Raw genomic sequence first — 60948 nt, forward strand, 5'->3', positions numbered from 1 at the left:
AGGCAACTACGCTGCAATCTGGAGCATGAGAATTGGAGGGCATGGAAACAAAGCATGGAGCCACAGGCTGGATTCTCAGCAGTGAAGAGTCAGCTTCCAAAAGGAAAATGAACTTCACTTTCTCTATTCCTAAAGGGACGGTAAAAAAAAATTCCCCTAATTCTTTCCTACAAATCCAGACCTGTTAGAGCCTCCCCCCAGCTTTTACAAATGGTAGAGCTCTGCGATTGTTTTACAACTAGGATTTTTAAAATGTCTATTTTTATTTCTATTTGATTATATATTTATAATTTTATTATATATATATATATATATATATGGATTTTTTTACACTCACCTACTGCTTTCTTCTGTCTTCTCCAACTTCCGTCCATTAGGACACCACAGTATTCAATGAGTTTCTATTCTTCATTCACTCACTTTCTACCAGTTCAATTTCACTTCCCTGCTCTGGCACCTTAAGGGGGTTGTGATCATCTCCAAAAAATGAAGGAGAATTATCTGCCACCATGTATAAATTACATTTGATATGTCATCACAAAGCATCAATGATATATGCTTATAGCACTCATCATCTTAACATCTCCTGTATATATTTTTCTTAATTTTTAAGGAAGAAGTTTAACAATGTGTATTCCTCAACGATCTCATTCTGCCAGGAACTTGGCATAATCTTTATTAAACAATCAAATAATTTAAAAAAATTTGAACACCTATCTATTATTGTACTACAGACAATGTCTTTGTCCTAGGGTCTAATTGGGTGAGAGACCCAATACAATCAGAGTTCAGTTTAGTTTCATTAAATACTCTCTTTGGCTGCAATGTAGAAAAGTTTTTTTGGTGTAAAGAAGGAAAAGAAATGAACGTAAACAACAAATTTCAGATCTATAAATGTGCATCAACAATCAGTATAGAGTCTATTCTATTTCTAGCCTATTAAGAACTAGATCTGCATCATATATGTTAGGTACCTATTCTCTCCCAGCTGTGACCTGTATCTGAAGCTGTCATAACAGTACTTCAAGTCTGTTGCTGGACCAAAGTCCAGAGCCCAAACTGAGGCTTAACACATGGTACAAACACAGCCCAAAGTAAATGGTTGGCCCATGTTTACCTTACAGTCCCTGAAATTCACTGGTAAAGCTTTGAACTGTTTGAACGTGAACTAGCTCTGATCTACAGAGCATCTTGACAAAGCTTAAATCACTGCAATCAATGTCCAAGCTACTAACATTGCCATACAGCCCACTTGTGAGGGCAGAGAGGCTCAGCTTTATTGAATTTATCTATATAGACTTGCCCTTGTCGTACTTCGCCAAGAAAATTGAAGTTACCTAAACAGTGGCTGAGGGCATTTACACAGGGACTGGATGTGGTTCAGTTTGTTTTCAATATTCTGAGATGGCAATTCAGAACTCTGAATTATGAGGTTATAAAATATATGTCTTCAATATAACAAGAAAAACGTTTGTGAAGGAGACCATGGAAGCCTCAAGCTCCTCTTTGTAAGGCAGCTAACACTTTGTAACCAATTCAACTCAAAACGTTCCTCAGAGAGTAGCAAGTCAGGAAAAATGTTATAAACAGCCAATTATCACTATATAAACCACTCTAAAATTAATTCAAGTTACAGATAAAACCCAGAAATGCTCTAGTGACAAATGATGACACCCGCATTGCTTCTTAGCCATTTTCCCCCAGAAACACTCAGGGAAAGTAAACCAAATAAACTGATGTGAAAGCTAGGATGTCTCAATGGGATTTTCATATTCCCTTTTCCTCTCTCCTCCACCTTAAATGCTTTGTTTCATGCTTGGAAACATCTGTTGAGGAGGATGATCCACAGAGCTTCAGTCCAGTTCTCTCCAGTGGTCAGGGACAACTGCTCAGCCACACCTCTGGTTACTGATATATATTTTAGGCTAATTTTTAAAAGTAGAACATTACTATTTTGATCATAGGCATCTGAATCATTATTACGAGACTGTCAGCATTTCATTTTATGGTAACAGAAACAATAAGCTTCTGTTAGGATAATTTTGCGGAATTCACAAAGATCCATCCTGCAAGGACCTGTGTATTTACCGAATGTCAGAGCAAATCTCTGACCTCTTCAGGACAACCCAAAACCCAAAAAGCCTTCACACTTACTTACAATGCCTTTAATGGAATTTCACTGATGGAAGATAGTTCTTCAAAAGCTCTTGTTATAGGACTAGAGGATGACAAATATATTTCTTTGCCTTAATTGCTGAGAAGTTGTATACAAAAATGTTCACGAGTCCGACCAGAATTTCTCAGCCCTTTGCCAGTTCCATTGCAAACAAAAAGTAGGTTGGAGGTTTGTCTCACTTCTTCAACTTGTAATAACCACTCTAGTAAAAAACAGTGGCACTAAAAGTACACTTCATCTGAGATTTGGTGTATTTCAATGATTTCTGGTTCATTTGGACTCAGGTGGAAAATGCAACTTTGCTGATGAAACTGTTGCATATAGCTGGTCAACAAACTAACAGATATTCCTTTGGATTTTTAAATTTTGTACAAAACTAACCATTGAGGTGCATTACTAGCATCAGCAAGCCCTACCAAAGATGAGATCCGTGAGGCTTTTCCCAAGGAAAATGTAATCAGATGTGCCATAGCACGGCATGCTCTGTTCCTGTGCTGCTGGAATCCCAGGCTACTTAATATGCCACCTCCTATTTACAACCAATTGCTCCCACCAAAAGAAAATACACCCCTCACCCTTCTACAGGCACCTTTCTTGCCTTTTCTGCTTGCAGCTACAGGGCATTTTTCGATGGAGGGAAGAAGGGGTTAAAAGAAAAACAGCATAATCTCCACTCACACATTTTTCACCTTCCCCAAAATAGCTGCAGAATTTGAGCATAGTATGCCATTTTCCTTCCTGACAGGTTAATCCCTTTATTATTCATCTATTTAATGAAAATACTGTGCCTCCATGCTAAGAACAAAACAAAACCTCCAACAACATTGGTTCTCTTTAAATCATATTCATAATCTTTCACAATTCGATTTGTCCTTTAATTCAGCTTTATTTTTTAACTATAAGTGAAAAGTAGGAAACCTATTTCTTCAGATTTTGCATTGTTGCCACTAGCCACATTTATGGAATGTTTTTCTGGGTTTTGCAAAATTATTAGTACTTCATTACCTGCTTCTGCAACAGCCATGCATCTACTGTGAAAAGGTCACCCAAAAGTTAATGAACCTCATGTTTAGCCAAACTGTTCTCCTCCCGTGGGACAGAAATTTTCATGAAACTCTGCAAGGCTCATCTTGCAAAGTTTCCTGAACATGCTCCAATAAAACAATAGTTAGTAAGTCACAGACCAAGTCTGTCCCCTTTTTGCAGGCAACTGGCTCTGTTAAGCTTTCTGCAAAAACAGGGGTCTCGACTTTTCAATGGCATCATTTCTAAAGGAAAACTACAGAAGTGCTTTGAACACAAAAGTATTACAACCACATAGATATACAGAACAATCATATTCCCTTCCAGGCTTTAACTCTTCTAGAGAATTCCCTATGTTTATGGGAAGCACCTCTTTTGATGCACCACATATGGTTTTTTTCACAGATTCATCATGTTGTAAGACTGGATTCATGATCCATTCAGGTAGTATGCCTAGATCTATCTCTTCCTTAGGCATTTCCTCATGATAATTACCTCGAATACAGAAGAATTCTATAATATGCATTTTGAACAACTGAATTTCATACCACTCCTCTTACTCCAGTCCTCATTCCCAACTTTTATCACAGACGTTTTCTGTATGAACAGTGCCTCCAAATTCCAGCCAGCCAGCATGGTCCCCTATGTTTCAAATGAAGTATTAATGAAGGTATGAAATAGGAAAGCCCAATGAGAACAATATTTGACTCTCTGTCTTGACACTTCCTTTCCCAGCACTGATGACTGTTGCCCTGTTCTCTCCCTTCCAGTTCCCTCAGGTCACCGCTGCTCCATCAGCTTTCACTTTGGGACCACACCATATGTTCACTTTTATCAAGGAGTGACATCAGAGAAATCCAGCAGAATCTGTTCTTCATGAGCCTGTTTTATTACACCACACGTTGCCTTCCTTGGGTTCAAATATGAGAGAAAAATTTGTGGCCATTAATTGCACATTTAGTTGGAGATCACAATATTGTAAAACACCTTTGTGGAACCTGATGCTGTCTCAAAAGTGAAACATGGCAGTTAGGTGGATTTTGAATCTGATCTACTATTTAGACAGAATAACTACATGAACAAATTGCTGGAAAAAGATGACTACATGTTTGGGTTTTTTTCAATTTAACTTTGGAAGGAATGTTCTGAATGTTCTTGCACCAAGGAGTACATTTTATATATATATATATAGGTGTAAAAGACAAGGACAGTTGTTTTGGGGTTGTTCTGCTCTGCATTAGAGGCAAATTGCTCCAACAAGAAAAGGCATGTTTTGTCTTTTTACTCTCAGAGGAAATTATTACAGCATTAAATGTTTGTAGGCAAACTAGAAATAGAGCAAGACTTGAGGTCAAGAGATGTTTATTCAACCAAATGCAAAATCTGCTAGACTCTATGGTGTCTGGATTTCATTCACTGATAACCAGAGTTTCTAGTTCAAGTGAACTGTGATTTCTACCTACAACAGCCACTCAATTTAAACAATGTCATTCCCAAAATCCAGACCTGTTCTCTAATCCTTTCAGCTCATTATTAGGAGCTGGAATTTAATAAAAGGCATGTTCTGATAAAAAGACAGATTAACAACAAGGAAAAATATGAGAGGACTCTGTTGTTTCAGGAGGAGAAACCAAAAGAAGTTTGTAGAAACTAGAAAAACTCCTGGTAACCACCGGAAAAAGATTAGGCAACCCCAGCATACCTAGAGTTCAAAAGATCTGTGTTGTGTCTCATTGGCCTGGAGATGTTAACCTTCTCTCCTGTATGTCCCATAAGTGCCCTTCCCAGTTACTTATTAGATATTCTTTGCTATGAAATAAAGGTCTTCCTCTTTATCTTTCCTTTGAAATGTCCTGGTTTCACTCTAGTACAAAGTAAGAAGAGAATTTGCGATGGGAAAACAGTTCCTTCTCTAGCTGCATTGCCCTTATGGAGGCTTCCCTGGGGCTTCAGCCAGGGTCGTCTTTTCCATGGTTTCCGAAGAGTAACATGAAACAACAGCTCATAGAACTACTGAAGGTTGACTGCTGTTTGAAGCATACCTTGGAAATCAATAGTACTGGCAGAGGTGTAGCTTTCAGGGCCAGCACATGTAGAGGAATAAGAGGTCTTAACCAGGTTCAAGACTGGAGGCATTGCAGCAGTCCATGTGCACAACCACAACCACTCAAGCTGGAAGGGATCTCCAACGGGCTCTGGTCCAATCTCCTTATCAAAGCTGGGTCAGCTGTGACATCAGACCAGGTAGCTCAGGGCTTTATCTAGTTGGGTTTCGAAAACCTCTGAGGACAGAGACTGCAGAACCTCTCCAGCCAAAATGTGTAATTTAACACATCTATTGTTCAAGTGCTGCCTCGTAACAGCATTTTTTCCAGGCCTGAATATATGCTGGTTTTAAGTCAGCAACTGTTTCCTACTTATCTGTCTTGACAGACGTCATTACCATAGCATCCAAGCACCTGGAACAATCACCTGAGGGACAATATGGAAATTGCAAGGCAGCTCCCAGCACAGCTAAGAGGATTCAAGGGCAATGCAATGCCCAGTGCATCTGCTAGGGGCTAACAGCACCCTCTTATTTCACCCTAAACCTGGGTGACTCCGGTGTGACACCTCCAGCTGCCCACCTGCTGTGAAAGCAGACAGCGCTTCCCAAGCTGCCAGCGGATGCTCCGGTATCATCACCAGCAGTGCACAAATACTCCTGGGCACAGGCAGAGTGACGAGGCAGGTCATAAACAAAATAGATGAGGTCTTAAGAACAGGAGCTCTCTTTGAGAGATTACACTTGAAAATGTAGCAACCTGCACTTTTTTTTCTTTATCTGTTAATGTTACTGCACAAATTCCAGAAAATCATCACTGTACTTCTTTAACTGAGTAAAAATAATGTTTCATGTTCTGCTTTCAACCAACAGACATAATGAATCTGTGCAGGTTCATTTGTTCTGGTGGACTGCATGCCCTCAGCATAATTGTTTAACTTAGCTGTAACTTGACTTAATTTCCTAGTCATCCTCATCAAATTTCCTCAAGCTGTTAGAATAGAGACCATATTTAAATAGCAGATTCTAGGTATCAATAGTCCAGAGCAAATGGCAGCTAAACAATGGAAAACTTTTTTTTCTTGCCACTGCCGACAGACAAGCAATCAACAAGCTATTTTAGCTTGCTTGTGTCCCTCGGACAGCAAGGCTAAAATAAAAATACCTGTTGTGAAAAGACTTACATGTCTCTCCCAGTTACAAAGAGAAATTCAAATTTCCCACAAAGGTTAGGCAAAAAAAATCATTATTCATCCATTTTCATATGAAACCATGCACTGCTGAACATTTTGGTATGCAAAAGAGATCTCAGAGTGGGGCAGGGAGAGGGGATGTCAGCACTGAAATAGCTTTAGAGCTGCTTTGCAAGACTGGCACTTACACAGCAGAGAGCTCAAGGACTTGCTGACCTTGCCAATTGTTTCACAGGGAAAGGACATTAGATTGCTTGGACCTAACAAGCGAGACAAACACTCAACAACAGGCATGGAAATACCTGTATTTTTCTCTCATTCCATCATCTGTTTACAAGATTCATTTGAAATATTAGTAAGTGACATTAAGTCTGGACGCTAGAACATGCAAGTTTATGAGGTCTGAGTACTGGCATATTAATTAATGTCTATGGTTGACAGTAAAAGATATGATACACACAATTCAATTTTATATGGCTCAGTTCTGAGTTGTGGGAGTTCCTGTCTTTAACCGGGAGCGGAGGATGGGAAAGGAACAACTACAACTTGTAAAGCAATAGGCTTTCTAAGTTCTGCTTTTAAAAATATTCTAAATAAGCGTTTAAATGTTAAGAGAGATCTGGAATGAGATCTCGCACAGCTCCCAGCCAGAATACCCGATGCAAAGCAAAACCAGCTATTTGAATAAAGAGTTTGTGTTGTACACGAACTTTTCTGAAGTTCAGACGAAAAGTAGAGATTGCCACCTGCTGACCAAACGGAGAGTAGCAACGGGGACCAGAAAGAAACTTGCTGTGAAACAAACCCTGGCTCTGACTAAATCAACGGGGATTTTGCCGCTGCCTTCAGCAGAGTCCAGATCCCACCTTTGCTCTTCACTTCCCTAGCCAGCCAAACCATTACATGCACTCGTAAAACCCCAAAGCTGTCTACTTTATCTGCAGGAGAAAACATCTGACAGAACAAGAAACATATTCAGCCAGCAGGTCTCCGCTTCTGTCAGCTTCAGCTGATGAGCTCTTATGATCATAGTGATCAAATCATAGAATGGTTTGAGGTGGAAGGGACCTTTAAAGATCATCTAGCTCCAACCCCCCTGCCATGGGCAGGGACATCTTCCACTAGCCCGGGTTTCTCAAAGCCTCATCCAACCTGGCCTTCAACACTTCCAGGGATGGGGTATCCACAACTTCTTTGGACAGCCTGTTCCCGGGCCTCACCACCTTCATGGTGAAGAATTTCTTCCTTATGCCCAATGCAAACCTACTCTATTTCAGTTTTAAACTGTTGCTCCTTGTCCTGTCACTACAGACTTAGTAAAAACTGTACAGCTCTGGGCCCCATAATTTCTGAAAGATGTTCATGTACTCGAGTGTGTCCAAGAGGGCAACAAAGCTGGTGATAGGGCTGGAAGGAATGTCCTGTGAGGAGCAGCTGAGGAGTCTGGGTTTGTCTAGTTTGGAGAAAAGGAGGCTGAGGGGCAACCTCATTGGTCTCTACAGCTTCCTGAGGAGGGGACATGGAGTTGCTGAATGGAAATGATTCAAAGCTGCACCAGGAGAGGTTTAGACTTAGCATTAGGAAGCATTTCTTTACTGAGAGGGTTGTCAAGATCTGGAATATGTTTCCTAGAGAGGCAGTCAATGCCCCAAGCCTGTCAGTGTTTCAGAGGCATTTGGAGAATGCCCTTCATTACATGCTTTAACTTTTGCTCAGCCCTGAAGAGGTCAGGCAATTGGACTGGCTGGTCCCTTCCAACAGAAATGGTCTTTTCTATTCTATTTAGAACTGTATGATAAGCAAAAACAGGGGTTCCCAAATTACCAGAAAACAATTTATTCTTGCGAACAAAACACTGCTGCAGTTATGCTCCAAGTGAAAAGCACTTTTCTGTGCTGCAGGCACAAGCGTATGTGTTGAGCCTGCAGATCTTCCACCACCACCATTTGTTCATGACTCTTAAGCAAGTTATTTATTTTAGGTATGTATTAGTCATTCATTCTTCTACTCTCTTGCCTCCTCCTGCCCGCCCCCTCCCCAACCCCAGCCAACAGACTTATCACTCCCTAAACAAGCTGTTGATGTTTGTCTCAGAATTGCCATTTTGCTGCAAGTGGCACACAAATCCCAAATTGGCTATTATACTTTGTTTTGATGAGGGCCTAACAATTCTGCCCGCTTCAGAGAGTCTAGCCAAAATGCATGTCACACAACACTGCACAGACTGCTTTGTCGTGGAGGTGAATTTTAGGCTGAAGAAGGTTGGACGAGCTCTGTGGATTACTGCCTGCCTCTCGTTACAGGGAATGTAGGAACACTTTCCTCAACAACAAATTTTAATTTTCTGGCTACAGGAGGGAATGTGCCCCTTTATATAAATACTGGAGAGGTTCTTCCTCTGAAGACCTATGAAATTAGGTTCAAATATACTTAGCTATTGAGTTACTTGAGTGTCCCCAAAGGAAGACTGACACAGCATCTTGGAGAAGACATAGGGAGAAAAAACATAAGGGAACTGTCATCCTTGGAAAAAAAAAGTGATGACCATTGTTACAGATCAGAAGAAATGGAATTACATGGTCCTTGTTTGGAAAATTAAGATAATAGGGGGGAAAAAAAAAAAGTCAGATCTAAACCTACATATTGGCAGAAGAAATAAATAGATTACAATAAATAGACATGTAAATATGATCAGTATAGACAGTAGCATATGTGAACTGTTTAAAGTTTGTTACTTTATGTCACACTGAGGGAACTGTGAAAGGAGGGTTAAATGAGAAAGCACAAGGAAATAAACAATTGCAAAGTTTTAATGAGTTTTACAGACCTTTAAAAAACATGAAAGACCACTGGAGATTTAACAACGAACAAAGGCAAGATAGAGAAGGAAATCAGGTGCATGTTAGTGGAGATAAGAGCAGCATGCAGCCAAACAGCACATACTTAACGAAAATTTTCACTTCATTATATTTAAACCTTGAAGAGAAGGTTTGCTCTTTTACACTATCACAATATGAAGCCTAAAAGTAAAATTGTGCTTTGAGACTTTAAATAGATCATGTCTCCCTGGCAATTTTAATTAGCATGCTTCTGTTTATACAAATGTGTCTGTGGGGAGCTAGTTTGAAAATGGAAGAATAAGCCTAGATGAGTATGTGGAATAATTTTAGTATCCATAACTTAAGTTTTCTTTGTCTACCCAGGAGCAAAAGGATCCAAAAAAGCATAAAATTAGTATTTTAAAATGATCCAAAATCCCTGTTCATTTAATGCACTACTTACATTTCTAGCTTGCTCATATGCTAGATAGCAAATAGGCATCTCAAATATGTTGCGATTACACAGAGAAGTATTTCAATAAAATGTAATTGTGAGAAACAAGTTCTAACTGCAGTGAAACTGGAGTGAAACAAAGAGAGAGGGAGAGAGACAGAGAGAGACAAAGAGGGGTGTGGGGGGGAAGGGAGGGAAGAGAGGGAAGGGAGGGAAGGGAGGGAGGAAGGGAGGAAGGGAGGGAGGAAGGGAGGAAGGGAGGAAGGGAGGAAGGGAGGAAGGGAGGGAGGAAGGGAGGGAGGGAGGAAGGGAAGAAGGGAGGAAGGAAGGGAGGGAGGGAGGGAGGGAGGGAGGGAGGAAGAGAGGGAGGGAGGAAGGGAGGAAGGGAGGAAGGGAGGGAGGGAGGGAGGAAGGGAGGGAGGGAGGAAGGGAAGAAGGGAGGAAGGAAGGGAGGGAGAGAGGGAGGGAGGGAGGGAGGGAGGGAGGAAGGAAGGAAGGAAGGAAGGAAGGAAGGAAGGAAGGAAGGAAGGAAGGAAGGAAGGATCTTTGAAATTCTTAGTCAGAAGACTCTCTCTTTGTTATTTTGTGACAAGAAGAGAATTTGAGAATAAATCTATAGAGAAAACAGATGTGCCACCCCCCACCACCATGGTTTACTCTGAGTGTTTTAGTATCAGAGGAGTAATCTATAATATATATCCCATGAGAATCTAGAAATACTTGCACCTGCCCCAGAGGTTTGGATTACTTGTCTAATAAATTATTTTAATCTGTCCCCCAGGCGAAGAGAGAAGTTTGGCATATGGCAGCTCTGTCCTTCCTGCCTCTGCTATACATAAGGTAAAATCTGACTCTGGTTTACATGCAGTACTCCACCACTGCAATTAATGGAACTGTGGCAGGAAAAGTCAAGGCATAATCTAGTGCTATAGATATTTTTTGGGAATGGTAGATTTCACAAACTTTCGCTATTAACCAGCCTTCATTGAGTTCTGAGAGTTCATGTATCTTTCTCCTGACTCCTTCTGCTCTCGAGATATTTTATTGCAGGCTTGTAAAGAAAGTTCTGTTATGCTGTATAGGATTTGAGTTTATGGAGAGTGTGTGTACATCGTATTTTTGATAATCTTGTCTCTTCAGACTCCTTTCAACAAGCAGTAAATCACAAGTTTGGCTGAAACAAACAAGTACAGAAGGCAGATCTTGCCAGGGAGATCTTTGTATTAAGTTTTAAATAAAGGAACAAAACAAACAAAAAAAAAAACCCACAACTCCCAAGTTCATGCCCAGAGAAACATACAGGATACAGACAGAGAGTTGTTCTGTTTATATGAAGAGACAGACAGAGGGACAGTGTAAGAGATGGACTTGGAGGAAGGACTTCATAGCAGCAGTCCTGAGAAGTTTCTTTCCCCTATAACACATAGCATCATGGTCTCTCTCCTGTTGCAAGAAAAGGGAGACTAAAGTATCCTCGTCCAATGTGGGCAATTACTCATTCTGTCTCAGTGGAGGGAGAGTTGGAAGCTGATGCTTTTTTCATTAATGGACAAAAGTAGATACAATCAAAACTCTGGACAACTTCAGATTCTGTTTTCTCACAAGAGAAATCAAACAGTCCTGGGAAAGCGCTTCAGACTTATAGAGAGTGAAATAAATAAATTCCCATCTATACTCAATGTTCAGACTGAGAAAACTGTAATCACTTTAGATTATTTCCTTTGATGCCAGCAGCCTTGGCAAGACTGTAGTAGTTTTTATCAGTGGTAAACACTGTAAAACATCCCACTGCATGTATCAATCACTTGAGGGCAGCAGAGCAGTGTGAGGTCCAGAGTTGTCCTCGTTTCTCAGGCAAGGCACCCCAGCTACCAGGCTCTGAACCTGACACACGTGCTTTCAGCACACCTAAAAACACGTCGAGCCCCTGCAGCACACAGAAGCATTTTCTTCTCTCTACAAAAACATCTACTAGCACTAGCTGGAAACACTGATGTTACTGCAACAGCAAAAGACAGAGGTGCAGAGCAGGTTCTTGCTCAAGAGTCCTTAGGACAGAGGGGCAAGTGAAGGTTAAACTGCGGAGGAGAGCAGAGGGTTACCAGTATACAGTTTGTATTTTAATTCTCTAAGTCTTTAGTTGTTTTTCTAAGCCTGCCTTTCTTGAAGTTTGAATTGCTAAGACATTTCGGGGAACCCTAAGCAAGCAGGTACTTTGGATGATGGGGTTCCCTTAGGTTGATCCACTGTCACGTAACAATGTACAGGATTTTCCCAGCACCTTACTGATAAAAGTGAAGAACATGCCTTTTAAGTCAGTGTATAACAAGAAATTAAAACTGTCTTCATGTAAATCATACAACACAGCTGGTTAAAAGAGCCTGCAGCAAATGGAGATAGCTTTAAGATATTTGTAACGACACAATAAATCCACTGAAGTGCAAGGCTGCTCTCTTAAGAATTACTCTTACGAAACAAGCTGTATGACATTAACAAAGCCAGTCAGGTGATGATCATTAACACGCAGCAAGAAAGACCATGGGTAAAATGAAAAAGGACAGATCCGTGATACCTGAGGCAATGTCTGCTGAAGAGGCTGCAGACGCAGCAATCTTGCCCTCTGTGCTCCAAGGCGCTGCAGACAAGCGGCTGGATCCAGCAGCTGTGTGACAGCCGTGCTGTGCTTCAGCCTCCATCCTCCTGCCAGCCAGCACACTTGTAAAACAGAAGAAAAAGGCCCTTGCAAAGTTGTTTTCCTCCTTTACAGCCTCAACAGCTCCTTTTTACTGCACACAAAAAATGTTCAATATTTTTTTACTAATCCTATTGCTGGAGTGAACATCACACTTCCCCATTTCAGGAAGGTTTCAAACCTTGCTAGGAACAAATAAAAGTAAAAAACACCAATACATTCAGATTTCTTACTGTTGTACACATTCATGAGAATAAATTTTTAAAATGCTCTCTTCCTACTATAGGATCAAACTCAGGATGCTTGAATGTTTGGGGTTAGCATCGGTAATACTGTTAATACTTTTCCCTGACTTTCTATTTTCCTCTGGTGAAACAAATGAAATAGAAAACCTTGCATTTCTCACACTCCACAGCATGAGCGAGCGGGTGCACTAGTCTGGGATTGTTCCCCTTGTCTGAGTCCTACATCAGTTTCTATTCACAAAGCAGCTGGTCTCTGAATATATTCAGAGCTGGTTATCTCCATATACAACGTAGCCTAGCGGATCCAGGCTTCTATTATTTTTTTCCCCTAGGAGACAGTTATTTCACTATTTGTCAGTCTTTCTCCAACCCTTGCCCCATAACTTTTGAAATGGTTGGCCAATTTTAATGAAATCTGGCAGAAAAACAGGAATCTTAAAGACATTAAATTCCTGCCATCTTTGTGCAAATCAATAGGTGAGGAAAAAGATTTCGAGCAAGCACTATTATTTCTGCTATTTCATTGAAGATTTTTTTTCTCCCATATTCCATCTTCTTCAGAACAAGACCTGAGGGCTGCCCTTGGCCTCAAAGTACACTAGTTTGGGGTACTCCTTTGGATAGGAAGGAAATCTCTGGGCTCTCACTGGATGCCTGGATTTGCAGTGGGACCAGCCTGAGGTCCTAAGCCCAACTCTCTCCTCTTCTCCCCCTGCTTGATGAAGGGCCAGGTGAGGGTTCCAGGCGTGCTGCTGGGGTAGCCAGTGGGATCTGCAACAGACTGGGAACAGAGGAACACCCTTGACTGCACCGGACCCACAGCCCAATTCGCAGCCAGACCCAGCAGGGTAGCGTGTTCCACCCTCGCCTCGTCACACCAGCCCTTGCTCTGCACACTCCCACCTCACTAATGACTTCAGAGATTTCTTAATTGTCCAGCTGTATGGGGAACCAAGCACAGAAAGTAGGTCAACGGGAACAAAATAACCCATCTTGTTCCCTCCCTCCACGTCACTTCTCCTGAAAGAATGTTGTCAGAAGGTGACTCAGCATCCCTTTCCCTCTGAACGTGTGGCAACCCTAACACAAATGAACAAGTCAAAGGCCCAAATTATTTTTTTTTTCCTTTTTAAATTTTATTTCCTTAAACAACATTTTCAAAATTGTCCATGGAAAACACTATTTTTGTACCAGATACAATAACCCTAATTTTTACTTGAGGATTACAACCAAGGTTGCAAAAATGATGGCATGAGCAATTTTGAGCACCCTATTATTTAGTAGCAAAGTTCTGCTTTGATCCATCTCCCTGCTGACTTCAATGGAACTACACTAGGTATAAATTAAAGCAAAACTCAGTCCATCAGCTCTACTTTAGGCTTCATGCATCCCATTCAAGCAATGCCTCCACCTTGATTTCACCTTGCTGCAGTCAGCACAGAATGCTGATATAAAAGGTGTCGTGCTTTCGTGTATCCACTCACTCTACTTTCATGTTTAAGCTGTACCATTTTACCTTATCGTTAAAATTACATTTAGGTAAAAGTGAAAGTGTATAATCTCTTGTGCTCTCTCTGGAGAACAAGCATCCATTAAGTTTTTCTCCGCCTCCCTGTATACAAATAGCAAAACCATGTACTTTCCAGTCAAAAACAAACAGAAAAGTAAAAAGTCTATTAAACAGAGCACAGTCACTGATTCTAACATTTTTCATCTGAATGGAGAAATAAAGTGGTATTTCTCTCGCAGGCAGGAACCTACATTTCAAAAAAGGGGAAAATTGCTGAGATCATCAATCACATTAGTGAGAAATAGATGTCCAACCCCTTAGATGCCAATAACAATCTCAAGCATATTGCATCAATTAGTCACTGATGGCTTGTGAAGAGGTAAGAAAGCTTTACTGCTTCTCTCCCTTCATTACCATAGAAGAGTGTGGCACCAGGAGCCGTACAGGAGTCACAGCCACGGCCACGTGGGTGGGCTTTCCTCTCACGGGCAAGTCAAGGCTTCATCTCCCACTGAAGATTCCTTCCTGGTTACAGAAAAAGAAAAATAAAATAAGTCTGTGGATTAAGCTATTTGTGACAGCAATCTTTTTCTTTTTGTTCTCAGATGTCATCTGCTAAGCAGGCTCTACTCGTCTTCTTACAAAACCTGGTGATCCAGGAACTCATTCTTTGGCCTTGACAGAGACATAAAACGAGAACAAAGCGAAAAGAGGCATAGATGCACTAAACTAGGTGTCACAATGAAGTTCCGAAATTGGAAAAAATAACCCTAACCTTTCAGATAAAGTTACACTAAAAAGTGCACCTTTAAATCATTTTTTACATGTTAAAGCTAGATAAAGATTATTTCATTTCTCTGCACATCAATGCATTTCAAAATACAGTTTGTTGAAATATGACTAAGAAGACTTTACGACTTTATACGTTTTTTTTAAACTTTAACCAAACAATCTTCCCATTAGATACAACCAGTAGTATTAGCTACTGAACACGAAAACCTTAGATTTTTAAAGAGCCCTTCAGTCTATCTGACTAGCCACTTTGAGGAGCCACCACGTGCTGTTTCCATTGATCTGAAGTGTCACTGACAACAATCCCCCTGCTCAGCTCCGGTGGGAGACCCAGGATCGCACAGTAGTTCTAGTTTTGCTCAAGGAATCTCTTTAGAAGTAACTGAAAAGTTCTAGAGGTGTCAGCACAAGGTCATGACAAGCTAGTTTAAATAAAAGCTTTCCTTTCATCACTCTAAAACACGTTGTCCTGTCACTGTTTTCATCTCTGACAAGTCTTTCATTTGCCAAAGGCTTGCCTATGGAAAACATACAGGACAAGCAGCCTCCTAGTGAATCAAAATACATTTGTCATTCCATGGATAAGCCACCAAGTTTCACCTTTTACATAGGGGCTACTTGCCAGTGCCAAATGAAAAATGTATCTGTATGTAAATATGTGCCTGAACAAATAAAAACACTACCAACACCTGGAAAGATACATGGTTGTAAAGCTAGAAAGAGCAGTTCAAGCATTCTTTATTAAACAACAAGCAGTTTATCCAAATGTTCTTTATTTACCCTAAAAAAAAAAAAAAAAAAAAAGACAAAATCATACCCTCCAGTCTTGGAAGTTCAAGAGCATTTCACCCACAGCGACTATTGCCATGTCAGAATATGGACATCACTCTGATCACATCACAGCTGAAGTCACAGTCCATGTCTTGGCTACATTTTAGTTTGGGAACTAAAGCGTCTGATGCTGCAGCTCAGCTGAAGCCACTTTTGCTGTTATCGACAAAGCATAAAACCACAGCAGTGCTGGCACAATTTCTCTGCTCTTTCAAAATAGGTTGGACTAGATTGTGATTACTGATGTTGCTCCTAGGCATAATAACTTCGCCATTTTTGGAAAAAAAGTCCCACATTAGCAAGCATCAGAAAATTTGAGACTTTACCTAGAAGCGATCATAAAATACACTGTTTCTGCATGGGGAGAAGTAACTATGAAATATGCATCAGGAGATGTACATTTATACAACAAATCAATTTATCACCACGGGTTCTGGGTTTTATTGTCCCACAATAAACAACACATGAGCTACACACCAGAAGAAAATAAGCTTCAGAGAATGGAGCAACAGCGGTAACACAGATGGTGCAAAGTACAGACATGTTACCACATTCACAGAGGAAGAAGTGAGCAATTCAGCCAGGCCAGATCTCTGGCTGGCATTGGGCAGCTTTAGAGATTTTACTATCCAAGAATCTGCCTGGGAATTCCAGTCATTCCTGGTGCAAAGTCCTAGAAAACTTTTTCCTAGAAAACTCAAATTGCTTCTAAAGAGCTCCCCTTCCTGTGTACCCTAGTTTATAAAAGACTACAGAGATTTAAGAGGAACATTATCCTAGTAAGCTTTGCAGCCTTGTAACTCAACAGTGCCAGCAACACTTCAGAGTGCACAGAACTTTGCAACACAGAGCTCATCATGGAGGAAGGGCATCTCTTATCAAAACCAAACTTGTTCGGATTGGTGCTTCACTCCTATGCAAAGTGAAGGGTTTTTACCTTTTTTTTTTTTTTTTTTTACCTTTTTAATCCAGCTGTCACTTGTATTTCAGATTCTTTATAAATCTAGATTTATTAACAGGATAACAAAGTTTTTGAGAGGAAAAAGCTTGCCTGCCAAGTTCTGTTACTACTTTTATCAGTTATGTTATGAGCTGGTTTCAAGAGAGATTAATTTTATTAATGCCCAGGAAATCAATTGGGGATATTTGCCATGCTGAATTCGATGCTTGTGGGCATGCATAGAATAAGGTTTCTGCAACATTGTCCAAAAAAGAAAGAGCTATTGCAAGTGCTTTATTTTGACTTTTATATACTACCACTATTTCCAAATTCAACATATTATTTTATTACTATTTAGGAGCAGATTTTCTGCTTCAAAAGTGGCGTCATTATTCCATATATGTCCCCAACTACTCAACCATAACCTGAGACAAAAAGACGTCAACCTGAACTCACAAGCTGTGTGACTTGCTGCTGTAAGCACAATGGCTGATATGGATCTGTTCAGCCTTACAGTCCCTAGAAAGAGACTCCTATACTCTCCCAGCCCCCATCAGCGTACAGTGCGGGGATATTTGGAGCCAGAAGTACTCTCCCTCAATTTTGCGACTTCTCATACTTGTGTGTCTTTGTCCAGGCTCCTCTCACAGCCATTTGTTCCCACAGTATCATACGCACCTCCTTTTTGTTTGTCTCATGTCTCAGTATTTCTTCAGTAATTTAAATGTTGCTTGAACTTTAAGAATGGCAGCTGGAACTAAGAAATATCTGTTATCTACATTATTAAGTAAGAAAATATTGAGAAACCTGCTTGGACTTTTAATATTAAATATATGTCAAGAATATTTTAAAATGAGACTGTTTCCCTAAAAGAGAATGAAAAAGTAAGTGTAGTCATTATCAGTTTGTAAATATTCATAGCAGGTTGCAGGATATTAAAAAAAAAAAGAACAAATAACAAAACTGTAATTTATTTAAAACAAAAATATTTCACTACAAATTCCAGATAAATTAAAACTGACCACAGTCAGAACCCAGAGTATAAAATGACAATTCTCATACACTGATTAGGGGTCACAGATGTTAACACTGGAAATATTCCAAATTACATTAGAAAAAGTATAACTCAATGTACAGAAAGTTTGTAGTGCAACACATAAGTCAAACAGATACTACATGTAATTCAACTATTCACATGAGGTGAATATGGAAAAAGCAGAAGTTAAGGAAAGATACTCTTAGGTCTCTCTGGAAAAATAATTGTTCCAAGCATAAGGGAAGATACCAAGCATGTGCAAATTTAATATGATAACAGAATAAGAGTTTAGGAAATTTAACTGGGACTATGAAAGCAAACGAGATAACTCAGAACAACAAAATACTGAAGAAAAAAAAAAATCTTTGTATTCACTCCAAACTGTTTGTTAATTATCTGACAAGTCTTTTTCAATCTGTTATCTCACAAACAAAAATATTTTACTAGCACTGAATATCAGGCATCACTAAGTGATTACATCAAATGACAGTAATAACTAAACTACAAAGATAAATACTGAGTACAAAATGAACAACTATGAGTACTGAATACTTCTGGAACAATTGAAACAATTACACTTAAACACGTACGTTCATTTGTGAGGTCACTGAAAACAGCAGAATGGCTTAACATTTAGTTATACATTCATAATTCTTTGTATAGCTATACCACAGTGCAAACAATAAATAATGTGCATTTTTATTAGCATACAAGATTTCACGTAACCATATCTCAGCTAATATAAGACTGCAAAGCAACCTTAAAACAACCTTAAAAGGACTGATTTCAGTTTAATTCAAATTCATGTTTTGGTTCTTTTCAAGCAGCCTCCAGTTTCCTTTACAGCATCTTCCCATAGGACAATGTAGTTGGACCCAGGCAACAAAAGAGTCATTTTCAGCCAGCATTTAGCATAAAGATGTTTTATTTGATAAATAAGATATTCAACAAGCCTGCAACATTCAGTAAGTTGCATGAAACAGGGGATGATACAGAATTCAGAGCACAGAACAATCTTCTACATTCAACTGTTGAATCAAATAGAGTATGGACTGCTTGTTGCAACAGTTTCAGAACACTGGGCATAACTGATCCCCAATAGCCATTAAATTCCCCATCTCACTAATGGATTCCCGCTCTATAGTGTATATCCTTCACAGCACATTCATTGACATAGTCTGAGACAAAGACCACAGATATTCCAGGTTGTCCATGACATCTTGTGTGTGAATGTTACACCCTTCTGTGGGGCAGGTATCCTGCTTGTGAAATAAGATTTTTTTTCTCTCATTTTCTGCACCACCCTTGATTGGTAGTTGTGGAACAAAACCAAAAAAACAAAAACAAAACAAAAACAACAACAACAACAACAAAAAACCCAAACAAACAAACAAAAAAAAAGGAAAGGAAAGCACAGGCAGTTGCAGTCACTTTTCCTAACACAAAGTTCTCAAACTGTTAACTTTCCACTAAAGTCTAAAATTTTTGTTCACTATCTGTCAAAGTTTATTTGCAAGGCAACAATAAATCATGGCAGATGCCCTCTGTTAATCCTGCCCCCCGCACCCCGAGAAGGTGATAAGAAGGATGAGAGTCTTGCAAGCTGGAAAAAAAAAAGTTTTTAAAAGGCTTTACTAATGCTACTAATAAACAGAGAAAATAATACAAAATATACAAAACCAATCTTGAATATCCCAGAGTAGCAGCTTTGCTGAATATGGAGTTGGCGTCATGCCAGCAGCTGCAGGGCAGCCACCTGGAAGTCCTGGGTGGGACTTCACAGTAAACCAGAACTGGATTCATGGATGCGGCGACTGGATCCAGGTCTAGTGTCACAGGCATGGCTGGCAGGTCCTCTTCAGATACCAGCCATGGTCGAAGACAGCAAGACCCTCATGATCTCCCTCTTTTATAGGGTTTATGACGTGGATGGGATGGAATACTCAGTTGGTCAGTTTTAGTCACCTGTTCTGTCTGCCCCTCTTTGCAGATACACCCCTCTTGATTATTGGATTTTACTGTAATTCTCAGTTGTTATAGCAATAAATCTAAACATGATCCTCTCCTGCAGTCCATCAGTCATCTTATCAGTCCAGAGTGAACAGTGTCTCAAAAAACATGTAGCTAAATTCAGAAAAGTAGTTACTTAGAAAAACTTAGCTGAAAGGAAAATTCACTAAAAGAGGACTGCTCTTGCTTTTAACAAAACCAGGACACTATCACAGTAAGTCACACACTATTTATATAGTAGGTGCATTTACCAAAATGACACCCTTCACTTCTGCCCTTTCTCATTTACTGCTACATGATCTTTAGTTGGCAGTGAAGAAACTTTTCTTTATGGAGAAATGTCACGAAGTTACTAGATCACACATTTGGATATACCAGCAGGGGCTGTACCAGACTCAGAGCTGCAGATTGCCCACCTCTCTTAAGCTTTTGTGCTTTAATCCTTACAGACATATGTGCAGAAAATAAGAAACTACACAAAAGTGTGACTGATTTTTAAAATTACTCTGGTACCCAGAGATAAAAATCTCACAATATGTTTAAATACTTGACAGACTTGTTTCCTTCCATGGATTTCTAGTCTAGGAGTACTTAGTTTACAGTAGGAAAACTGGATGCCAGCTTTACACTTCTGATCTACTTTTAAGTCTGCAATAACAATCTTGACACTCCTCCCATTACAATCAAACTGATTTTTAATTACTAGTGCAGAGGCCGATTCCTAACATTTGTAGCTGGACAAGATCTCCACTCATTATGCCGACAAATTTGTGTAACTGAAACACTATTACTGCCAAGTCCCTATTATCTTACTGTAAGCTAGTCATGCGTCCTAAGTACATTTTTATATTTCCTATCACTCTTCCCCATCCTGGTTAGGACAGGAGCAAGGCAAGAGGAGACTGGAGAGCCAAATTACACCCAGTAAGGCAAGGCTGCTCCTCAGTTATTGCCTCACACATTAACTTCTCTATTTCCAGACTGTTTCCTGCCCCTGGGGTCCTGGTTTAGCCACAACAGGTCAGGCCGGGCACCGCCAGCTCGCAGTCTGCACGGAATCCAACTTGTGGACACAGAAGATACCCAGAGGAGCGACAAGAGCAGCCGGGGCCAGAGACAAGACTCCAGTACAGCATATTAAACAGTTGTCACTGAACACTAAGACAACAGAAAGAAGGTATTAACAAATCTTGTGGCACACAAGACGCGGCCTGAAAACATTTGTATTAGAAGAGCACGTGGAAACGCACTGAAATCTAAAAGAAACTCCCTGAAGTGTTTTAAATGCCACCACCCAGGCCTCTCACGGCCCCGCGGCGACCGGGATCCCATGCAAAGACCTGAGCCTCCGGCTGACAGCGGCAGCACCCGCGGCGGCACTGCGAGGCGGGCGAAGTGTCCGCCAGCGGCCGGTAACGGGCGCCGTCCCCCGAGCCCCGCCCTGCCGCACGCAGCGTCCCACAGGCCCCGCCCCGCGCCTCGGGGAGGAAGCGCGCGACGCTGCCCCCACCATGATGGCGGCCAGCGCAGGAAGGGGCGGGGCGTGGGGCGGAGCTGTGGGGACACCGCCGGGGAGCACGGCAGCTGCGCGGCGCAGGGCGGCGGGCGGCTGGGGCGGCGGGCGGCCCCGCGGTGCCCGCAGCGCCCAGGCGCGGCCGCGCGGTCCGGGGGGCTGCCGGCAAGGCGGGCGGGGGCTTAGGGCCGCCGCAGCCGCCCCTTTCCCCCGCCCGGCCGCCGGACCGGGGCCCCACTGGAGCGGGCCGCCAGCGGCTCCGCCCCCTCCGTCTCCTTAAAGGGCCCGCGGCGGCTGCGCGCGGTTCCGGCAGTGCTCGCCTCGCGCCGATGGCGCCGCTCTCGGCGGCGGCGTCGCTGCTTCCCTTCCCACCGCCCGGCGCTTCCTCCCTCCGTTCCCTTTCGCTTCCGGGGTCAGCGCTGCCGCGGCCGCTGCTCGGTAACAAGCCCCGTCCCGGGGTCCGGCCGGGAGAGCCGGCAGCCGCGCTCTGCGCAGGCCGAGCCGCCCCGCCGCCCCCATGGCCAGCAACCCCCAGCCGCAGCCCCCACCGCCGCCGCCCCCGCCGCCGCCCCCTCAGCAGCCGCCGCCGCTGCCGGGGGCCGGGGCCGCCGTGGCGGGCGGCGCGTCCGAGCCCGAGCTGGTCTCCATGATCGTCAACCACCTCAAGAGCCAGGGGCTCTTCGACCAGTTCCGCCGCGACTGCCTGGCCGACGTGGACACCAAGGTGCGGGCGGGCGGGCCCGGCTGCCGGCGCCTCGGGTGGGTCCCGGCGTCCCGCCGGTGGCTGTCCCCGGGCTCTGGCACGTCGGGGGCGGCTGGGCCTGTCCGGGAGCGGCGGGGCCCGGCCCGGGGGTGGCGGCGGGGTGCGGGAGATCGGCGAGGAGCTCCGGCCGGGCCCGGGGCTGTGCTCGGTGTCCCGGGGCAGAGCGGAGCCCCTGTTGGCACAGGGAGCGCGGGCCGGCGGTGCCGGCGCACCCGGGTTTGTAGCGACAGGGGCCTCTTTAACGTGCTGTGGTTGCTGCAAGGGAGCGGCTGCACTTTTGGGGGGTTGGGGGCTCCGATGGGGCTTCCAGCTCTTCATCCCGGCCTCCGGAAGGATAACTGCTTCCCAAAACCTTCCTGTCCAACCTCTCTGTTGTTGCTTTGTAGCCTGCCTACCAGAATTTGAGACAGCGCGTTGACAACTTCGTTTCCAATCATTTGGCAACTCATACCTGGAGTCCTCATCTCAACAAGAACCAGCTGAGAAATAACATTAGGCAGCAGGTTCTCAAGTAAGTGACAGCTCTGGGCTTTCTCTGTTTGAACGTGCTCATATACCATAGGAGGTGACAGAAGCTTTAGGTCAATTGTAAAGTGTCTGCTTTCTTGGAAGGGATTTCTGAAGAAGCTTTTTCTTTAGCATTTAAAACATGGTATTATTTCAGATAGCGACTCACCATCCGTGTTAGTCAAAATTACACTGCAAATATTATTTTGTCAGATCCAAGTTGATGCAGGGGTGGAAAGCTTGTTTCTAACTTTAGATGTAACACCCTAGCTAAAGTGTGTCTGTCCTGTTTCTTTTAAGGGAGATATTGGTAAAACTACGATTATCATCAAGTTTTGAGCAAAGAAAAAATTACTTTACAAACTAAGATCTGCAGAGTACAAAGCTAAATTTACTAGTCAAAACACTGGATGTGAATCTAGCTAGACAGAGAAGAGACTTTCCAGAGCTGCTGTTATGTGAAAATGATGTCAGTCACTTATGTAATGTTACATTATTTCATGAGGGTTTTCTCAAGTTTTTCTTCTCAAAACTTAGAGTCAGAAGAAATGTTAGGAAATCTATTGAAAGTAGCATGAGTTTTGTCACTAAATTGGGTCAAACAAGAGATTTGGTAATTAACTTATTCAGTTATGGTGTAATGATGCCATTGATATCTGGTACTGAGGAGCTGTTTTGTTTGTTTGGAGGGGAGTGGTTGTTGTTTAGAGGCTTTTGGTTCTTTTTAGAGAAGGGATAATGACAAGAGACAGTGCACATTCCACAAAAGGTTACAGGGGTCTAGAGGGAACCTACATTTACAAAGCTCTCTATTGCCATTAACTTGATTTTACTGAAGATTAGATGTGTTCTGTAAAGCTGCGGAACTCTGAGATGTTACACTGTATTGTGAAGAATGTAACTTAGGGTGATGGTGACAACTGGTGTAGTATTTGTTTGTCCCTCATGCGTTCTATAATTGATCTGTTTTATGTCGTGGGAAATAATAACATAATATTTGTTCTTATTTTTTTTTACAAATGTCCCTTTTATGGTTAAATAATACTTCTAGGCATGACCACTAATGACATAACAATGGGCTGTTTGATGCATTGATTCCATGCAGTTTCTGCAGTTTGCTTTGTTTCTGTAGTATGTTTTTCCTATTTACAAGGCTTAGAGAGAGCAGCTGGCTAAATACGTACCTGAAGTGATGCTCAGAAAATGTTAATGTTTCATTAGAAGTTTCTAAGAGTGTTTACGTCAGATCTAAATGAGCATATTTTGTTAAGATGTTCTTGAAAAGTCATTTTTCTTATTAAGTATTCATGTAACTTTGTTCCAGGTCTGGAATGTTGGAATCTGGAATTGACAGGATTATTTCTCAGGTTGTGGACCCAAAGATCAACCATACATTCAGACCTCAGGTGGAAAAAGCTGTCCATGAATTTTTAGCCACATTGAATCACAAAGAGGAGGCAGGCCCCAGTACAACTCCAAGTGAGGAGAAAACAGATGGTTCTATTACAGTACAAGGTATTCTGCCATTTCTCTGAGCAGTCTATTAACAAAAGTTTGTCAAGAGAGAGGAAACATTGACTAGGTTTGATGCTAGCACAGAATTGTTAGCATCAGTATTAACAAGCTGAGCCCCCAGCAGTGTACCATAATACTTGTCTCTTACTGTCTGTATAAAGGTAGAAGGCAAGAGGGATGTTGCCAGGTACCACCATGTCACTCTGTCACTTTTGCTTGAGATTATGAGTGATCAGTTTACTGTAGGGGAAAAAAGCTGGTCTCAGGGTTTGGCCATGTAAGTATTATAGGATCAGATAAGGCATATCTTTAAGAGAAGAATGATCTAATTTTTTCATGCATTGGCAGATCAGACCAAAAAAAAAAATCTGAGACAGCTGTATTAATGCAGTTGCTGTGTGCTGTGAAATTTGAATGGCTAAGGTCCTCTTAGGAGCTTAAGTTTTTCTGTAAATCAGCCAATCTTTAGTTTGTTTATAAACACAGCACTTTTTCTTTATGATTTTCATTCTTGTTGTCAGGTATGGACTTGTAAACACTCCTGCAGGTAATTGTCCATTCTTCCCCTTTCTAAGAGACTCCACAGCCATCCATCTATTTGTAACCAGAGCCTTTATTTAAATCCTGCCCCTTTTCCTGTGAGGCCCACTTCCTTTAAAGTACTTGAGTTAACTACCTAGTTGCAGTTCTTGATGCTAGTCGAGTTAACCCTTTCTCATCCACCTTCAGAGGTGCTTCTAAGAAGATGGGAAAGTGATAAGTTATTTCTTATAGTCTTGTTGTTGTATAGTAAATATGCTGAGTCCATTTTCCATGTCACTTGCGGAGGTATCAGAGGTATGAGATACGGACTTTCTCGTACAGTATTGTATGTTGTGCTTCTGCAGAGTCATCATCCCAAATGGGATGATGGTCAAATTGAACAAGGACTGTGCTCAGAACATCCTTCCCATAGACAACCCCTGCTTTAGCTATCTCAGGAACAGCGATATGACACAGAGCAAAATGAATCCCCAGTAACCAGATCATAATCACTGCAGGAATGCATCTTCTTGGGTTTTTTTCTTTTTTTTAAACCAAAATCTCTAAATGCAAAATTAGTCAATCCTTTTAGTTAATCTTACTTATTTTAGATAGAGTATTTTATTGTTTTTCCTTTCAGTTGATTAAAATTCTGTCTGAATGGAATTACAGGAACTAAGATGAACTAAAACTATTTTCTTTCTCACTGTTCAAGGTGTCTCTGCTACAGCTCCTAGTGGCAACGTAGCTAGCGATGCAATGTCAATTTTGGAAACAATAACTTCTCTTAACCAAGAAGCAAGTGCTGCCAGGGCTTCAACGGAGAACTCAAATCCCAAGAACAATGACAGAGTTGCAAAAAGACTCTCATCTCAGCAAAGTGTAGATGGTAGCACTGACAGAGAGAGAAATGTGGAGGACTTGCCAGACAGGGAGAAAGCAATTTGTGATCTTTCTGGAGAAGGGGCTGAAACATTTGCAAAGTGTGAAGATTTAAATGAACTTCCCTGCCAAAGTGAAGAAATAAAAACTTCAGCAAAGGATACTAATAATTTGACTTTTATAAGTAAAGATACAAGTAAAGAAATTCAACAGGAAGGTGAAGATCAAAGGAGTAAATTATCGGATAAATATGACAAGAAACCAGACAGTAGTGAAAAAGGTGAAAGAAGGAAAGAAAAGAAGGAAAAACTTGACAAAAAGTCTGAGCATTCGAAGAAAAGTGATGATACTACCAAGTCAAAAGAAGAAAAGCAAGCAAGAGAGTCAGAACCAGTGAAACAGTTAGTTTCAGAAAAAAATAGCAATAAACATAAACCAACGGAAAGCACTAAAGAAACTAGAGAAGGTATGGTGTGGGCAATGCTTTTCCTTAAAATATGTATATGGTTTGGGTTTTTTTAAGCATATTGATGAGGTGAATCAGAAGTATATTTGAAACGTAGGTTCTCTGCTAGTTCTAGCCAAATTGTGTAGCTAGCCACAGCTAAGTCTCAGTTCATCTCCCTTAACTGAGGTACCCACATTAGGAATTGGATGAAGTATGTGATTGGTCATCTACCTTACTCTGACAAGTTCTCTCAAAGATTATAGTCTGCATTTAAAGTTTCTGGTTGTACCACAGGGTGATTTTTGTTTTGAGTAAACCGGAATTAGTCTAAGCACATTTCACTAAGGTGTTGCAATTTTTTTTTTCTTATTTCTTGTTCTTAAGATAAATCTGTTTTCAGTGGCAAGATCACTGTTTTGGTAGGAAAAGTTTGTCAAATACAGCATGCTCCATTACAGCCATTTCTTTCTATTTTTTCCTTTGTAAGAAAATACATCAGTGGATTCAGATATGGATGTACTCAGTGACATCACTGTCAGCTCTGTCCATACCAGTGACCTTTCATCCTTTGAAGAGGAGACTGAAGAGGAGACTGTAATTTCTGACAGTACTGAAGAGGGGGAGATCACATCAGATGGTAAAGTAATTAGATTGTTAAGTAGAAAGGAAGAATACGCAATGCTTTTGTTGAATGCATCATATAATAAATTTGAGTTTTTGCAATATGCTTTTTTGCATTTATTTAGAGAAAGAATTTGAATGTGGAATGGATAGTATTTTACGAAATTACAAAATATGAATAGTGGACATACTTGTAATATTTTTTTTAATAGTATTCTAAGCACTCTAAATCTCATTTGTGCTACAGTATTTCATAGGCAACAAAAAACACTTAATGGTGATTGATATGTCACTTTCCTTTGTTAAAATATTGGAGTGTTTTGTTTGCGACTGCAGGGTAGTGGTCGAAGCTGACTTTGCAGATCAGGTTGATTTATAGATTTAGGACTGCAGTGATCTCCAAATTCTGCCTGACCATAGCAGAAGGAACAGGAGTGGATTTAACTTGAAGAGTTTGGCAACACCAAATCTTTTCACTGCCTGAGTTACCTTTTTGTGTTTTCCTTATCTAGAGCAGGCCTCAGACTCTGATTTCTGCAGATACGTGGCTTTTGCAGTTAATAAGACTTTCCACTTCATGGTATAGAGTGCCTTAATACCTGAATGAGTTGTCTCTTGTATGCTGTGAGCTTATCTTTTCTGCTCTAAGAATATTATTTAGAAGTACAGAATTACTTGCGTATTCTCTGGATTTGGTCTTATCTTTAAAGATGACATATTGTGTTCAGTTCTGACTAAGTATTTGTGAAGTGAAAGCAAGTCCTAAGTATATTTCAGGGATACAAATAATTTGTACAGTACGGGACACAAATGTTTTTGCTCTATTTCTAGTTATCCCGATAAAACTGAAATAACTTCATTTATTTCTACTTGAATAATACATGAGTAGAAACAACAGTGTGTTTTGTGTATATATTTCAGTAAGCCTATCTAGTTTATATGTTGTCAAATATTATACAAATTTTTTGGGTGTAGGGAAGAAGCTTAATTTAATACATAGCAGAAATCATATTCTTATTTACTATGTGATGTTAACTACTAAGTACTATATGTAAAAAGGCACTTCTTCTCAGTGAGGATGACAGAACACTGGAACAGGCTGCCCAAGGAGGTTGTGGAGTCTCCTACTCTGGAGACATTCAAGACCTGCCTGGACACCTTCCTGTGTAACCTCATCTAGGCGTTCCTGCTCCGGCAGGGGGATTGAACTAGATGATATTTCGAGGTCCCTTCCAATCCCTGACATTCTGTGATTCTGTGTGATTCTGTGATAACGTGATTGCAGGCAAGAGGGTAAGCCCAATTGTTGTACCCCATTTTTTTCTGGGGTTTGTATCGTGCAATTTTTTGGCTGAATGGTGTGCACAAATACATGAATCTACCTTTCAGGTTTTCATAATCTAATATAGGTTTGTGTTTGGTTTTTATTTATGTTAAAGAGTTCAATATTTTTAACTGGGTTTTTTTAGAATAAATAATTGTTAATATATTTTGAGTAGCTTTGCCTCCTTAAAAGTCACAGTGAAAACACTGCCCTAATATGTTAATATATCTCTGCACTTCACTAACCTTTCATCAGATGAAGAGGAGAAAACCAGTCAACATAAGACAAAGCCTCATGCTAATGAGCTGAGTGATGGGAAAGCCAAGCCTGTTCGTCACACTTATGTTCGCAAGCCTTTCTTGTACTCCAAATACTTCAGTGATTCCGATGATGAACGAACGGTAGAACAACGCCGTCAGTCCATTGTAAGTGTGCATTTTGTTACTGCTTGCATTCTAGCTCATTGAACTTTTCAGCACATAAATTCCACTTCTTATTTGGTGATGGTTTGTGAGGGGGAGTCTTCTGTTTCTTCTCACTTCATTGGGTTTTTTCCCAGTGTGTTACAACTGCCTCTTCTTCAGACTCCCACCAATATTGCATGATCCACTCTCCAGGGAATAGTTATTTATATATATATATATATATATATATATATATATATATACACACATTCACACACACACACACACACACACATATATATATATATATATAAAATACAAAATAGTTCGAAAGAATCAGGTGGTGAAAGCAATGACACACTTTTCCACGCTTTTTCCCCTTCTCTAAAATGAATAGTCTTTTGGTGTTGACAGAGGAGTTACTAATTACACACAGTGTCTTTGCAGAATCACAACAATAGGTGGATCCTTTCTTAACTGAGTGATTTGATATGGAGAGTAAAAACTGACACACATTAAAAGCTTGGTCTTCAGCAGATTTAGTGTATATAATGACAATATGAGTGGAAAAAGTATTTACCTGCAACCTGCCTTCAGTGTGGCTTTGTGTAATTTGGGCTTGTGTTGGCTACTGCAGGCTAATTCATTACGTTATCTCTTTACAAATGTAGTTCTTCCTGTCCATGAAATCAGTAGTTTGTAGCATGTCTTCAACTATTAAGAATGGAGAGAGAAGTTTAAGCATGTTTCCTATGTTCTGTGGAAGAAAGACCAGAATACAGAAGAGAGAACAGAAGTTTTTACGTCTTTTTCCTTTGGCTAAATAATTTTTTAAATTTATATGTATTTGTATCTATCTCTCTCTAATATATATATTCCATGTATATATTATATATATTTTTAAAAATAATTAAATCATCTTTGAGAAGGTCTCATAGCCTCAATCTGCAGTATTAAGGGGCAGTGAAACTCTTTGAAACTTAGCTATTTCACTTCCCAGAAGTATTAGAGGATTCCATGAACTTTCATATAATGATTTCTAAGGACTATTTATTGTTTAGTTTTGCCCAAGCTACAATGTTCTATTTTCAGTGGGTTTTAGACATACATTTGTATTCAAAGAATAGTCTTTAACCTAATGATAAATTAATTGTTTCCCTTGGTTTCATATCTTCAGGCCAAAGAAAAGGAAGAGAGACTTCTAAGAAGACAAATTAACAGAGAGAGACTTGAAGAAAAACGTAAACAGAAGGCTGCAGAAAAAACAAAATCCCAAAAAACTGGAAATCAAAATGCTAAAGGTATGAGAAGTATAACATTATCCCCCACCCCTCTTGTATTCTCTTCCTGTGGAAATAAACATTCAGGGTAACATATTGGTAATAGGTCTCTGGTCATTTCCCTTCAAAACCCAACATTTCAACAGTGATGTAACAGAAAAATTTATAATTCAAATTATTAATGCAAAATTACATGTCTTTTTTCATATATCCTTCCATATATCATTACATTGCTTAAACACAATTAATACCTGTATACACTAGTATTCTCTGCTACAGAGGAGTACTCTCTACTGCTTTCAGTCACATTTATAGCTGAAACAGTAATATAATGGCATGCTTATGTATTTCACCATCTGTGTATTGTTTTAGGAAAAAGTGGCGTGAACTTAGAAGAACCGTCATCAAGAAGTCATGAGTCAAAAGTTACTGGTACCAGCATTAAGGATGTGCTTAAAGAACAGAAATTTTTAGAAAAAAAAGTAGCCTTGAGCAGAAAAAGAAAAAGAGATTCAAGGTATTCATGTGTTTTCTTAAAAGGAATTATGGTTTTCTATATTGATTTTTGCAGACTGAAAAGGTTCTCTTCGACTTTGCAGCTAGCCTTACCCTTTTTAACAATTTCCTCTTAAAATATTCACATAATTTTGTAAAGTAAGCATGAAGTTCAGGCAGAAAATGAAACTATAGCTGCTTAAGTATGCTGCAGCTCAGACTGCAGTAGCACGAGAATGGACAGCTTTTAGATGTTTGTGCATCTAACACATCAGTTAGTTGCCTTGGTCTTTAAGGTGATGTTTTACATAGATACATACACGTGTATATATCTGTCTATATGGGTTTCTGAAAGAGAAAACCAGTGTTTTTAAGGTTCTCTACAATAAGGGCACAGTGGATTTTTTTTCTAGGGCAAGGAGATCTCTTACCCATTTAACAGGAACAACTATAGTACTAGTATTGTCATACAAGTATTCTCTGCTTTAAAGCACTGATGTCCAAAGAATATCTGTGAAGTTGGCACATGTAACTTGCCAAGAGAAAAAAGCTTGGGCAAATTGGCTAGTCAAAAGTTACGTGACAGTGTTCTATTTCAGTATTTTTAGTGTGTGTAGCTCTCTCCTTCAGCCTTAAAAGCAGGAAGTTTACAAACCAATGTTAGGGTGATACTAATTTTTCTTAATTGTCCAAATACCTGTTTTAGGCATGCTGAAGATGGCTGCAAAAAGAAGTATGAGCCATCTGAAGAAGATACTAAAGAAATGCAAAAGACAAATGAGGTATGTGTCTCTTCAATTATAAACCTTGTGATCTTCCTTTTAAATTGTAACACTATTTGTTCATATGTCCATACTTAACTGCATAATATTGAGTTTGTTCTTACTAGTCTGTTTTTTCCTGCTAGTTCTTTCAGTTGGATTAGTGATCCGACATTGCTGTAGTAATGTTTTCTGAATTCCAGTAGCCACTAGAATATGCAGTTTATGTATTTGGTGCTGATGCATGTTGTAGTAGAACATGACATGTAATTTAAGCCCTACGCTGTGAAGCATGTTGGGTTTTATAAAAGAGCAAAGTGTGTCTAATAAGCAAAGACTTGAGGAGCTTGATCTATGTAAACTTCTCACGAGGAAGTTAAATGAAAACTGAATGTAGTGCAAAGAGTGAAGAGAATTTTTATGGTGAGTTTTTACCAACAATATTATTAACAAAAAGTGATAGTTAGAAGTTCAAATGGAAGTCTAGAATTATCTTCTGTAGGTTTTTTTTTTTTCAGACACATAACATAATGTCTATTTGAAATAATTTATGGAGTATTTGCAATTGTGATTGTCCATTTAAAAAGCCATTTAAATCATTTTAGAAAGAAGAATCACTTTATAAAGAAAAGCTACTCAAGTTCAAACAGACTGCTTAAGGTTAACTTCTGTTTCTTTGGATTTTCCCACAATGGCAGATAGTTAGGATGAAAATGGCAAGTTTCATTTTCTTACTGACAATATTTCAGGCAAATTTTTATTGCTATGTTAAGTGTATTCTGTGGTATATTGTTTTTATGGAGAGTTTGCCTTTAATAATTCTGTTTGGTCATGTGGCAAAGGAGCTGTGTAACATTTGCTTATGTATGTATAATAAACTTTCTTTTACAGACTTGTGAAAAGAATTCTTCCAAAGAATTGAAGCATAATCATGGTAAAAGTGAAATCTCTAAACAGCTGAGAAGACTTTCAGAATCAGTGCATTCAACTGAGGAAAGCAAAAGTGATTCTAAAGCAGAAAAAGAACATAAAAGAAAAACCTCCACCTCTCTTCAGGCTGAAGGAGCTCAGCAGGACAGTGAAACGAGGGATCCAAAAAGACAACTGGATAGAGCAGAAGTCAATACTGAAGAACTACAGAAGCAGAAATCCATATTTAAAAATGAAAAACACCCCAGAAAAGATAGTGACGCAGAAATTCAACATATGAGAAATGCTGCCAAAAAAGAAGCCAAGTCTTACAGAGATAAAAATGAGAAGGAAAGAACTGCTTTAGAAGATAAAGTTTCTTTAAAGCACAAGTATAAAGGAGATGGTCTTCACAAATCAAGCGAAGATGTTGAACTCCATTCATCTGAGAAAAGTTTGAAAGGAGAGGATGGTGGTCAGAAGCATAATCAACAAATAAAGGTTTCCTCAGATGACAAATATGAAAAAAAAAATAAACACCGAAGTGAACGGAAAATATCAGTAACAGGGAAAGATGGAAAAAATATTTCTGAATCAACCTTAAAAGCTGAAGAATCGCTGCGTAAGGAAAATAAAAAAGACAGACATCTCTCAACAGAAAAATCAAGAGCAGAATACAAGTCCAAAAGGTCCCTGAGTGATTCTAGACCACAAAAGGATTCCCTAAGTGCCTCAAAGCAACTTGTTTCTGCAACGCACAGAAGGAGCGAAAGCTACTCAGAAGATAGACATGAAATAGAATCAGCTAACTCTGATAGTAATTTGAAACAAGAAGATGGTGTTCATAAAGACAGACGAAGATCTAAGAGCCTTGTAGAAGACAAGGTTTTGTTAAAGTCTAAGTCAAAGAGCCATAGTAAGCAATTCAAAGCGTCTGAAACAGAATTGCAGGAAACTTCAACAAAACAAGAGGCTGGTCAGAAACTAGACAAAGAGAAGAGCACGGAAGAGAATGATTCAGATAAGCAACGCAAATCCAAGAATGAAGACAAAGTTTTTGAGGAGAGCGGTGCTGACTTTGAGCTTGTAAGTGGCGCGCAATTGACTCAGGGATCACAAAAAGACTTCAGTCACAAAGTGAAGTCACATTCTGGAGAAAGAGGATCTGTGAAAGAGAAATATAGAGGTGATAAAGATTTAAGCAATTCCAAACTGGAAAAGAGGTTCTCTGCTGAAGGTCACAAAAGCAGAAACCTAAAGCACAACAACAAGGAAATAAAGAAGAAGGAAGAGAGTATCAAATCAGAAGATAAAGATATTAAAGAAATGGATAGTGGGCATGAAAAAGTATTGAGCACCATGGTGGCAATGGATAAAAAACAAAGTAAGAAGATACCCAGTGAAAACAGAAAAGGCAATATATCAAACCAAGATTTACTTGGAAAGGCAAAGCAATCAGCTAGCACAACTGAAAGCAGCCATGCTCCAGCCTCTCAGAAGTCAAGTATGAATAATGATGACTTGCATTCTGGTCATGAGGAAGAGCTGATGGAACTTGATTTGGAACAAACAAAAGTACAGGAAGCATCTAATGTCAAAGGAAAAAACATTCAAAACTCACTCCAAGCCACAGGTGCTGAATGTGCAGCAAAAGAAAAAATACCTCCCTCTGTTTCAAATGAGGAATCAAAATACAGCGTGGCAGATCCTGAAGCTTGTGAATTGCAGTTTCTACCTGCAGCTGAAAAAACTATTAAACAAGAAGATATCTCTGATAAACAAGTTGGTGCCTTAGACATTTTGTCCAAACAAGCTTCCATGGATCAAGGACCCAATAAACAAGGGGCTTATCAAATGAGTGGTGTGTATGAAAAAAGTAGTAGAGTCTTACTGAATGTTCCCAGTAAGGATCAAGTTTCAGAAGACAGCAACAAACCAAAGAATTTAAAAACTGTTATAAATTCTAATTCAGATGATGTTCCTTTAGCAATTAATTCTTCCAGAGAAGATGCTGCTGATGCAAAGTCCATGGATATGGATATCTCAGATTTTACAGATTCCTGTAGTAGTATGTCTAAAGAATGCCATCATTCAGATGGGACTTCTGTAGTTGAGGATACTTTCATTTTGAAGAATGATGCAGCACAGGTTGTATACATGAAGCAACAAGATAGTGCAGTGCTGAGTTCTGTCATGAAAGACGGTGGTGGCAACAACAGTATGACAAAGAGTATAGAAAAAGATAATGAGGTGCCCCAGCCTGATGAACCCACAATGGAAGACAGCACAGCTGGGTTACCTAGTCAAGGTTATGAAGAAGAGGCAAAGTTAGAAAGCACTCAGGGAAGTGAGTTGAAAATGAGGAAGGAAAACTTAATGACTGACATAACTGAAGATTGTGAAGATATAACAGAAGAACTTCTCCTAAGAAGAAAAGCGAGAAAGTACTTGAGTAGAGATCCTTCCACAAAGGGAGAAAGCAGCTCGATGATGGATAATGTGGAAAAGAATGAGGTGCATGATATTGATGATATGATACAATCTTCCTCTGTGTTAGTGCTTGAAAAAGTTCCTGAAGGAACAGTCAAAAACTCTATTCTAGCCAGTGGGCAAGAAAGGAATAGTGTGATTGGTGTGGAAGATAGAAATGAAAGCAGTGCAGTAGGTACCAGTGCAGGAAGTAGTAAATGTAGTTTGTTGTACAGCGGCCTGCAAACAACTCCGGCCACTGCGATAGGAACTAGCACAGAAAAGATCATCGAGAGCACTGTAACGGCCACTAGTACAGGAGAAGAAAGAGCTGACGGTACATCACATTCTGAAAAGGACAGTGATGCTACAACCACTTGCTCAGAAGAAGAAGGTGAGGTGACAGTAATCTGCACAAGTATAGAAGCTGATGAGGGTTTCACAACAGGCATATGGGTAAAAAGTAGTGAGGGCAGCAGTTTCAGCACAGGAGCTGATATTGGTGAGTGTACTGTTGCAGCAGCTGAAGAAGGTGGTAGCAGTGTTGTCACTGAAGGATTAGCAGAAAGTGAAAGTTTCCTAACAAGTACAGAAGGAGAAGAAAATGGTGACTGTACCATGGTTGATGCAGAAGAAAGTGTTAAGGATTCAGTCAATGCAAGTGGAGTAGAAATTGAAGATAATGTAAATAGTGCCGGGGCAGAAGAAAAAGATGATGCTGTGACTAGTGCAGGCTCTGAAGAAAAGCGAAAGACCTCAGCTTGTGTAGATACAGGCAAATTTGAAAGTTCTGTATCCTGCTTAGGTGAAGCAGAGAGTGATGGTGCTGTAACTAGTGCAGGGACAGAAACAGGTGAAGGGTCAACGAGTGGTGACAGCTCGAGTGAATTTAGGGGCAGTGTGACAGCTGGCCAAGTGAAAGAACATGAAGGTACTGTGACTTGCACAGGTGCAGAAGAAAGAGGTCATAACTTCATCATCTGCTCAGTTACTGGTACAGATGCCCAGGGAGAAAGCACTGTAACTGGTGCTTGTATTGCAATGGTCGCAAACAACAGCGCCACAACTGGAACAAGCAGTGACAAATCTGAGGATACTGTAAATGGTGAAAGTGCAGTGACCAGCACAGGCATAACCCCAGAAGATGATGCTGAAATTTCAGTAGTCTGCACAGGTCTAGAAGACAGCAATGAGGGGTTTGCAGTTTGCTTAGAAGCTGAAAAATGTGAAAGTCTAATGGACAGTACAAGAGCAAAGGAAGAAGCCAGTGTCGCTACAGTCAGTGTAGGTCTGTGTGATGATGAAGGTTTTGTGACTAGCACAGGTTCAAAAGAAGAGGATGAAGAAGGTGAGGACATTGTGACCAGTACAGGAAGAGGAAATGAAGAAAATGAGCATGCTTCTACTTGTACAGGAATGGAAAGTGAAAATGCACTGATTTGTATAGGTGCAGAAGAAGGTGAAAGTTCCATTATCTGCATAGTTGCTGAACAAATGGAAGCAGAGTCAGGAGTGGCTGGCATAAATATAAATAAGCTTACTGTTGATAGCATGATGAGTGCAGAGGAAGAAACTAATTGTGCCACAAACTGCAAAAATGCTAAAGGCATTGTTGAAAGCAGTGTAACCAGTGCAAGTGCTGCAGATGAGGGGGCATTGACTCCGCATATAGGAAAGCTTGAAGGTACCTTGATTCCTTTAGATGCTGAGGAATGTGAGGGTCCCATGACCAGTGCTATGGCAGTGCAAGATAAGAGTCAGTCTGACACTGAAGATGAACATGAGAATGCCATGACTTCCTTTGGCAGCAGAGAACTTGATGCCTCTATAAGTAGTGCAGTTCCAACAGAAGATGAGAATTCTCCTGTTCCTGCTAACAGAGAAGAAAAAGTAAAAGGTGATATAATTTCTACCAGTACAGTGGAAGAAAGTGATGTTCCCTTACATTCAGCCTTGGATGCTGAGGAAGGTCCACTTACTGTTGCAAGAGTCACCGAAAGTCGGGAAAGCTCTATGGTCTTAATAGACACTGAAGACACAGAGGTGCCCATGCCTAGTACAGCTACAGAGTTCAAAGAGTGTGTGCTTACTTGTAGCAGTAAGCAGGAGAAGGATGAATGTACTATGATTTCCACCAGTATTGTGGAAGAATTTGAGGCTCCTATGTCAAGTGCAGCTATTGAATATGATGGTCAGCTCCCCTCTGTGAAAGTAGAAGAAATAAATGAGAATGCTGTGGTTTCTATAGATATGGAAATATATGAGGTTCCCATGCCTAGTGAATCTAGTGCAGGGGGAGATGATAATGACGATGATGAAAGCCACCCAACTGCTAGTGGTAAGGAAGAAAAAGATGAGTGTGCTATGATCTCCACAAGTGTTGTGGAAGAACAAGTAATCCTAATGTCAGGTGAAGTCACAGAAGAGGCGATTCAACATGTGTCGGACACAGAGTCAAAAAATGAAAGGGTAATGATACCTACAAGTACAGCAGAATGTTTTGAAGCTCCTATGTCTAGTGTAGCTATGCAAGAAGAAAACAAACTCACTGGTTCAGAAACAGAAGGAAGATATGAAGCTGCTATGATCACTACAAGCATGACAGAAGAATGCGAGATAGTCCTGATCAGTGCAGCACCACAAGCTGAAAGTCAGCTCATTGTAGCAGATGGAGATGAAGATGCCATTATCTCCCCAAATGCATCAGAGGAATGTAAGATAGTGGAGACCACTGCAACTGTAGATGAAGAGTTTGGACTAGCTGCTTTCAATGCAGATGCAAAAAGCAAAGGTTCTGTGATTTTTGTGGGAGAATGTGGAGCTCCTGTGCTGAGGGTCGCCACCAACAGTGAAGAACAACATGCTGCTTCAAGTGTAGGAGATAAGGAGGAGGGAGAAGTGATCACTCTGAGCACAATGGAAGAATGTGATAGTCTCTTCACTTTCACAGTCATAGAAGAAAGTCAGCTTGCTGCTGAGACTACAGAAGTAAAAGACAAAAGTGAGGAAATTTTCGGTACTGCTAACCAGATTGAATGCATCCTGTCGACTACAGGTCCAGAAAACAGCAGTAATTCTTTGCTTGTCATTGGTAGAGAGAACGAGGCCCATGAGAGTGATGTGAGGGGAGAATCAGCAGCATCACAGACCACAGCAGACAGTGAAATCGCAGAAACGGATGAAAATTCAGTGAACCTCATGAGTGTAGATGAAGCCCTTTGTGTGGAGATCAGCACAGAGACTGCTGTGAGTCCAAGTCCTTCCTCAGAGGGAAGCAAGGATGATGAGCAAGCTGAAAATGTTTTGCATGAGGATGTTACATCAGAACTCTCTTGCGTGATTTCAGAAGCAGCAGTAGAGAGTGAAACTCTAAGGAATGTAAACTATAAATTTAACTCAAACTTGCTTTTAGAAAGTGATTTTTCTGAAATAAGGACTCCCCTGCCTGGGGCACAGGCTCCTTCCTTAGTTTCTGCAAATGAAGTGACTGTAAATACCAACAATGGTGAAGTTTCAATAGAAGCAGAGTTAGGGGAAAGACGTAACTTCCCTGTGTTGCATGTAGAAGAGCTTTGTGGCAGTAATGACAAAACAAACTCGATCAAAGTAGATGATGTTGGAATCGAAGTTACTTTTCCAAAAAGTAACTCAACCTTGAATTCAGGTGAGGTTTTCTCTTTTTTTAAAATAGCTTATAAGCTGTCATAAATACATATATTTTACTGTGATTATAGTTAGAAATAACTTACACTGTTCAAATAGACCTGATTTCTTTGTTGGTTGCAAAATAACTGTTGACAATATCTTTAAGAATTGGTGACAAACATTTAAATGAGCATATGACTGTGGGAGTATAGGAGTGCCTGGGCACAACTATCTGAGGTATGTTGGAAAAGAATCAAATGGTATTAGAGTCCAAAAACGTTATTAAAATACAGTGATGTAAAATTGTGAATTAATGTTTGAAGTGGTTTGGAAGGGGTAATTATCATGAAGCTACAAGATAGGTTTTGTTATTAATGTGTTTTGAAATCCAAAAATGCTTTTATAGGAAAACATTTATACATATGTTCAACATTTTCAAAAGGTAACTTCTTAGTAATTTTGAAGACAAGAGTGGCCATCCTTAATCAAAATAGGATATTTTTCTATGGATGGTTTTTTAATGGTTATATTCAGATTCACGCTTTTAGGCTGAATTTTGTGTTATGAATACACTTGACATGGTCCTACTTTGTGTTACAAAAGAATCAGGCAGTCATCCTGTATAAATGAATATTTTAAGTGAGCAATTATGACAGGTGACTATTCTAAATAGAAAACTTTAGTTATGATAGTCTATGACATTAAGGATATCGTATTTTATTTATGAATCCATTTTTCTGGAAACTAACGTTTGAAATGAACTTGCATGACTGTTAGTTCCTAAAATATCGTGTTAAGAACATCCTGCTATTTGCAGCTTTTCTCCTCTTTGACCCTCCAGAGTAGCTGAAGCACCATATTTATGAAAATTATTAAATTCTCTAGATGACATAATGAAGTCAAGATTATGACTTCATTATAAATTTTGGAGAAATTAAGCTGTAGAAAAATAGTAGAGAAATCTGCTTGTCTTTGTTTATACCAAAGGAAGTGGAATGATGACAATCAAGTACTGCTTTTAAAACCTTTTCCTTCTCATGTCTGTCTTTGCTATTATTTAAAAAAAATACGCTAACATTTTTATAATGTGAGTGCAGGTCCAGTTTCTCAAAAGTTGGCTTTATTCTCTAGTTTTATTGATATTTGGGATGAGAAATCTTACTCTGCAGATTTGGGCATCTTGGGAATTTGTCAAGGAAATATGCTGAGCTAGTAAGCTTGAAAAATATTACTCAACATTTATGAAACAAAGACAAACATGAGCCGTGAAAATGTAAACTGCCATACTTAGGTATTTCTGTCTTGGTGCTTTGCTCAATCCTTGTTGTCCATCAGTGTAGCCTCTGTAAGTAGCAGTGGCAGTGGTATTCTTATTTTGTGGACTGCAGCCACAATTTAATCACTTTACATGCATCATTGATGAATTGTCATGTTATAACTATTTCTTTTTGTTTAGGAAAAGCTGTATAAACAGGCTTTTGAAATAGGTGCCCAAAAAGTCTGTAGAAGTCATGTGAAGATGCTGTCAGCGTGGCCTGTTTTTCAGATGTTAAAAGTGTACAGCTGTTCCTATGGGGAATGAAATGGACGGGGTTTGAAGATTATATGAAATTACATTAACACTAACAGGAGCTGCTGAACTTTCAGTCTATGGAAATTGGATTATTTCAGTGGTTACAGTGTTAGAACTTACAGTTTTACATCTTATTGTCACTTAAAGAAAAATGTTATCCTTGGTATTAAATTTTCATTCTGCATTTATTAATACAGCAGTGATTTGGAATTTGGTCAGAAAATCTTTTGGTGTTTTTTTTAAAGGAAAAGCAAGGAAAAAAGCCAAAGTCAGAATTCACAAATAAGCTATGGTAAATCCTGATAGCCCATATTTTCCAATCCTTTTATACTTAAGGAAAACATAGAAGTACTTGTATTCTTGCAGATGCCAAGTTATTTTTTTGAGCTGGTTTGCTGCAGACAGGCTTGCTATTGTTTCCATTGCCTACAGGAAGGGATTAAATTCCTGTGCTGTGTTCATGAGGTGGTACTGAGAAATAGTATCCTACTGTAGCATGAGATAAATGCAGCATAATGTAATCTAATAATTTTAACATATTTGTATTTCATTAGGCAATAATGCAGCTTTACCAAAGTTGGCTGAAGAACTAGAATTTGAAACTAACTTGAGACCTGAAGAGGTATTTATGTTATTTTGAAAATTTTGGCTATACTATTTATTGTGTAATTATACATCTTGCTAGGGTTTCTTACTGTATTTTTTTATTTTTGTGCAGCAAATTGTCATTTGAACTTCAAAACTTTCAAAGGGTCGTTTTCCAGATTATTCAGCTGTGCTTTCCTAAGCAGCTGGCATTTAAATTGTGGGCTGGCCATGTTAAACTCTGGTAGAACCAATCCCTGTGCCCCCCAGCCATGCTCTTCCTGTGGCTGTGACATGCAAGTTTGCTTTTTTCTAGAACTGGTCATACTGTGTGCATGTTGCTTGTGATAGTGCTTGTAAAATAGTCATACATGCCTTAGCACTTACAGCTGACAATTGTTAGTTTAGTGTTTTGAAATTGTAAACATACACCGCTCTTTGTTTTGTTGTATCAGTCCCATGTCAGTCTTCAGACATGCCACTTCTCTATGTGTTTGCGGAACACTCGCTGCTGTTCTGTGCTGTGATAACTGTAGCCTGTTATGTGCTGGAACAGAAGAGTAGGGCATCCTGGATAATCCAGAGTATTGGGGCTCATTGTCACTTACAGCTTGTGTAAGACCAAAGCTAAGGCTGTCTCTGTGTCTGTGCTGTGGTCCATGCTAGCCAGGATTCCAGATGTGTTAATCATTCAGACACAGGACTTGATCTGTGTATTCATATTGAGGGAGAGCATGTTTCAGAGGCTCCCAAGCACATCTGAAAGGGTGGATCTGCACAGGGTTACTGACTTCAGCTCCAGGGCAGACCAGTTGAGTATTTCCGAACCATGGTTTTGACACCTGGGATGCACTTCAGGAAAGTCCACGTCAGCTTCAATCTAGTAGGTTTTATTGATTTGAGTTCCATCTGCAAACACTTGTACTGTTTGCCAGCTTAAGATGGCCTAGAGTCAGCATAGCCATGTTCACATGGTGCTGTATCTGAGTTTACAATGTTCAGATCTGACTTAATGCTATATGGAGCTAAATTTACTTATCTGTGCATTGGTAACATATAGCTGATCTGCAACTTGAACTGGAAAAAAAAAGTTGAAAAGAGTTCGTTGTACCTTGTTACACATTGCAGATACATATTTTTCTGTATATGTGAACATTTCTAGAATATTGGTCATTTTTGGAACTCAGAGTAGGCATTGCACCTTGATTTCCTGATATTTCTCTTGAGGTCTACTTGTTAAACTGAACTCTGGTACCAGAGTTAACCCTGAGGTCAAGGTTATGGCACTGTACTGTTCAACAGTAATGTGACTAAGTTCTGCCAGTGTTCCTTATTACTATTTGTATTGCTGTCTTAATAAGAACTTTTGAAGCCTGTTGTAGATTATGGTAAGCCAATGTTCATCATGACATGAGGAAGGGGAGTGAGACATACTTGTTCTGGATGTCTTTGTTATTTTTGTTTCTTTTTTGATTTCATGTGTAGCCTCAACAACCTGAAAGTCCAAGAAGTGAAGAGGGATATGTGGATCTTCATACTAAAGAGCTTCAAAAAGGTGACTTTTACACTGATAGCGGCTTACTTTTCATATAGATTTGAGTGTTACTTATGATGGGGCAGGGGATCTAGATTTGATAGGAGTAGAGGGATTGAAACAAAGCCTTCAGAAATCTTCTTGAAATGTCTTTAGGAGCTCATGTGGCTTTGCATTTGGTGTGTGGGAAAGAGGGGCTCAGGGTAGGCCAGCCTTTTCTTCCAATATGATATGCTGAAAGAAGGGTGGAAAGCATTTAGGATTTTAACTAAGTAGACTGCTAACATTCTGTTCAAAATCGGTAAATACAGAAAAACATTTGCTTGGGAAAAATTTAGAAACTTCCCCAAAGAATGGCTTTTTTCCTTCTAACTTAGAATATCATTGTTTTGGGTGTTGTGACAGGCCCTCTGAGGATATGACAATAGTAAATAGAGTATGACTTTAAGTCACAGAGGTTATAGAGGAATGATTTTTCTTTTTCTCTCTCCAGAAGATTAAAATATTTCTGGACATCCACCGAGATTTGAGGAACATTTATAAGTAGATAATTACCTAGCTAGAAATCTCAATTAGTCAACTTGGATCTGTACTCAGTAATTCCTTTTCTATGTATTAAATTAATCTTAAATGGAAGAAAAAAAAAATGTCCCTGTTTCCCAAAACCACAGTATTTTAAAATGTGTTGCAATCGTTTGGCTTTGCTTTTAAAGCAGAAATAAACCTTTACTTTGTTCCCATCTTGAGGGATTTCGTGCTCCAGATGCATTACAAAGGTGTTTACAGCACTACCAGATAAGAGTTAATTCTCAGTTAATGGAGTAACAAGTAAAACTGAAGTGTAATACGAGAGGTAGCAGTGATGCTGCTGTATGTAGAGTCCAAAGAGGCTGAAGATGCATTTCCTCTTATGGAGGGTTGCAACTGAAAGCCTAAATGCTATCAAAGGACACACTGTAAAGCTCACTTGCCAAATTAGACATGCACCAAAATTAGTGTTTACCAAATAGAAGACAAAACTAGGAGTAAGGTGAGATATGAGCATTGGTATAAAACCAGATTCCTTTTTATCCTTGTGGTAGGCCAAATTCACATGCCTGGTTAAGCGGTGACGTGTGGTCATGTAAGTGGTAAGAGACATGCTCTGCTCACCAGAAAGAAAATGTAAACCCTTAGAAGGGGTTAGAAGAATGTGGTCTTCAAGACAGCAAGATCCAAAACTGTGATCAGACTTTCTTTACTGTGAGCTTTATTTTAAAAACTGGGCCACATCACTCAGTCACCCAGACAGTACTTAAAATTTAAAATGTGCAGATTGAACTAGCTGTGATAATCTTGTTCCATGTAAAATGTTTAACAAAAAGCCATTTGTTGTGTAAATCATGTTGGATATGACACACACTGAAGAATAATGCTTCGTAGCTCTTGGTAGAGGGTTTTTTTTTTCTCCCCCACCACACAACAATCTATATATATATATATGCATGGATGTATACATATAGCTCAACATACGTAAAAGGAAGTTGTTTAAAAGACAAATGTGTGTCCTGTCATGAATATGAACAGCAGACACAGTAGTTTAGTAGTCCAAGATTCCTTGGAATGTAAACAAATCATTGCTGTTTGAGTGGGTAGGATCTAGCTCTTCATTTGACACTGCTTTAAAAATTGGAAGATGTTGTGCAACTGAACAGTATAGCTGTGGAAGAATTGTTGCTAAAACATGTAGATTGAAGAAATGAGCTACTAATTATAAAAAATCCTATGTAGAATAGAGTGGGTTTATTGGATCATAGATTTATGTTCTTATTGTAGCTGAAACACCACTCGGAATGTTTTAGCTTTTTTTTTTAAATTACAATATTAATTCAGTGCCCTGTGAATTAGACTTCAAGGGTTTTGTTGCACACTTGATGGTTTAAGATTTTCTTTGTATCTATATGAAACGACTTTTAAAGTTATTGAAAGTTTTCAAAAGTGCGAAGCACTCATCAGCTCCCTTAATTCATAATTATTTTCCATATTTTGGTGGTATGGAAAGGTAAGGCTCTATTTTATCCGAGCCAGAGTTAGAGCACAGTAGAATCTAGCAACTGGACAATTTCTGTATGTGTACTGCATCAGCTGCACGTCTTACTAGTACAATTATGCAAACTTCAGTTGTATGGAAGCACAATTTACAGTACAGTTTTCATTGCATTTTATTTCATCCCATGACCAGCATCTAAGATTGTGATAAATAAAATTCAGGTTAATTCAAATGCTAGAATTATATTGGAAAAGTCAAAGTTTCAAAGATGACAACCCCATGATTGCCTGTATTTTCGCCGTAAAATTATTTTCAGAAAATGTCTTTAGTAATCCATATTGTTAAAGATTGGACGTCTTATTTCCAACATTGCAAGTGAATTTTATATAGTTTCAGTTACTCTGGAATCCTTTCAGGAAGGTGAGGTAAAAGATACTATGACATTTTACTCTTGCTTAGCTTTTCTGATTGTTTTTGTAATTATTTTTTAATAGATTTGTGGCAGAGGAATATTGCTTTAGAAGGAGAAACTTGTCATGTAAGTTCTTGGTTTTAAAATTTACTCTCTGAAGTCTGTGCTGCTTTTTATTCTTACTTGCATTTACTTGTATTTACATTAAATATTCTCTAAAGGAAAATATTATTTTTGTATATGCAGAGCCTATGTATATTGAGACTGTGCAGCTGTGTAGGTTGATGTCTAATTAGTCTTTCAAATTTGCCAGTAAATAAATCTCATATTGTTGTTCCACAGTCTGTAACTATTTCAAGACTGTTATTAACTGGCAGAAAAGATAAGCTTGATTGTCCTCATTAAGAATAGAGGACAAAAATAGGGATTATTCTTGGGGCTTTTGATCATGACTAGAAACCTGTTTTTCTAATGCAGTCTGCTGTGGTTTCACAAGAACTTGGAGTTTGTAGGTATAAAAGGGATGACTGGGAAAGTTGCAAGTGTAAAGGGTTTCTTATGAAGCAGAAACAAGATGTAGTACAGATGACAAGCTAAAAAATGTTTGTAATTTCTTCAACTTGTAGTAAATTTATTTATTATTGTATTGTAATGGTGGTTGTCCGCATTTCTGGTGCTGGTGAGCTGCTGCTTCTTTTTCTGCATGTAGGAGACTGTCCTTTTAAATCAAGAAATATTTTGTGAGAATTGCCATGATAAACTGCTTTTAAAGCACACAGTGGGGTGCTTAATTATAACTGAGACTTTTATCATTAAAAAATAGAAATTAGAAATTCTGAAAATGCTGTGAGTAAGAAGTTCTTTCATGGTGCTATCCTATAACAGTAACATTACTTGAGCTCTAGGAATAAGTTGTTCTTGTGATACTGTTATGTGCATGTTTTACTTGAAAGTAGTAAGTAAAAAAACCTCTCCCTTTTGTGTTTATGACTTTATGGAAAAAAATAAGGTAATGAGAGAGCTGTCTTTGTGTTTTATGTGTAGACAGAAAACTTGGATACCCAGATAGCTGAAGAACACAGATCCAGAGACACACAATGTAAATCTTCAGGAACAATGGATAAAGAAAAATGTAAGTCATACAGAACTATGTGAATTTGTGTAAAACTTCTCTGCTGCACAACAAAGTTCTACAGCAGTTAGGCCATGGTAACAAATTTACTACTGCACAGGAGAGCATTTAGTAGCTTTTTTGATCATGAGTAAACAAACTACTTCTCTTTAGTCTTTAAAATAATTACTAATTTTATCGATTTTAAATAAAACACAGGGAGGGTATACAAAGCTGAGGAAAGCTGATCATCTCAGGAAAATCTAGCCATTCAATAGACTTTGTGGGGCTGGATGCTTCCTTCTGTTGGACTGGAAAGAACTAAGTTTTAGTGTAACCTTTTATATGTCTAGAAGTAAGAAGGAAATCAGTCCATTGAGTGCCAGAAACATTTCTAAGTTAAAATTAGATAAGGTTAGCTTAGAGATAAGTTAAACATTTTGTTGACATAATAATTATGAGACTGACTATGTAACACCTATTCAAGCTCCGCTCTCAACTGCTTTTGCCTTTTCAGCATCAGAATAATTTTTTAAAAGGATAATTAATGGTGTCATTTTTTGCAAGAGTTTTTGTTCTGCTTGTAAGAATTTTGATTTGATGAAGTGAGGGATTAGAAGCCATGTCCCTTTGTGAAGAGGGGTTAGCATAACGTTCTGTTCACATTTTTGTAAATAAGATGCTTCTTTTCAGAATCTTTTGAATCACACTGATGAGCTGATAAAAAAGTGACATCAAAATCTGGCAAATGCAGAAGACACTTTTTTAGCACTTGAACTGTTGTTTGTTTTTGCAGGCGATCAGCCGATTGCTCAGGATATGAGAAAAGATGATGAAGCAAGTCAATGTTCTGAAACGAAATCTGATAACATCAAGGTATTTTCAAGAACATTTTTTGCATATTCTGCAATTGTAAACAAGATGGAAGTTTTTATTTCTGTATCAGTTTATTTTGGGAGGTATTTTCATTATTAACAGTAAGCTACTTTTGCATTGTCTTAAATAAAAATTCAATGACGACAGAATGATATTCCCTTTTCAAGGCGAAGATTTAAAAAAAAAATGCAGGAATCTGTGTAGTGCATAGCACCTGAATCCCTTTGAGGTGTTCTGAACTGATTTGCACAATACTGAGAAGCTTGGGATTGCATGGAGAATTGCTGGATCTCAGCTGTCCAGTCAGTTTGTCATCTTCATGGTTGTACTGATCTGACATCTGCAAGAGGGTATCAGCCTGTATCTGAATTCTGAGTGTGCTCTGATCCCTTCCAAGTCAAAACAGGAGTTCAGAACAAAATAGATGTTCTTGTTAAGAGTAAGACTGTCTCACCCATTGATTCTGGTGAAGCTTCTCAGCATCAAAGCTTTTACAAGACATTACAAAATCTTGATGAGTAGAATAGTGACTCATGTATTGGAGTGTGTGTTTGTTTTTAGTATAAGTAATGGACAATGATCTTTAATTTGTAGTAAGATGTTATTTTCTTTGTTGTTTCAAAATAATGTAGGAAGTTATTTCAGGTGATACAGCAGAAGTGTCCAAAGAAATTGATGTAAAGCGTACACCTCCTAAAAGTACTGTGGAAGAAAAAGGTAATGAAACTACCCATTCTGGACAATTTTCTGATCCTGTACTGAATGCTGTTTGCATGATTCTGATAGAAATTAGGAACTTCATCCCAGTTTGATCCCAGCAAATACTTGCATATGTTTTCTAGTTGCTGTCTGTTCTGTTACTCCTATCAACTAATGCATTAATCCTAGTTTCTCATATGGCGAGAGCAGATTTGATGTTTCCGCTATGCCATTGCCCATCCACTCTTATTGCTTCAGTATGTGCCTTGGGTAGGAAAGCCAATTGCAAATAAACAGGTGGACAAGGAAACAGCATGATCAGCGTATGTGACAAGAACTTCTCCTAACTTTGGCTACAAATAAGGGTGTCCTTTCATTAAAAAAATAACATGACATAGTCACAATCAAAATCTGTCCTGTTTGTTTCTGTAGAAAAAGCAACCAGGAAAGAGCGTGCAAGTTGCAATATCGTAGTTGACTCATTAATTGCACTAAAATAAATAGTAAAAGGTGGTGTGTCCACAGAGTTAATATTGGCTTTGATGTAACTTGTGTCTGTCTCTGTGAGAACAGTGTGAATATCTTCTTAATGTTAGTTTGACATATTGATAGTTTTATCTCTCCGGTGAACACGTTAAGAAGTCTGAAACTGTTCTGCAATGACCTTGTATCCTCAGTTTCCTGGAACATGGGAGAATATTGGATAGTGGCTTGTATATGTCTTGCCATTTTACAGTGGGTCACACTCTTGAGCTTTTGTTTTTACCTTAACTTAGAAGACCTCGCTAACTCATCTAGTGTTAGGGAAGCATTCTGGTAGACCACTATTTGCTACAATGCAAATAGTGTTCATTTCTGATGGGTGTTTTTAGGGAATTTTGGGCCACAGAGTGAAATAACGCTTTTAGTGAAGAGGTGGTGGCTTGTACCTTTTTCTTTGTCTGATTAAACAAAAGTGTACAGTTTTGTTTTGGTTTTTTTTTGTATGTGTGAAGATGAATTTACCATTGAACATGAAATGTCTGAAAAGGAAAAGCATGGTCTAGAATCAAATGAAAATTCTCCAGAGGTGAGTAGTCTTATTCATGTTAACTGAGATAATGTAGGTTCACACTGAAAACAAGTACTTTGTGTATGCTTTATTGACAGCAATATTAAAACTTTGACTTCACCAACAAAAAAATAGTTATGAAAAGTTTTGTTTGGTACTGTGAAGTACCAAAGACACATGTAGTTTTGTGTCAAAAAGTATAAAACTCAAAGACTATGAGACATCAGTGGCTGATTACTGAAGTAGAAGGAACTCCCTTCATACATATCCTAGTACTTGTAAACTGTATCAAAAGCGATTCTAGAGTTGTGTTGTATAGAAATCTTGTTTTCTGACAACCTTGTAATTGAGATGTGGACAGTTTAGTCACTAACAAATATAACTTGGCTTTACAAAAATGTTACTACTGAACAACTTTAAAACTCTTTGTTATCCTTTAGGCATTAACTGGTGATAGTCTACAGTGGTGGTTGGAAACAAGCATCTGAACCCTAGATATTAAAATTGTTGCTAGTCCTTAGAAATGGACACGGTTCTCATCAAGACATTAGGTTTTGTCATTTGCTTTTTTGCCTCAAATTTGGAAGTAGAAGAAAATTTAAAGAATAAATTGTCACGTTTGTTCAGTCAAGGCTTGAGTTACTAAGATCCCTTGCCAGGGGAGACATCAACTAGATTTCAACAAATGGTGAATGAGGCATTTTTTCCAATTTACAAGGAAAGAAGGTTAAGTCTGTTATTGGGGATTTTGTGATCTGAGATTATGGATCTTTATAATCCGAACATCTGACCATATTCTTTGTTTAAAGTTGTCTTTTGAAGCTTAAACTTTAAAGTAAGGGGCCTTTTTTACAAAAGGCCCTGTTTATACAGACAACATCACCAACCTGTGTATTTTAATAACTAGGATATTGACTGTTTTAATGGCACTTGCTCAGCTGTTACAAGATGTAGCCTGTGCCATATGGCCTTGGGAAAAGGGACTTGCATGATACAAAGTTTGGAGTTCTCCTAAGACTGAAGAGATGTAGTGGGATATATGGGGTAAGCCAGCAGCATTTGAGATAGAGCTGTTGGGGAAGGGGGCAGAAGGCACTGTGTTCTCAGGCATGCTTTGTGCCTGAGGCCAGCCATGTAGAGGTTTGTGTAATTAGGAGTTGTCTCATTTTCTTTCAGCTCTATCAGTGCATTTCGTAACAGGCAGCGTCTCTTCCTATGAAACCTGCCTCATCTATATTTTTAAACTGATGGGCGCTACTTCCACCAGTACCACATTCTGAAGTTAGCAGTAATCTTTGTATTACGTTGCACAAATGCTGGATGTCCATTGCAGTAGGTAAATTTTTTTTGTCCTTTACTTTTAATAGGAAAATCAGCCTGTAATAGTGAAACGGAAAAGGGGAAGACCTCGTAAATATCCTCTTGAAGCCATACAGCCTGGTGGTAAGTAGTTCAAAATACCTGTGTAGAAAAACAAAGAAAATAGTGACATTCAAGTTCTGAATTCATATTTTTTCCCTCAGGTGGGGAGTCAAAAGCTGATATGAGCACTGGGAATGTAAGTGCCTTTATTTTGTTTGGGTGCATTTAAACACAGTAATTCAAGAGCCATTTATCTGTTAAACAGTTAATGATATTTCAGAAATATCTTATGGAAAACTTGATAACTGAGTTTGGTCTAAGCAAACAAAAGCTATTTTTAGTATCTCCTAATATAAGTGAACTTCATAAGCAAAATATACTATTAAGTCAAAGTACAGCAAATAACCTAGGAGGATCACGTTTAGTACAACATGCTTGATACAAATCTAAGTGTTATGCTGGATAGCAAAATGCTTGTACACAGGGTGAAATTCTGATTGTGTGCATACGTGTCTCCTAATTTGTGCTGAGAGTAATTTTAGCCTGAATATCAAGGGTCACTGTTTCAAAAATTTGAGATTATTTTTATCTCTACTGAACCTATAATAATAATAGCTCATAGTAAGTCTTAATATCTGTAAAATAAAGTATTGTGTAATACAGTTGTATTATCTATATTACAGTGTGTACAGTTCATTCAAAAGATAGAGATATGCTGGTTGGTAACTTAAGAGCTCATGAAACGTACCTCAGCAATATCATAATTTCAACCCTTGTGAAGTACATTATCTGCTAAGAAAGGGTTATTTTGGGACTGTTTCTGCAATCCAGTTGGATTACAGCACAGGAAATGGATCAGGCACATTTGTGAAGCCCAGCTAGTTGGATTTATTCTGGTGGAAGGCTCCTCTCTTGGGAAATTCTCTATGTCAGAATCAACATTATTGCATAGAAAATAGGTGATTTTAACAATGAAGTTGTATTGAAACCCATGTTTTCTGCCTGTTTGCTTCGTAAGGCACTGGCTGGCATGGCTGTCAGAAGTATTGGGAATTGACCTAGGTGACAGATAGCACGAGTTTGTCCCTGCTTGGTCTGTCCCTGCAGCATTTCAGGCAGCCCTTTGAGTCCTGCCCCTTCAGCAGGTCTCATGAAGTTGTTTCAGAATTCCAGAGTAGGGCCACGAACATGGTGAGAGGGCTGGAGCCCCTCTGCTGTGAAGCCAGGCTGAGAGAGCTGGGGTTGTTCGGTCTGGAGAACGCTCCAGGGAGACCTTAAGCAGCCTTCCAGTACCTAAAGAGGACCTGCAAAAAAGCTGGAGGGGAACTTTTTACAAGGGTGTATAGCGATAGGACAAGGGATAATGGCCTTAAACTGAGAGTAGGTTTAGATTAGATATAAGGAAGAAATTCTTCCCCATGAGGATGGTGAGGCACTGGAACACATTACCCAGAGAAGCTGTGGATGCCCCATTCCTGGAAGTGTTGAAGGCCAGGTTGGATGGGGCTTTGAGTAACCTGGTCTAGTGGAAGGCATCTCTGCCCACGGCAGAGGGGTTAGAACTAGATGATCCTTAAGGTCCCTTCCAACCCAAACCATTCCATGATTATAATTTCTAATCTTCCCTAATTTTTTTTTTCCCAATATTAATTTAATTAAGTGTAATTTGAACTAGTGTGTTCTATGGTGTTTGGGGTTTGTTGTTTGAGTTCTTCAGGGTTTTTTTAAGTTTTATTTTCAAGTAAGAATTAAAACAAATTTTTAAATCCCCCTCAGAAATAGATATACTTTGGCACCCTCAGTACTGGAAAATAATTACCTTGTTCTAGGTTGATTATTTTAAAGGTCCTGTATCTCTTAGTGATGACTTATTGGTGTGTCAGTCAGTTACAGGCTGGCTCCAGGAGGAGCAATATCTGCCTTTCATTTGAGATAATGGTTCTGGAAGGTGAGATATTATCTTTGTGTGACAGTTTTCCCTAGGCTGCTTTGAGAATATGTTGCTACTTCAAAGGAAGCACAGATATCCTAGTGTAGTCGTTCAGTCATGAAAGCAACAGGATTTTTGGGACAGTCATGATAGGAAATTATTTAATTATACATAGTTCTTTCTACGTTCTGAGTAAATTCTGGTGATTCTGCAAATCTGTGTGTGTGGTTACAAAAGTGACTGCATGATTTCTTTTTTGCATTGTTGATAATTAAGTTTTCAGAAATGTATTTGACTGAAACTGCTTTTAACTGTCTTTTAGTGCTATTACTTTAGTGTCAGATCACTGCAACTGCTATGATTTCTTCTGCGTATGGGCTGATTTGACTAGTTTCAATTTTTTATCATAAATGGGAAAAATGCATGCTACTGTTAGGAAACTCCAAATCTTATTACAGTGTCCATGTTTTCTAGATTTGCAGATAGGTTCTACTACAAACGGGAGCAAGTTTCTGTGTTTATGTATTACAATCCTGGATTTTTCTGATTCTCTTTGAAGTAAAGAAACTACTTTTTTTTAAATTTCAGCTGCAGTTTCCTATTTTTGCGAATAGAGGAAAAATGCCTCAAACAGGTAAGGAAATTATATCTGTTTTAACAAATAAAACAAAAGGTGGAAGAAATAAAATAGTTTTTTTTAAGGAAACCACATGGTTCCTTCGTAAACATCATCTCTGGCAGTCAGTATCATCAACATATGAAAACATCTGATTAAACAGAACACTGCAGATATGTCCCTAATTCTACTGAGTTTTTACTTCAAAAAAAGAGCAGCTTAATAACTTATTTCAAAAATGCCTCAGCACTGCTAAGTGCTGAATAATGCATTGCAAAATATAGCAAATAACTTGTTTGTATGGATAGGCACACAGCAGAGCTTCAGAGGCAGGTAGGTACCCCATCAGACTGGTTCTTAGTGACTGTTTTCCATTTGATCACACTTACTGCACTAACTGTTTTAAAATTTAAAATTTTGTTCAGTTAATTGGATTATCTGTGGATATGTGTGTAAAGAACTTAGTGGTAGCTCGAGGGGCTGTTTCCCATTTCACAGCTGCTGTAAGATCTTTAGAAGATGATCACTTAACTTTACACAAAAATGTACTTTTACTGCTTCAAACAAAAGTCAAATAAAGTGGGATACTTTTCTATTTCTCTATCTTGTTCATACATCTGTGATTTGTAAGAGGTCAAACTCTGGTGAATTGTAGATGGTGTAGTCAATTTTTCACATGTATGGAGTCTGAACTGCACTGGTTGTTTAAATATTGCTTTTTAATTATGGCCATTCCTAAAATAGACTTTAAAATCCATTCAGGAAGCAGACAAGCCTGAAAGGCAGGTTAGAAAAGGGTTTGTAAACAAATATAAACATTCAGGCCACAAGTCTGAGAAAACAGGTCTTCAAAACAAGTCTTCTGGAGTTTCCAAAAGTTTAGGTTTCTACAGAGATATTAATCTAGCTGCACTGCACATATGGACTGTTTCCTATTTTCTCTGCATTTGTTAAAATGTTGGCTTTAATCCATATACATCAGAATTGCCTCTGGAGGGTTAGCTGGTTGTGTGGTACTTGGTTTCTATCAAGTGTGACGAGAACAGACAGAAATGCACGAAAGGTGTAAAAGTGCTTTCTGGTTTGCTTTTTATTCAAAAAGACAGACACTTAACTGTGTACTTAAAGCTTGATTTAGTGTAAGTAACATTTCATTTTGCAGGTAAAAAGGCTGTTGATGTCACAGCAATATTAAGAAGAGTGTATGAAGTGGATTAAATATCCTGTTAAACTTTTCACCATAGGTTAGCATTCATGTGAGAAAAGGATCTGAAAACACCTGGCAGTGAAAAGAAAACAAAATGGAATCCCTCTGTGCAGTTCACTTATTCCGGTAATTCTGGGATGTTCTGCACAAGGGTTTGTGGTAGGGACAGACTCGCGTGTAGGGTGAGAAGCAGAGAACTTATTTTCAGTCAGTGCAGCTCATGCAGCTGAGACACATCTGGTTTCTGAAGGCAACGTCCCTCCATAACACTGACGCTGAGCTTGAAATTAAAATTATTTTGCGCTAACCGGCAGTTGCTGCTGTAAAGTTAGCAAGATTTTTAAATACTATGGCTTATTATTTTTGCATTTCTGTTGAGGCAAAAGTACTACATTTTTACATTCTAGAGAGAGGATTGTGTCTGGTAAGGAAGACATGTCTTGTGCTTACATGGAATGTTCTTCAGTCAAAAACCGTTTGCTACAAATTTGCCAAAATGTACCAGAATTTTCAAGTATCTGTGTTTCAAACACAGCAGAACTAATGTTAGACTTACTTTGTGTAAAATACTTAACACAGTGGACAGTCCTATGTTTTATTGTATTTCCTCACTGAATGATTAAACATCTTTGTGTTTTATTTCGTTTGCTTTTATGTACAAGTTTTTTCCACTTAACTTTAACAAAGGAACTTCAAAAAACTTGCATGTGAATTTTAGAATATGTTTCTGCTCTTTGAGATCTGTTGACATCTATCTATGAACATTCTTCTGTCATTCTTTCAGTCTAATCAGCAATGGGTTTAGAGTTTGTGTTGTCTCTTGTGTAGCTTTCAGAAGACAAAAATAGGCAGCAATTTTATGACAGGTGAATAAAGGTGTAAAAACTTGCATTTTTTAGGTTGCTTCTCTCCTGTTACTAAGGATTTTTATCCTTGCAGTGTTGCAGATAATTCCATTTGACAAAGCTCAAAAGCTTTGTAAAATCTTTCTTATCATAGAGTTAATCAGGGTAGAAGTGAAAGCATCTACCATGGAGAGAGGCCAGGCTGAGACATGAGTCTGAGAGTTATAAATGTATTAGAATATGCATAAGCCAGTCTAAGAAGTATTTCAATAGAGAAAGTCACATAATTTGCATGCCACATATTAGACGGGTTTTAGATATTGCCTTGCGGAGCTACAGCTGCCTTGGTGCTTCACCATGGGCATCGCTAAGTGCTAGAATAGCTTGCCTGGAGGGACTGTGTTCCTGGAGACCTTCAACATTGGATTGAACAAGGTCTTGAGCAGTATGATCAGATCAATTAATTTAGCCATGCTTTGAACAGGAGGTTGAACTAGATGACCTCCAGAGGCTGCTTCCAAGCTAAATTTTTCTGTGATTCTGTAATTGGTTGACAGTACTTAGAAGAACTAAGTAATTTTTGCTTTTCCATTAAAACAAAACAGCATATGCAACAAAGCAATAAATAATGTCAGTCATATAAAGTCTTACTACTTTAAAAAAAAATTAATCATTGTCCCAGTCTCTGTATATAACATAATACAACAAAACCATATTCTAAATTAGATAAACTCTAAATGTTTCCTGAGCTTCTGTGATGTTTATGCAACGTTGACAGAGTTGGAAAGAACTCCTTTTTAAACTGATTGGCAAAAGATTTGAAGTTCAGGATTAACTCGTGTTCTTTCTTTTTAGGTACAGACACGTCTAATAAGAAAGAAACAACAAATGTAAGTGCAGCCATTTTAATTTGTAAGTTTATAAGCAGTATGTAATGAAAAATGTCTGTCTTCTATTTAAATTAAATTGTTCTTGCCTTACTTGCTTCCATTGTATTTTTTCAGGAGGATGAAGCCGAGAAAGCAGAAATGATTGTGCGTAAAAGGGGAAGAAAGCCCAGGCGTTCTCTGGTTCAATCAGAGGAAACTGGTAAAAACATGAAACTCTGCTATTCCTTAGAGAATGAGATTACTGTGCCTTTCAGTTTACTAATACCAACAAGATAAGCCTTATTCAATTTTCCTTTCTTGAGGAAAAATCATTGAGTTACAGCTAGTGTAAATATTATGTAAATATGTGTAAATTGCTGTAATCTTATGTCAGAATTGCTACATCCCAGATGCTTCTATAAAGCCTCATGAATTTTCTGTGAATTCTGGCTATGAGCTGCATAAGTAAACTATTGTGAATGTGTTAGCAAGATTAAGTCAAACAAGTATGAACTAAAAATGTTGACGCATAAAGGAAATGGAAAATTACTTACTTAAAATGGGGTTTGTGAATAGAATACCTTTTCTAAACTTAGTGTCCATATCCTTTTGGAGGGCTTTTGAAAAATTATAGCACATGTGTAAAATTTTACATGGACAGAAACACTGGAGCCAGAAAGAAAACGTCGGAAATTAACGTCTTCTGAAGATGAACTAAAAGAGCAGGAGGAAGGTGAGGAGGAAGATGGTGAGGAAGATGATGAAGCACATTCCGGAGCCACAACTAGATCAGCCACAAGATTAGAGGCTCAAAGGTAACTGTGTGTAGAGACACCAATAGTAAGAGGTTTTTTTCTACATTGCTCTCAGTTACTATGAGGTTTGCTTTGGGTTTTTTGTTGCTTGTGAGTTTGTTAGTTTGGGGGCTTTACTTGTTTAAATTGATGAGAGCTTCCCAAATAATTCTGGTTCCAATTCTAGTACCACTTTTCTAGGGATGAAGAGAAAGGTGGGGGAGGTGGGGAAACTGTTAAGGTCTCAATACATGTACTTGAATATAAGGTAAGAATTGTTCCTGTTGGTAATCTTCATCCTAGTGATGTCTCAGGAGTTGGATCTGAGGGCACTTAGTTCTGATAGGTAAAAAGAGACCTCTGACTTAACTATGCAATTCACCATTTGATATTTGGAGTTGGAACAAGGTCAAAATATAATTTTCCATGTCAGTTTCTTTTTCCAAATATTGTCAAAGATAAAGACATTAATCTGCAGCACTGGAGGAATTTGTTTCTAGCATGGTGATCTGCAAGCTCAGAAGGCAATTTTATTGCAAAAGACTAATGTGGTAACAAGAGTTCTGTTTTCAGTTAGTCAGTCTTCATCTGACTGTAATAAAGCATCTGTATCTTAAGGTGCTGCAAACAGTCTGCATTTTATAAGTAACATTTGGGATAATTCTGTGGAAGGGGCTGTTTAAGCATTGCTGGGTTGTCATTTTTTCTGCCTTAAGTAACCTGTTGCCCAAACTGTGGAGTTGTTTGCCCATAACCAGTTTTTCTGGTGGATATTGAAGCAAGTGTGAGTTTCTTTACACTGGATAAGCAAATTCTCTTTTCTTCTGCAGCCTGTTCACCTTTGCTGCTTTTGTTTTTCTGCTGATACTACAAGCTGTTTTTTTCAAACATGGACACTTATGTTCCAGAATTATTGCAGATTTGTAACTATGATTTTTATTTAGTTAGATACTAAATACTGTCCGTAAAGTAGCCTTTCAATTCTACATTTTATATGAAAATACGCAACTTGGTGTTGCAGTTTGTCTTGAAGCATGAGAATGTTGGAGTTTATTCCACTCTTTCTTTTGGCAACTTTGATTTACTTGTTGCAAATACTGTGCAGTCTTAATTTTCTGCACTTGGAATGCAAGAAGAAAGTGACTTGGTAAAAGTATTTTGTTATATATACATTCATCATTCTTTTGTATTACAGAAAGCAGCCCAGCAAGCCAACCACACGTGCAACTTCTAAAGGCAGCAGTCCAAGTTCAGTTTCTCCTAGAAAACGACAGAACCTAGCAGCAAAAAAAAGATCTCCAAGTGATACAAAAATTAATAAATCTCCTCCATTGACACAGTAAGTATTGAAGTTGAATCTACTTCTATTATTTGTTTTGGAAGCCACTACCTTGATCCTTTCCTTAAATAAGAATGCTGCAAAATCTGAACAGCAGTCTAGCTTTGCTCTGTTCTGTTCTTGTGTGATTTATAAAAGCTTTCAAAGGATTTTAATCTGTTTACATTTTCTCTTTTTCTTCTTTTCTTTAATGTTTGGAATACAAGATTTTTTTCTTTCCATCCTCAGAAAACTCTTGAGGGAATCTGAAAATTTTGTTACACAGTATTTTAACCTGAGCTGTAATTCTTTCCTGAATGGGAGGATGACCAGATGTATTTCAGGTTAAAGCCACATATGATTACATGATTCTAATGCTTCAAAGATCTTTCTAAGATCAGCTGATAAAAGAGGAAAACCTCTGAGAGTCCTTATATATCAAGTGTTGAAAATATTTCCCTTTCCCTCCTGCTCAACTTTTTAAAGTTGAGATCCCAGTGTAAAATCCCAAGGGAGTAATAAATGTGATGCACAGTTGGTATTCATCTTGTAGTTTACCTGTAAAATGGGTTTTATGCCCAAATACATTTGGTTGTCATCTACTCTGAAATGTGGCAGTGTCTTCAAACTGAGCCTCAGGAACACACATATCGTGTGCTGATTGGCTGTCACAATTCACTGCTTGTTAATTACCTGGCATGATTATGAATGGCCAGGAGTTCAAGCCACACTTAAAATTGGCTGCAGCTGATTTGTGATGGGTTTATACATGGATGGTTAAACAGAGATAAGGGTACGTGGTCTGCCCTGTACTCCCTCTTGTGTATGCAAGACTCTTGCTGTTCTGCTGTTTTTGTGAGACAGGATACAAGATAACATAGTTCATTATATTCTGTTATAATCCACAAGTCTTTCTGAAGAAACAGGAGGAAGGAGGAGAGAGCTCTAGCCCCAAATTCTACTTCCAGTGCACTATTCAACATACAGAACTAGTATGTATTACCCTGCCAAGATGTGATGGGAGTGTGTGAGGTCACCATATGGAGAGACCTGCGCTTTTATAATGTTTTGGTAGAAGGCTTTTAAATAATCTATCCTGGTAATTCATCAGAGACAGACAATTAAGTTGCATCCTCTAAACAGGATTGTGCCTGGCCACCCTTTTTTTTTTTCAGTAGGTCCTACCATTGTTAAAATAATTATTAATAATGTGTTTCAGGTTAAAGGTGCAGTCTACCAAGCGTAAAAGGGAAGACAGCCCAACAGCGGTACGGAGGAAAGGCCCACAGAAAACAGAGGAGACACCAGTCAAGAAGGCAAAACGATAATCTCTACCAGCTGGTACTGTTCATGGAAGAGTCAAGAAAAAAGAAAAAATAAATCTGTGCTTCTATTTTTTTTAAAGCAAAGGGATTTGCACGTGCTTGTTTCAGAGCTCTAAGTTAATCAATGCAGTACTTTTTAAGTTACATTTTAAACAGCTTTATAAACTATTGTTTATACAGAATATTATGTACATTTATTTCAAATGAAAAATAAGTTTACTTTGTATCTGAATGAAAAACAAAGTAGTTATATATTTTATCAGTGACTTGGAAAGTTGGGATTTCCCAATGTGACATGCTAATGCAGATGCTTCCAACCCACGAGGCACCCCTGGGCCTACTAATACACTTTGTACATAAACTTGTAAAAATAGGTTGTATTTTACTCTGTGTATGAATCTAATCAATGATGGACATTTTATTTATTATATGGAAAGCATTGGTCTGTAAACTTTAGTATATACCTTAGGTTTTTTTAATTATATATTTTACATTCTATGCACATGTCAGTAGGAAACTTCCTGTCTGCTCCCCCAGGGCTGTCTAAAACCTGAAGTTCTCTAAAATACGCTCAGACAGTTGATAAAGTATTTTTCTCGCATGCGTTAAAGTAGTTTAGCATAGTGAAAGGGAGTTGGCTCCTTTCTGTTCACATTTGTGGCAAAGTATAAAATTTAAAATGTAATCTTACTCGATTATATTTTCACTTGTGAATTTACTACCAAACTCAAGAAATAAATAGTATTAGGTTAGATTTACTCACAGTCAGCCAATGCTACCCTGAAATGAAACAGTTTTATTTTGCAACTGAACACCTGTTCTTTCAGTATTTGTCTTTTTCAACAGAGGGACCCATTGAAGTCAAATGTCACTTCTAACTATAGAGCTTCAGCATTTTGTGTTACATTTTATACACCGGTATTAAAAATAAAACCTGGTATTATTGCCAGAATCTTTTTTTAATGTATATTAACTCTGGTTAAGAGCAAATGTTCAAGTGAAGTTGTATATAAAGTTAAACTTTTCTTATGATCAAATGTGTCTCTTGTTATGATGTGATGAGTTGCCAAACAATCTGAGATTATTTTAAGTGTTTTGTTGATATTCTGGTTTATAATTAAAAAGGATTCTGGGGGGGTTGGAATTTTCCTTTTTTTTTCTTTTTCTCTTTTGTGAGGTTTGTTTTTTGGGGTTTTTTTTGAACTTATTGTAAGGCAGATGTTTCCGTCAGATATTCTGCTTGGTTTCTTACTGAGATTTTTATATAAAAATTATAAAATGTTTGCCAAAAATCTGAGTTGCCATATTTTATTATCCTTTAGTTGTATTTCTGTGGAACTTGTTTTTACAAATGTATTTGGCTGGAGCCATATTTATAAGCTTTACCTGATAAGCATCTTTAAATGTTCACAGGTGCATATATTTTAGGTATATAAACAGTAGGGAAAGGACCTTGCCATTAACAGGCCTAGTATGCTACAAAAGCAAACTTGAGTCTAAAAAAAAAGACCTCTTTGCTCTGAAAATTAACTCCTTTTAATTTGTACCTTAACTTTGCCATACTAACACAAACCTTGCTGACATACTACTGGTACACAGCTGTATATTACTAACACAAATGTTTATGCACTTTTTTCATACACAGTTGTAGGATAAGTTGATTATTTTCCTTTATTTTTTCCTTTCTTTCCCCTCTGCCCCCTGCAGTATGCACAGACCAAAAAATTGTAGAGTTCTTCTCAGTTCTTTGTTCTGTAATGTTAAATAAGCAAAAGTGTTCATTTTTCAGCTCTCTAGACTTTCAATTGTATTCGAGCCCTTTGCTGCATCTGTTCCAGTTTGTTCCCTCACATCTGTGTTCAGAAGTGAGATTGCGCAGGAGGTTCCTAAGGAAACCCCCTCCACCAAGTTACCATCATCTATGCGTCTCTCTCTGCTGGCAGCACCTCTGCTGTCACAGTACAGGTCCTATTTGCCTTTTTCACAGGCACATCTCTTCCGATGGATTATAACGATTGACAAAGCTCCTACTCATGTCTTATCCTCTCTGCTATTGTCTAGTGACCTCAGTGGAGAAATACAACCCCAAATGTTAACCTACTTAAAAGGTCGCCTACTCTTCTTCCCCCTAGTGAGGGATAACATTTAGGTAAATTGTCTTGTCTGTGGAATGTATCTTTAATCACTCATTACATTATTCCAGAATATGGAGGCATTAAAGGAAGTTTCTTCTGCTGAGAGAAGACCTTTTACTTAAAGACAGGGGGAAGTGCCAATTCCACAAACTGGTTTTGCTTACACACACTTCACTCACCGATGGTATGAGAATAGCATCTTCTTTTCCTTTTCAACAGAGTGTGTGTTTCAGCCAGGCTACATCACTGTCAATCCATGTTTGGAATGCTTTTTTTTCTTCGCTTGGTAGTCCCAAGTGCCTGTCATCTTAATTACTATTATACTTTACAGCTACGGTAATGATCTGCTGTATTTAAGCATAACTTGGGCATTGACTGTTTCTAGTTTACAAGTTATTCATACACTGTCTCCCAGAGCCCTTCCTGAGCACAGGGAAGGAGAGGGAGCAGAGGAATGAGTTTTCACTTGGGTCCAGCAGCAGCCACATCCATCTTGTTCAAAAGTTAGGCTTGTAGTCCAGCTTAAACCTTGACATGTATATAAAGCAACTGTGCTTTCCTAGCCTGCACTGAGATGAAAAAATGTCCTGAAAGTGTTTTGTGGAGAGATTTGCTTGAGGCAGTTTGTTGCCACCTGTAGTACAAGAACACGGCTACCCTGCAACCCAAATAAATGAACCACTTGGCTACTTTTTTATGTTACAGCGGCTGTTTTTCCTTGCCGTTTCTTCTGTCAGAACTGCTTAATTTCTCTGAGTATTAAAATACTGAGTGAACCAGAGCTGTCCTGGTAGAAGATGGAGTTCAAGTCCCCCTGCTGAGTTTTACAGAACAAGAACTTGAATCCTGCTAAC

The 60948-nt window shown here is 38.9% G+C and overlaps 1 protein-coding gene across 3 annotated transcripts; it reads left to right on the plus strand.

Annotated features, from left to right (window-relative positions):
- Positions 1 to 21318: 21318 nt before the first annotated feature.
- On the plus strand, positions 21319 to 60121 carry BOD1L1 (biorientation of chromosomes in cell division 1 like 1). 3 transcript variants are annotated; one of them, XM_080344089.1, is made up of 25 exons: positions 21319 to 22002; positions 22428 to 22552; positions 23873 to 24063; positions 25301 to 25933; positions 26403 to 26552; positions 28116 to 28285; positions 29442 to 29565; positions 29917 to 30061; positions 30746 to 30821; positions 31692 to 37842; positions 39951 to 40018; positions 41467 to 41536; positions 44039 to 44082; positions 45001 to 45088; positions 45864 to 45943; positions 46576 to 46660; positions 47638 to 47711; positions 49061 to 49136; positions 49217 to 49251; positions 51574 to 51619; positions 54509 to 54543; positions 54658 to 54742; positions 55184 to 55337; positions 56512 to 56655; positions 57854 to 60121. In XM_080344089.1, the coding sequence occupies exons 1-25, from the start codon at positions 21796 to 21798 to the stop codon at positions 57960 to 57962; spliced, it is 9165 nt and encodes a 3054-aa protein (XP_080200215.1). In that variant the 5' UTR covers positions 21319 to 21795; the 3' UTR covers positions 57963 to 60121. The 3 variants fall into 3 exon arrangements, 1 of the variants encoding a protein (XP_080200215.1); XR_013922108.1 differs by lacking the exons at positions 49217 to 49251; positions 51574 to 51619; positions 54509 to 54543; ... (2 more) ...; positions 56512 to 56655; positions 57854 to 60121 and having other exon boundaries at positions 46589 to 46660; positions 49061 to 49124; XR_013922109.1 differs by lacking the exons at positions 39951 to 40018; positions 45864 to 45943; positions 46576 to 46660; ... (7 more) ...; positions 56512 to 56655; positions 57854 to 60121 and having other exon boundaries at positions 45001 to 45078.
- The last annotated feature ends 827 nt before the right edge of the window (positions 60122 to 60948 follow it).

The sequence above is a fragment of the Nesoenas mayeri genome (assembly GCF_963082525.1).
Source record: "Nesoenas mayeri genome assembly, chromosome: 4".
Taxonomy (NCBI): domain Eukaryota; kingdom Metazoa; phylum Chordata; class Aves; order Columbiformes; family Columbidae; genus Nesoenas; species Nesoenas mayeri.

What these genes read in the sequence shown, in the direction of transcription:
- BOD1L1 (XM_080344089.1), top strand. Translation starts at nt 21,796, where the DNA reads ATGGCCAGCAACCCCCAGCCGCAGCCCCCACCGCCGCCGCCCCCGCCG. An exon ending in TAGAAGGAGAAACTTGTCAT is followed by an intron (nt 44,083 to 45,000) that starts GTAAGTTCTTGG and finishes TTTTATGTGTAG; the next exon opens with ACAGAAAACTTGGATACCCA. An exon ending in ACAAGATTAGAGGCTCAAAG is followed by an intron (nt 55,338 to 56,511) that starts GTAACTGTGTGT and finishes TTTGTATTACAG; the next exon opens with AAAGCAGCCCAGCAAGCCAA.